The 72,089-nt window shown below is 47.2% G+C and overlaps 1 long non-coding RNA gene and 1 pseudogene across 1 annotated transcript; both read right to left on the bottom strand.

The window, feature by feature from the left end:
- Window positions 1-25,702: 25,702 nt before the first annotated feature.
- LOC146183679 (uncharacterized) lies at window positions 25,703-30,677 on the bottom strand. Its single transcript, XR_014708499.1, has 4 exons — window positions 30,559-30,677; window positions 29,814-29,898; window positions 28,589-28,697; window positions 25,703-25,811 (listed from the first exon to the last, which is right to left on the bottom strand). It is a non-coding gene; the product is annotated as an uncharacterized LOC146183679 (long non-coding RNA).
- A 2,575-nt stretch (window positions 30,678-33,252) lies between these two features.
- Window positions 33,253-42,761, bottom strand: LOC146183678 (uncharacterized; annotated as a pseudogene).
- Window positions 42,762-72,089: the final 29,328 nt, after the last annotated feature.

Here is a 72,089-nt window from a genome sequence, read left to right as displayed (position 1 = left end):
AGGGCACCTTGTGTAAACTAGGTGTTGGTGCTTGGTGCCACCACGGACCCTGAGCCCCCATACCGAAGCTGTAATCCGTACCGTGGCGATAGGTTGAGAGGTGAAGGGAAGAAACCTTGAACGGTGGCGGTCGAGGCCATGGTCAAGCCTCGGCCGATGGGCTCCTCGCCTGTCCACCAGGCGAGGGGCTCCGGGACCTTCCTCTGCGTATAAGGGTGAACCAGAGGCGACATATATTAGGACCCCTTAAAACAATCCATACTGCATGGAAAAACTACCTTTAAAAAAACCTGATCGACCCCCGAAAAGGAGTCGCACCGAAGTGACGCAAAAAATCAGTACACCAACTGAGAACTTTCCAAAATTTCTTGTCTTGCACTCTGTAACCGAATCTCAACCAGTAAATGAACTGTCAGTCTTTCTGATTGCCAACACTCTGAAGGCCATCATTGGGGAAAACTACAAAGCGAAAAAACTAGGATCCGGTGACCTGCTAATAGAGGTATCAGACAAAAGCCAATCTGACAACCTTCTCATAACAAAAACGTTTGCTCACCTTGACGTTCAGGTATCACCCCACCGCAGTCTTAACAGCTGCCAGGGAGTTGTCTCTGAGCGAGACCTCCTAAACGAAACAGAATCAGATCTCCTTGAGGGCCTACAGAACCAAGGTGTAACAGCAGTACGAAGAATAACAATCAGGCGAAAGAACGAAGAAATAAAAACGAAACATATTGTTCTCACCTTCAACCGGAGCACACTTCCTGAATTTGTCAATGTGGAATTTATCCGATGCAAAGTTAGCCCGTACATACCAAGCCCCCGCAGGTGCTTCAAGTGTCAGCGGTACGGGCATGGTAGCCAGACATGTCGAGGACGCCTTACCTGTGCAAAATGCAGCGCGCATGGCCATGCAACCGATAAATGCAGTGCAACTCACTACAAATGTGTGAACTGTGAGGGCACCCACCCTGCATACTCACGGTCCTGTGCAGCCTTTCAGGCCGAAAAAGAAGTAATCAATATACAGATAACTGAGAAGATAACATACGGAGAGGCCCGAAAAAAGCACAGAATGCTTTCCTCCGCTCCCTATGCTAACGCAGCCCGCAGAGGGGCCAGGCCGCGTCTAGTAACGGTGGGCACGCAGTGCAATGCTGCTGACGTGCTCCCACCACGGCTCCTCACTAAGCAGCCACCGGCTGCACCAATCTTTGCAATCCCGGAGGTCACTTTCTCCCAGACCTCCGGGACAGCAAAGACATCTGAGAGGAACCTGGTTCCTCTGGAAAAACCTCATGCCTCCATGCCTACACCAGAGGCGATGGAGGTTAGCGTGGACTCCGCAGCGTCAGTGGCGCCTAGGGAGTCCGCCAATGAGAGGCGGTGCCCACCGGACCGCTTCAAATTGAAAAAACATACGCCAGTTAAGCCACCTGATAAATGCGGCGACTCTTAAACCCACTGTCTCATCCACATCCCGCTCTTACAAAAATGGCTACTGAGAGTATCGTTTATTGGAACTGTCGGGGACTACTAAATAATCTGGATGATGTATATGAAATCCTTGCCGAGCACCAACCAAACATATTTTGTCTGCAAGAGACCCACTTAAAACCAGCAGACACAAGTTTCCTCAAGCAGTATCACATATTCAGGAAGGATAGGCAAGGCAGCACACGCCCCTCTGGCGGTGTTGCTATTGTAGCTCAAAAATCAATCCCATGCCGAAGCATCTCACTTAATACAGACCTAGAGGCAGTGGCAATACAAGCATTAATTTTTGGTAAAATAACAACAGTTTGTTCTCTGTACATTCCTCCAGATTATAGGTTATGTAGCGAAAGTTTTGAAAACCTAATTGATCAACTTCCAGAACCATGGCTGCTGGTCGGAGACTTTAATGCACATCATCCATTATGGGGATGTACTAGAACGGACTCCCGAGGTGTGCTAATCGAAAAATTCTTATTGTCCTCTGGATCCTGCATACTTAACACAAAAGAGCCAACATACTACAACATATTACTTAACACATACACATCCATAGATTTAGCTATTGGCTCTCCAATGCTCTTAGCAGCTACAGAGTGGGTTGTAATTAACAATCTATATGGAAGTGACCATTTTCCGATCTCTGTAAAGTATGCTCGTAATAAAAATGAAAATGCGTCTAATCCTAGAAAGTTTAAAGAATATGCAGCCAACTGGGAGATGTTCAGGGAACACACATCATTGGCTTGTTCATCAGTTACTGACTTAGGCGTTGATGAAACTCAGCGCTTGATCACGCTGCACATTATAGAGGCAGCAGAAAAATACATTCCACAGACGTCAAGTAAGCCACGAAATAAACGAAGACCCTGGTGGAATGCAGAATGTAAGACTGCCCGTGTAACTCAAAACAGGGCATGGTCGAAACTACGCCGATACCCCACAACCGAAAACCTAATAGCGTTTAAGCGTGCAAAGGCAAATGGCAGGCGTGCTCGACGCATTTCCAAGCGAGAAAGCTGGTCATCATTCCTTTCTTCTGTGAACTCTTATTCGGATGCACACAAAGTTCACAACAGGATAAGAGCACTCAAAGGATATAGCACAATACCAACGCCCCTTGTCAGCACCAGTGGTGACTCTCTTGAACACCAAGCAGACACACTAGGGCAACACTTTGAATACATATTCAGCTCAGCGCACTATACAGATTCCTTTTTGCGGCACAAGGCAAGAGAGGAGAAGAAGCACATTGTCGTGACGCTGGGGCTAAGTCGACCCGGCCTTCACTTGGTAGCGTGCAGAGACTCGGGGTTGAAGAAGGTCTGAATCTTCGAAGTTGGTAAAATATATACAAGCAGGTTTACTGGCACTTTGAGAAACTTATTTACATGATTATTTACATGAAAAAGAAGGGTACATCAGCAAAATGGCGAGCGTTAAGAGTTCATAGCGAGAAGCGTCTTGGATGAGCCGTTTACCCAGGGCTCAGAGCGACATTTCGTGCTCTGCAGCGTCCTTAAAACCCCCTATGTCCAGCCCCTCCCTGAAGATGCTGACCAACCAAATCCAGGGCACGCCCCTCAGATATCGGCATCCAATCGAACACATCACTGCACTGATGGTCTGAAGCACGGACTGGTCCGGCATTAATTCGTTGGGCGTGATCACTTGTTGGCGGGAAAAGCTTGGGAACGGCGAGGAGAGGAGGTACATTTCTATTCTTCAGCAAAGAAACCACAGGCTGGTTCTGACAAGTGGGTTTACTTCTCAGAAACCCAAGTGCACGTGGGCGCCGCATACGCTCCCAGCATTGTCCGTTTTCGACAATTGCAAATCTTTCCTGCATTCCTGGGAAATCACTTAATGGCTGTATGCGTCATGCTCCTTTCTTGTCCTGCACGTCAGCGGACATGTCACTCTGTCGTCTCCTTTGGAAAGTAGACATTCCTCACAAAGAAAGCACTTCCTGCATTTCCCGCAGGGGGACGTTTCTTTGTGTTTTTCCAGACGTTCTCTTGACAGGGTCAATTTGGCATTTGCAGGCCTCCACAAAGCAAAACAGGCTTACAAAACAGGATTCCTGGAAACAGGCTCACTTAGAGCCATTGGACCATCACCACATATCCACAACACTTATCCATGCCCACAGGCGAACAATAGAGCGCGCAAATGCGGATGCACGGTCGTAACAGCCTCCTCCCCCGCCAGAAGAGTCACGGAGGGCAGCAGTCGCCGCTGCTGCATGAAGAGACGACTTAATGGCCTGCACGTGAACGCTTGAAGCTCGCTGTTGCTTGTCGCGTTGTCTTGATTGTTGTAGGCCAAATTGCTCGAGCTGTCTGAAACTCAACCACATGTCTAAACAAGCACTCGGCTCCCGTCTGAAGAGACCAGGTTAAAAGAAAACTGCCATTGTTGTTCGAGAAAAGCCCACTCTCAAGACGTTCAGGACCCACGTATGCCTAGAAAACCAAACGTGCTGCTTTACATAGTCACACATATACAAGCGCACGGAAAAAAAAAAAAAAAACCTGATTCTCAATTTCGATACATGGTGAGGAACATCTCGGACCGCTTAGAAAGAGCGGCTAAGCGCGTCCGCATTCCCATTTAACTTCCCCTTTTTGTATCTTATTTCAAAATTGTACTGCTGTAAAATCAAGCTCCACCTAAGAAGGCGACTGTTTTTCGATGTCGCAGTTTGCAGCCAAGCCAGGGGACAATGGTCCGTCTCTACGGTGAATTTGGTCCCTCCAAGATAGCACTGCAATTTTTGAATGGCCCATACAATGCAAGCGCACTCTTTCTCTGACGCGCAATAAGCCCTCTCTCTAGAACTCAGTTTTCTGCTCAGGTAGAGCACCGGGTGCTCATTACCGTCGTCATCTCTCTGGCAGAGAACAGCACCTAGCCCTCGATCACTGGCATCCCACTGGACCGTGAATTCTCGGCCATAGTCTGGAGCTCGCAATACCGGACGACTAATCAGCACATCCTTCAGGTTTACGAAGGAGGCTTCCTTTTGTTCGTCCCAGACTACATTTGTCGGTTCTGTCTTGCGGAGAGCGTCGGTCAGAGGGCTAGCCAAAGATGAATAGTGAGGGATGTAGTGGTTGTAGTATCCCGTCAGCCCTAAGAATGCCCGAATTTCCGTCTTCGTGCTCGGCCGCGGGTAGTCTGCTACCGCAGAAATCTTAATCTCGCTGGGTTTCCTGAAACCTTGACCTACATTGTGACCCAAGTAGTCCACGGTCGCCCTTGCCAGGCAACATTTCTCGGCCTTTACGGTTAGTCCAGCTTGACGCAAAAGGCTCAGTACAGCTCTTAGATGTACCATATGGTCCGCCCATGAGTCGGAAAAAATCGCAATGTCATCTAAATAAGGCACCGCGAATGTTTCACACCCCTTTAAAACCCTATCCATGAGTCGGGAAAAACAAAATGGAGCATTTTTGAGCCCGAAACTCATCATTGTTGGCTGGTAGCTGCCCGTCGGAGTGACGAAAGCCGCGTATCTGCTGGCGCGTTCAGTGAGCTGTACTTGCCAGTATCCTCGAGTAAGGTCCAGCGTAGTCACATATGCCGCTCTACTGACCTGTTCTACTCTCTCCTCAATATTCGGAATAGGATACACCTCATCCCTGGTGAGAGAATTTAGCTTTCGGTAGTCTACCACAGGCCTAGGGTCTTTACCTGGAGCTTCTACTAAGATCATAGGCGAAGCATAATCGCTTTCCGAGGGTTTTATTACTCCCAATTCCAGCATGCGAGTTACTTCCCTATCCAGAATTTCTCTTTGCCTTGGAGAAAATCGGTAGCACCTTGATCGCACTGGCACGTCTGAAGTCAGCTCAATATCGTGCTCAGTCAAATCAGTTCTGCCTGGCCTGTCCACGAAGCAGGCCTCAAACTCTGTTATTATCTCGCCCAGATCGGACAGCTGGGATTTCTTTAGTTCTCCTATCTGCTCCGTCCTTTTGAGAAGCTCCTGTATCTTAGGATCATTGGCTTGCTCCATAGCTAAGTCCTCACGGGTTCCACTTAAACGTCTCGTGAGATTATTAGACACTGGCGGCAAGAGGTTATTCTCAAGAACGTCCTCATTCCGCGTCTCATCAAGCTCACTTTCAAGTTGACTTATTTCAGATGCCTCGCTCTCAAAGTTTTCTGACCTGCTATCTTCCGCATTTACCACTGTTTTAACTGCCGTTTCCTCCGCTGTGGATTTTTCTGGAATGAGCAGTGTAGCTAGTTCTCGCGCCTTTGAACGTGTTAAGGCTTGCACAACTCTGTCTCCGAAAAGGATGCCCCTCTTTCGCAGCAGCATGTCCGATTTGTTGGAGAACAAATACGGATAGCACTTAGGAAGCTTTCCTGAAACGGCAGCCTCGGTTGTTAATTCGCCGAAAGGGCCCTCGATGACCACGTTCGCGATCGGCAAGCACACACTCTGTTCCTCAACTACCTGTCGGATCCATGCACACTGTCCTGTATAGTCGGAAGGCGACACATACGCCGGATGGACAACATCCATCGTTGCGGCCGAATCGCGCAGTACCTTGCAAGGCTTCCCGTTGACTACTAGGTCATGCAGGTAGGGTTCCAAAAGCTGCATATTTTCATCGCAGTCACTGACATACGAGAAAGCAATCTTTTCTTTCCGGCAGTTGACGGCAATGTGACCCTGCTCATTACACCTAAAGCATGTGAGCGGCTTCCTAGCCCCAAGCTTGTTCTTTGTGTTCTGCGCGTTGGTCACTTCCCCACTTTTCTCACTGCCGTCCTTTCTAGGGAATTTGCCTGAAGAAACCTTCATTTCTTCGTTTCCAACTCTAGCAAAGTGCCTTTTCTGACGGTTATTTACACTGAACTTGGGATTGCGGAGCCTATCTACTGCTGGGTTGCTGAATTGTCGGCGCGAAGCGTACTCCTCAATGAGTTCGGCAGCTTCAGTTCCCGACTTAATTTCGCCTCGGTCCTGTAACCAATTTCTTTCTTTTTCTGGGAGGCAGCTATAAAACTGCTCCAAAAGAATTCGCTCGACTACAGCGTCCCTATCACTGTAGGAATCAGTGCTCTTTAGCCACTCGCCCAAATTAACTCTTAAATTGTACAGGAATTCAGGGTAACTCTCGTCCCTGGACTTAGTAGCGTTCCGAAAACGTTGTCTGAACGCCTCGGCGCTAAGCCTATACTTTCTCAGAAGGCAAGCTTTGACCTTCTCGTAGTTGTCCGCCTTCTCCTTGCTTAGCCGCGCGACAACCTCCGCTGCCTCGCTGGGGACAATTGCCCGACCTCTTGCTCAACTCTAGTTCTAATTTCCGGAGCTCAATTTCTAGCTCCAGCCTTTTTGCTTCTCTTTCAATTTCACGCTTCTTTTCCTCTTTTTCCCTCTCAAGTTCACGCTTCTTTTCCTCTTTTTCCCTCTCAAGTTCACGCTTCTTTTCCTCTTTTTCCCTCTCAAGTTCACGCTCACGCCTCTTTTCCTCGTTTTCCCGCTCTTTCTGCTGTCTGAGCTGCTCCTCCTTTTTTTGTCCGATGAGGTTCCATGCTTCACTGAGCTCCTCATCGTCGGTTCCCAAATCAGTGATTGCCTTTATAATCAAGGGTTTTCGTGCCAAACCACTTGTATTAATTCCCAATTCCTCACACAATAGCAACAGGTCCGGTTTCTGCAGCTTTTGTAGGTCCATGATCGCTCCGAGTGTCGGCTACTTCCAAAACAACTGTGCAAACTACCAAACCTAAAGGCGTTTCCACACTCTCTTTACCAGTTCTAAAATCTAACCCTGTTCTAGAACCTGGTCCACATCAGAAGAAAAGCCAAGCACTCACCCACACATGCGATCGATGTTCCGAGCTGCTCTCTTGTTGGCCGATTGTTGCGCCTGCTTGTTGCTTGAGATGCCACCTCCGATCACAAGATGTGGCTTGTAGATTCTGATCCACCTCGAATCACCAGATGTTGTAGCTTGTAGATCCAGATCCCACCTCCAGTCATCAGATGTTGTGGCTTGTAGATTCAGACCCCACCGCTGGTCACCAGTTGTCGTGACGCTGGGGCTAAGTCGACCCGGCCTTCACTTGGTAGCGTGCAGAGACTCGGGGTTGAAGAAGGTCTGAATCTTCGAAGTTGGTAAAATATATACAAGCAGGTTTACTGGCACTTTGAGAAACTTATTTACATGATTATTTACATGAAAAAGAAGGGTACATCAGCAAAATGGCGAGCGTTAAGAGTTCATAGCGAGAAGCGTCTTGGATGAGCCGTTTACCCAGGGCTCAGAGCGACATTTCGTGCTCTGCAGCGTCCTTAAAACCCCCTATGTCCAGCCCCTCCCTGAAGATGCTGACCAACCAAATCCAGGGCACGCCCCTCAGATATCGGCATCCAATCGAACACATCACTGCACTGATGGTCTGAAGCACGGACTGGTCCGGCATTAATTCGTTGGGCGTGATCACTTGTTGGCGGGAAAAGCTTGGGAACGGCGAGGAGAGGAGGTACATTTCTATTCTTCAGCAAAGAAACCACAGGCTGGTTCTGACAAGTGGGTTTACTTCTCAGAAACCCAAGTGCACGTGGGCGCCGCATACGCTCCCAGCATTGTCCGTTTTCGACAATTGCAAATCTTTCCTGCATTCCTGGGAAATCACTTAATGGCTGTATGCGTCATGCTCCTTTCTTGTCCTGCACGTCAGCGGACATGTCACTCTGTCGTCTCCTTTGGAAAGTAGACATTCCTCACTGGACGATAGGGCTTCTCGACTGGAAGGGTGAACAAAAGAAAGAAAGCACTTCCTGCATTTCCCGCAGGGGGACGTTTCTTTGTGTTTTTCCAGACGTTCTCTTGACAGGGTCAATTTGGCATTTGCAGGCCTCCACAAAACAAAACAGGCTTACAAAACAGGATTCCTGGAAACAGGCTCACTTAGAGCCATTGGACCATCACCACATATCCACAACACTTATCCATGCCCACAGGCGAACAATAGAGCGCGCAAATGCGGATGCACGGTCGTAACAACATACATGATAAAAGACCATCCACAGGAGGATACAATAGCCCATTCACCACGCAGGAGCTGAAGATTGTACTAGACGCATGTGGTAACACAGCACCAGGTCCTGACAGGATCACATATGGAATGCTCAAGCACTTGCATGTGGACACTCTTGAAACCCTACTCTGCCTGTATAATAAAATATGGGCCACAGGACGCTTTCCTAAAGCATGGAAGGAAGCGATCATCATCCCCATATTAAAACCCGGAAAAGAACCCACACTTGCTGCTAGTTATCGGCCTATCGCACTAACCAGCTGTTTATGCAAGCTTTTTGAAAAAATGGTTAATCGTCGTCTTCTCCATTTCCTTGAATACAATGGTCTTCTTCATCAAAATCAAGCTGGTTTTAGAGCTGGGCGGTCAACAGCTGATCAGCTCATTGCCTTTGAGTCTTATGCAAGGGATGCTTTTGTACATAAACAACATTGTTTATCTGTCTTTTTCGATCTTGAAAAAGCATATGATACCACTTGGCGCTATGGTATCATCCGCGACCTCTTCTCTCTTGGCATCACAGGGAACATGTTGAATACAATACGAAGTTACTTGTCTGAACGGATATTCAAAGTTCGTGTTGGCAATGCATATTCAAAGCAGTACATACAGGAAAATGGTGTCCCTCAAGGTGGTGTTCTCAGTTGCACACTTTTCATAGTCAAAATGAACTCTTTAAAAAGCGTGCTGCCAAAAACTATTTTCTGTTCTGTATATGTTGATGACGTCCAGATAAGCTTTAAATCTTGCAACCTGGCCATCTGTGAACGACAGATTCAGCTAGGTGTAAAAAAATTGTCCAGGTGGGCTGATGACAATGGGTTTAAATTTAACTCTGAAAAGAGTGTTTGTGTACTTTTTTCTAAGCAGCGTGGCATCAGGCCTGACCCCAACATAACATTGAATGTTCAGAGCCTAGCCCTTAAAAAGGAACACAAATTTCTTGGCGTAGTTGTTGATGAAAAACTTTCTTTCATTGCCCACATAAAACAGTTGCGACTGAAGTGTCTCAAAGCAATGAATCTGCTAAAAGTTCTCTCTCACCGGTCATGGGGCACAGACCGCGACTGCCTTCTGAGCCTTTTGAATAGTGTAGTTCTATCACGCATTGACTATTGCTCCATGGTCTATGGGTCAGCATCATCCTCTGCGCTAAAATTGCTCGATCCCGTGCACCACCTCGGTCTTCGCCTCGCCACGGGCGCTTTTCGAACTAGCCCAATTGCTAGCCTTTATGTCGTGGCGAACCGATGGTCACTGCAACGAAGGAGACAATTTACTTCTCTAACTTATGCTATGAAGGTACTGTGCCAACTGGATCATCCATGTCGCCGGCTCCTGCTTGACAAAACTGGCACAGCTCTTTTCTCAAGAAAACCATCCCTAACACCACCATACCCAATCAGAGTTGCCACGCATAATAAACATCTGGACGTTCCAGTTACCAGTCTTCATACAACTTCCATAAAAGACCTAATTGCCCCTTGGGAAATGCACGGTGTTAATTGTGACCTGTCGTTTCTTGAAGTGGGGAAGCACGCATCCCTCATTGCCATACAGCAGCACTTCATGTCACTTCAGGCGAAGTACACTTGTGATGAATACTACAGTGATGCTTCAAAGTCTGCTCAAGTGTCCTGTGCAGCACATGGACCGCAATTTTCACTTTCAAAAACACTGAACAGCCATACAAGTATATTTACCGCTGAATGCCATGGAATCCTGCTAGCTGTGAGACACATTATAGAAAATAAAATACAGACATCGATCATCTATACAGACTCCCTCAGTGTTGTAACGTCCCTATCCTTTTGGAAGTGGCATAATAAGAACCCAGTCCTGAATTCTCTCTATAACACTCTTATCTCTGCCAACAAACTAGAACTCAAAATTACACTGTGTTGGGTGCCAGGCCACCGCTGTATTCCAGGTAACGAGGCAGCTGATAGGCTTGCTGCATCAGCTGCCCTTCGAAACACTGCAGACATTGACAACATATCATATCAGGACCTCAAGCCACACATCAAAAACATGATTCAACAACAATGGCAAGAGGAATGGGACACAGCAACTGAGAATAAACTACACACAATAAAACCAACAATAGGCAGGTACACTGCAGAAAAACGAAACAGATTCAAAGAAATAGCTCTGTGCAGACTGAGGATAGGTCACACATATACAACACATTCCTACCTTTTAACAAACTCTCCTGCACCACATTGCCCGAGATGCGGAGACCGACTAACAGTGATCTACGTTTTAATTGAATGTCCGAGACTTCAACAGCAAAGGAGACAACATTTTCCCGAATTACACAAGCAACATATACCCACACATCCGTCCATCTTTCTTGGTGATGATCCAATGTTTTCTTTAGATAGAGTTTTTAAATATTTATTTAAAGTAGGCTTTTTATATGGAATTATTCATCAACGTGGTCGTAAGCCCGTTTCTTTTACTTAGATAGCTTTCTTTTTCCTTTTACTCGGACCACTATACATCGAAATTCACTGTTTTAGGCCCTATACACCACTGTTTTTAGACTATACACTCCGAAATAACTTTTAGGCCCTATACACCACCGTTTTTAAGTTCATCATAAACACCACACATCGGACATTTTATTAACTTCAGTTGATACTTCACCATGTGTTTGGCGCTCTTTGGCCTAAGATGCCTTTGCGCCAAAAAAAACCAGATCCTCATCATCACCGCGGCCTCTCGACACAAGTGTAACTGTACCGGTCGCAGGCTCCATCTTCGCCGACCTGGCACCCGAAACGTTGCGTCGGCGTAAGGCTCAAAGCCCACGATGTAACCATGTTTTAACAGTAGCAACTATATAGCCATAGCAGCGACGCTGGAACCTGGGACGTCGGCATGGATGTCGGCCGTATTAAAAAACCCTGTGTGAGCGTAGAGTAGGGCACTATGAGAACCTCAAAAATACACCGAGCTCGGTCAACTTTGGCTCAGCAGGCTCCGGCAACGGGAGCTTCTCATTGGCTTAGCGCTATGACGTATCTGTTGAGTTGAGGAGGACGCGCGCTAGGAAACCGAAATTCTGTTTTTGTCGCTATTAAATCAACGCGGGCGATGAAACGAATCGAGGTATATTATATGATGCAGGATAAGGATTCCATTTAGGCAAGCCGTGCAAAATTTCCGGAAAACGTTTCACGACCCCTTTAAGATTCACGTGTGTTTTCTTCCTAGAGCATTTCCACATATTGTGCAATGCAGAAAGACGAAAGCCGAAATAATGTGATTTCTTAAATAAAAGGTACTAGCAAATTTATTCGGTTACATAGATTATCGTTTTTTTTTTCACTACGAATTATAATCGAATGAAATAATTAACTTTTCTCAATTGTCAAGTGTCAGAGCTCAAATAGGGGGTCATCTGGTTAGAAATATTTAAGCTCGCCATCGCAGCGTGTACGCGTGTTCGCATAGAGCTAATGAAACGGCTTTTCCTGTCTCATCCATGAGGCGACCGGTCACCATGGTTGCTCAGCCACGATGGCGTCATTCGTGTCCAAATGCTCTACACTGGCAGCAGTGCTGTGTCTGGCATTCCCTATGGGCTTGGGTCGCGTTGGGGACGCCCCGCATCGAGGGTCTCTAGGTCCCGTCAGCGAGTGCTTGCTCTCTTGTTTGCACTCCTTCCCTTCACCCAGTTCGCCACAAATTCCGCTGAGGCATTACGTTGCGAATGCTCCGAACTCCGACTTCCCCCTGCCTCACTCGTCTCTACGTGGCAAACAGCACTTCGCGAGCGAACCCAGAAACGCGGACCGCGTTGTGATGTTTAAACATCGCGCTTTCCGCCAACCATCCCTTGCGTCTTTTCTGCCGTCGGTTCGTGTTACATCAGTGCCGTCCCATAAGTAACCCGCTGAGTAGGGAAGATCTAAATCTTCGCCCGTTATTAGCTTGAGCTGACAGAGGCTAAATGGCGGCGCAGAGTTGGTTTCGCTGTTTCGCTCTTCAAGCATCTCAATTTCGGTCGGGCAACGCCGTTCGTCGGAAACGGACGGAGGAGATCAATTCTGTGTTGACGTGTGTACTTCGGCCTCGGTTGGCCCGAGCCGCGATGAGGTGCTGATTGTAGACGCTTACATTCGAGTCCGTTTTTGCTTTTCATTAGTTGTGTTTCGTTGGTTCGCGTGAGCTCTGTGCGCGTAAGCGATTTAGTTCCGCTTTTCTTTTCCTGTGTTTTACCAGGTCACGTGTGCTAGCGTAGAAACGCGTTTTTGGCGCCCGTTCCTGCGTTTTACGCCTTCGTCTTTGGCGGCAAACAGCTCCGCCCCCCAGATAAGCCCCCCTCTTCCTCAGTTGGGACCATGGCGGCTACAGCGCGTGCTCACCGAGTTCTGCGCGCACTCCCCCGCCCCCCCCCCCCCCCCTTCTTCTCTTTCTGTGTGGCGGCCACCAACGTTACTAGAACCATGCGGCGACGCTGTTCTCCGGTTGCCGAAGCGCCGGATCATGGTGCGTGCATCACAAGCCGAAACGCAGAGCCACGTTGCCTTGACTTGCTAGCGGCGTCGGCGGCATCAGCCAGTCGCTGCTATCCCTTCGCCGCGCACCCTTCGGCCCACGCTGCCTTCCTCAACCTCCCGATAATTTCATTGAATGCTCTCTTCATTTCTCCGGCCATAAAGCTTCCTTCATGACAGTCAAGAATTCTTAGTGGAGTGTTTCTTGAAAGAATATGTGTGAAAATTAAAAAAGAAAACGTTGTCTAATTGTACATACATGTCTTGCTCGAAATCTTTGCCTCAGTCTATCGAAAATGGTGAAACAGCTGATGAGCTGCGCTCAAATTTCACATTAGGGAGTAATGCAATCGTCGGGAAATTTTGTGATCCTTTTTCTTGCTTTGTATTTTCGCTGTGTCACGTGATACCAGCTCCGCATGCAGTTTAGTGTGTTTTTCTTTGTGTGTTACGGGGTTAGGTGGGGTCACTGAAAGAACGGTGGGCCCACCTATCTCAGTTAACGTTTTTCATTTGTCAACGTCTTCGTCGTCATTGTTAGCGCCCGACGCCTATCAGATTGGTTAGGTTTGATTAGTGAGGTTTAACATTCCAAAGTGACTCAGGCTATGAGAGACGCCGTAGTGGAGGACTCTGGATGTTTCGACCACCTACGGTTATTTGATGTGAACTGGCATCGCACAGCACACGGGCGTCTTGCTTTTCGCCGTCACCAAAAGGCAGCCGCCCAAGCCGGGATTCGATCCCAAATAGGAAATAACCTTTACAGACAGCATTCAGAAAAGCAACTTGAAGAAGATGCAGCCAGAAAGAAAGCATCAGCACAAAGGATGCATCAGTAATACAGAAAATTTAGTCCCAAAATAAATCAGTATGGTTTTTAGAAGCTACAAGAATGTAAAAGAGATATATAATTACAAAAGAAACAAGAACAGAACAAATAATGGAGATCCATGAACACAACAAGGGACACAAGCATCGACAGACTAATGGAATTATGTGTTATTATACACCGAAGTTGAATAATTCTCGTACTTGATTTAATAAAGTAGGCATTTGATACTAAGTGAGTCGCCGTCCATAATATCGTCCTTGTTTTCGGAGGGAATGATGACCTTGCTTCCAGCGCACTGAGAGGCGCCGTCGTATCTCGGGACCACCGTGCCCGGGACGGACGTCGCTCCTTACCCTTTTCTCCCCTGCGTTCACGACCAGGGTAGGAGAACGACCTCGGCGAGTGGGAGAGAGAAAGAGGCGCCTGCTCCATCGTGCGCGCGGCCGACTCAAGGACGCCTGTTGCCATCGGTGTGTTGACGGAAACCTGCGACCTTGGGGACCCACAGCTGCATATCCCCGGCCTGACACATGACGAGGGATTGCGTGGCGGAGTCTGCCGAGAGGAGGACGCGAACGCCTTTGGGACACCGAAAGCGTGTGCTCTTCTTTATCCATCCATCCAGAGAGAGCTCAAGGGGCTCGAAAAGGAATCAGGCTGCCGCCCTGCAATCTTAGCCCTGCTCCAGAAAATAATCTTTTATCACCCACTCACTCCAAGTTTTGTTCATCAATACACGCTGTGCATAACATAAATGTTCTTGATTCCTAATATTCTGTTGAAATTTGGATAAATACATTTGATTGTCTCTTAACATTTCGTGTTTTAAAGGGGTAAGGATACCAAATTTTTGTGCTGTACTTTTGTGTTGTAAATAGTGCGCAACGATTCTGTAAGCATAGAGCTTAGCTTAGTGTTAGAAGCCCAAAATGACATAATTGAATATGGTATTATTAGCATGCTGCAGTTTCGGTTTCGGTTCGCAGTTGCCAGGTTTTTACTTGACATAAAAAAACCGAGGACATAATATTGAAATGTCACGTGGGCCAAAAACACGTGACGTCAACGAATAGGCGCGTCGTCTGTTCTGTTTGCAGTGTGACTCCGCCGTATGCTGTCATGGTGGAGTCACACACTACTGGATCCGTAAAAGTGGTGTTTGCGTCGTTTTGGCGATCCTGTCACGCCTCGCTAAGACGAACTATTCGGAAACATGCCGTTGTGGCCAGCTAACAGCTGTCGCCATCTCGCACAACTTGTTGCTCGCAGCAGCGTCGATGTCGGCCGCTCGCTTCGCTACAATTTTGCCCCAAATCCTACGCTATGCGAGCAGCTGGGAAAAATTAAAAAGCTGGAGAGGCTTTGGCTATATGAAGGAGCGCTTAAATGCCCGCGGGTGTATAGTTTGAATCGAACTGATCGAGACACCGTTTTCGTGCGCCGTCTTGAGCTCCGCTTCATACGTGTAAATCTGATGATTGTTGAGAGAAAATTCACAAATTTTAGCAAATGAAAACGATCATCGAGTATAGTGTTGGCAAAAGTGAACTGAAATCGACAATTGCTTACATCGCAGAACGTGTGTACAATCCCCGCGAAGCGCCGATGTGACCCCGGTGCGCCGAGCAATGCGGCAAGCGGCCCGGAATAGTCCTCGGCGCTACATGTGCATAGCAAATAAGGCCGATTGAGGACAGTCGCCATACAAACATTTTATCGAGGTCATTTTATTATGAGACGGGCTTCCTGTAGTAAAGCGGTGACGGAATACGAGCCTTTATTACAGCATTGAGTCGCTGACTCGTTCCGAAGTGCCTTCCGGCGAATGCGACTATAGGAGCGACGAGCAGGGCAGGCAGAGAGCAGCGCAGTTCGTCGCCTGGCGCGCCCGCGGGAGGCGCCGTTGTCGAAGGCTCCGTATTTGTACAGACATGCTGCTACTGTCGAACGAGCGTATCAGCAATCCTGATAACATTTGTCTTTTCTGCTGCAAACCCAAGGAGTTCTATACATTCCCTCACTGCTGCGCTGTCGGCCACTCCGGTCTCGGCTACGGCGACCGGCAACAACGCCGGTCCGCCGACCATTGCCGTGCCATCGGCAGCAGCCTTTGCAAATTTTAGTGAATGAATATTGCCATCAAGCATAATTTTGGCTACAGTGAGCCGTCGTGCTGTCCGTGCGTAGAACTGTTAGAACGTTACGGGTGCGATAGAACGGCCGAAACGAGCTGACCAGCAGCATCGTCTTTTACGCCATAAAACTGCGCGATGACGTCACAAACACTTCATTACGATTTTTTCAGTGAGCCTACGTCACAGTCAATGCGCTAGGGATGGGTCCGGAATGCGAGAGGGAGCATTTCCACAAACTTTAAAAATATTTAAAGTATTTTCTGCGCCTGCCCCGAAACTAAAGCGCTAGCCGCATGAGGCGACAATTGGCGTGGACGCCGCGGGGAGGGCGGAGGGCCGCCAAAGCATTGCCGCTCGTCGCTGTCGCTCAGGTTCTGTGTTTTTATAGCATCCTCGATCAACGCCCACTGGGTGCGCCCCAAAACCGGCACGGTGCCATGTGCACCACGGCAGTGGCACCCTGAGAAAATTCAACACCAATGATGAAATGCACCCCGCGGGTGCGTGCCTGCAGCGACACCATTCTTCTGGAGCGTCTGCTGCAATCTCGCCAAACTCCGTGCTCCACACACACCGTTGTAGAAAGCAACAATATCAACGGTACGAGGCATCATTTGGCAATATCTGAAGAGAACTGAATGACGCCACGGAAGCGGCTACGCGGTCGAATGATATAGAGTGTATTTTCTGCTATGCCAAGTATTACGGCGACGGCTTGTTCGCTACTTTTGTTTTCCGCATACCATAAGTGAGTTAAATCCAATCATTACGCACACATTCGTGATTATTCAAAAACAAGAAATGAAAGAACGTGTTCTTCAGCCGTCTTCTGTAAGTCCCCCTGAGCTTAAAAGCGCGATTTCTCTAGCCGGGCCGATCACATTGTAGCACCCAGAAAGGCTTTCGGAACTGAATATAAATCACACAATTCACGTCTCAAAGGCACATGTCGTATGTTACAAGCTTGACGTGTCAAAGGCTCTGCACAGCTGCTTTGTTAAGCAGGGAATTTTAAGCGCGCCTCGCTATCGTTGAGGGCGCGCCAGATGATCAGCCTGATGAAAAAACTGGTCGAATTTCAGGCATTCACCGTGTTTACGCTGTGTGAGGTCGATTGTCATACCGTCTTCGTAACCAGATATGATCTTGACAGCAGTTTATCGATTGCGTCAATCATCCGTACTATTTTTTTTTTCCATCGCGTCAGTCTGCGTACAGACGCAAGCACATCGCGCAGGGCAAAGCGGCTTCTCTGCAGCGCGCGTCCTGCAGTGCTTGCCTGGATTGCAGTCTGAGAACCACCGATTTTCTGGGTGCGTGATGGGGCAACGAAAAACTGCTCCAGCGTTTCCGGTGATCGAGGACAGCGGGTGCGCACCAGTGCGCTTGATCCAGGATAGATGGTGCGCACAAGACCGGCCCGGTGCGAGTGATCAAGGATGCTATTAGGAAATTTCGCGTCTGGCCCGGAAGCAGCTCGCGAGGCAACCAATCGCCGAAGACATTGGTGAAGTGTGCTTTCCTAGCGCGGTTTGAGCGTAGAACCTGCAGACGCTCATTTCGTCTGATCCGTGCATATATGAGCGCATCGAGGCAATTCAGTGAAAACTTGGTAGGGTAGTAAAAAACAAAAAAAAAAAACGCTAGTGTGTCTAGGTATAATTAATTTTCGAAAGGAGCAGGAGAAATCTGTCCCTACTTGCAATGCAAGTCTGCATTGCGGTGTGGTAGCGCACCGCTGCGTTGCAAATTTTTTTTTTTAGACGCGATGCGTGACAAGCAATTTCATGACTGTTTCATCGTACTTCATAAACGGGATACAGCGTAACTGTACTCCAGTATTTCGCCCATCGATATGCTGCGGTGTCATTTTGGCTTTTGCGCTCGAAGCAAAACTTGTAGCCGTCTGCAACAACCGCGCTTTTTTTTTGCGTCTTTACGAGCTTCACGTCCATGAGACGGTGCAAATAAAGGAACTAAGACACAACCCGTGCGCTGACTGACAGCTGAATATTTATTATCCATTCAGCCTCTTAAATAGGGAGCAAGGTCGAGGTCGTGCTCGTGCTACAGCAAGCAAAAGCTATCCCTGCCAAAGACTGGGAGGCTTCCTCAAAACACAGCATCAATGCCATGTTGTCTGCAATTCACATGGAGCGAAGGTAGTATGGCTGTCAAGATGAAATGAGAAATGGCAGCTCGTTTTGCTACGAAGTGTCTCTTTTATGTGAGGAGGTGTGCACCCACAGCAAGGCGATCCAACGAGTACCACGTACCGCTGTGCGGAAAAAATAAAGGTGGGTGATGAAAAAAAGGGAGGAGGAGGCGATATGTTGAGAGTGCAGCGGCACTGAGGGCTCTTTTGTGCAACTGTTTCGACATCATTGGAGCCAACGGCAGTCTCCGGGAACCACATGGAACACGATGTGTCGCGCCAAGCACTAGCGGCCGCTGCAACTAGGGGAACCATTCCGATAATTTTGCTGACCGCTTCAGCTTGCCATGAAACGTGTGTAGAGGTCCTCATAGGTCAGTGGCCTAGCATTAGCAAGCGTGGAGGTCTACACGTACACGCGAGACACGCAGGAGCAGCTGCGCGCTTTTTTTTTTTTTAATTGCGGGGAAGACGCACAGTAGGGGGAGGGTGAGGGGGTAGATGCTGTCTCCCATTTTCTCCTTTTGCTTTGCATTTACGAGCGAAGCCTGAACCTTTCTCTTAGCCGCGCTGCCGCGACCACTTTCGGGTGATGAATGGAGTTGGTGACGAGCCCCTCCGTGTAGCTCGCACAGGGCGCCTTCGGGGTTTTGCGTGTTGCATACCGTGCTCACACCTCCTGTATCGGATCAAAAATCAATATACATGGAAACTACTGCAAAACTAAACATCCCCGTTCCTTTTCTATTTCTTTTTTTTTTTTTCAATTTGCACACACACAAAATGAACCGCACATTTCCATTCTGCAGGCTTATTTTCTAAGTGGGAAATTTTAAGCAGTTTTCTTGGACCAAATAACCAGTACTGCAGAGCTTATGCTCATGGCGCAGGAAATACCGGAAGGATTCCAACTCTCGCGCTCTCTTACAGGCTGCAGGCATAAGACTTCCCTTATTAGCTAGGTAGTCCTTGCTTTATATTCATATTATTTATGGCGTATTTTAAAGTTATTTTTTGTTGGCAATTCTTTACATGAAATAGCTCGGTTCTATGTCCCCGAATAAGCTTTACGAAGCGAAGCGACGCAAAGTTTGGATCGCTGCCGTCCAACGAGCAGAGCTGACAAACACGCCCGGATTTGCCGCGTCCAGATTTTCAGCCGAGCATTTTCCCCGAATGAGGACACACTACCTTCACCTGCACTACCTACTCGGCTCTCGCTTCTGGGGGGTCTAGCATGCCGTCTACACATACATTGCCACCGAGGGGAAAAGCCAGTAGTAAGTTCCGTTGTTGGTTCTTTTGCTCTGTGCACCAGGGGTACGCTGTCAGAGGGGCGCCCCGTCGGAGACGTTATGTAGCGATGACTTGAAGACACGAGGTTGCCAGAAGAATAACTGAATATTTATGTACAATGCAAATATTTACAAGAACAACTTTTACAACATAGTTGCAAGGTTGAACTGACTAACAGGGAAATGTTCTCACCTCAGCATAGCCGAAGATGCAGAGCATCTAAACCTAGCCCAGAACGCCGGACTGGGCCCTCGGGCTCGGTTTTACCCCCTGAGGTCCATCCCTAATTTCCACAACGTGCAATCACCACAAGAATCAACCTGATTGGCTGGATGGATGGATAAGGCTGAACCCTTTGAATCGGGCGGAGGCGCCACAGGCCGCCTAGCCGTGAGTAGTAATGTAGTTTGGACCTATTCTTGCCTTGCTTTCAATCACCAATCAGCTAACCTTCGTTTGGTTATTTCTACCCTTTTAAGGTTTATTTTTCCTCCATTATTCTTAAGCCCCAATGCCTTGGCTAATTCTGCCTCATTGCCTTGAACTATAGGACGGAGCCCTTTACAGGAAATTATTAAGTGTTCAGCCGTTTCCTCATCCTCCGTACACACCCTGCACAGCGTGTCTATCTCTTGGTACTTGACTCGGTATGTCTTAGTCCGCAATACTCCTGTCCAAGCCTCGCACAACAATGAGCTGCCCCTAGAATTATCGTAAATGTTTTCTTTGGCTATTTCCTGATTGAAACTACATTTCCAATGCTGATTTGGTCTCCATCCCTGTTTTCCACAGACCCCCCTCTGTTTCTTCCACCTTTTTCTTAATTGATAATTCCTGGATGGTCCCCCTACTGCTGTTCAAATATTTGCATGGCAATTTTCTTGTTCACCTTCTGGCGTCCAGCTCCCCCTTCAAATTTAAGGGAACTAAACCCTCTCCCTCATAAAAAAAAAAAAGAAAAGCAAAACTCTAGGGGCACGTCCTTCTATAGACAAGCGTCAGCCCGTGACGTCAGTGGAGATGCGGCGGCGCTAGCGACAGCAGTGACTTTCGTGGTGTAGGCAAAAGCACGGGCCGTCTGCATTGGATACGCTGCGCTTGCTGCGCTTTCGAGCATAGCCCCCGATATTCCTGCAAGCTGTGGTGTGGTTGGTTGCGCAACACGGCACAAGAAAGAAAATGCTACCTGTTTTGGCTTGTTTCTTGCGGCGAGATAAAGAGGGAGCGAATGACAGAGGCGTTGAGCGCAACAATTGTAGATCCTTCGGCGACAGAATGCCTTCGCAGCTAATGTGCATTGCACTACTGCACTGAAACGCGATCAGTTCGTTTGCAACTTAATTTTGTCTTGATTGCTTTTCGAACATACGACGAATAGCGCAATAACAAACGCCTGCAGTTTGTGCACGCTTTTTATATATTCCGTGTGCGTATGATATTAATCGAACGCAGCGAGGAAACCGCACTGTGAGTTCCATTCATCTGAAGCAATGCCCCTGCAAAAGCTGCTTACTTTGAGCGGTCATTCTAGCGCGATATTGCCGAAATAAGCCCAGAGTTGTGAAGTAGCCTTTCTCTGTTTTCACTGTCCCGAATTTCGAGTGACTCTACATCAACATTTCTAGAAATCTAGTGAACATCGTTAGGATCCGGACAAAGTCAAACAGCGCTATTTCTCGGAGTATTAAATTTTCTTTTTGAAGGTCATTAAGATCATCATGAACGAATTAACCACATACAACCAGCTGTAATTGAGCAAGATATTTAATTTTGGTATGTACAGTACATGTAACAAAGTGGAATTGGCTATGAGGGATGAAAAATAAACAGAATGAGACGACGCGCATTTGAATAAGAAATTTCTCGAAATATTAAATAATGCTCAGCAGATCGCGCAAATTGCGCTGCAAGCGATAGTGAACATAGTGGAGAACATTGTATTTGCGCTAATAGAAAAAAAATTAGAGCATTATTACGGGCCTTTATGTATATATTATTAACCTGTGAATGACCCTGGCTACGTCTATGCGCTAAACAGATGTCAAACATTTTTTTATCGAGCAGGATAGAAGAAGTTGGCAGCGCACACTATAGGCGAATGTTGCGAAGAACTAAAAGATTGAGTTGTCCTTATTCAAAAAAATTTTATGACTTAAGTTGCAGGTACAGTTTGCTAGAAGTATATTTCTAGTTCAATATAGTTACCGGCAATATTATTCTTTAAAGTGAAGGTGCTTGGAGCAGAGAAAACGTACCCATAAAAATAGTCGTCATATGAAAAGCACACTTCCAATCATTCATATTATATCATCGTACTTGCATGGGCTAACAATAGGCCCGGAAGAAGTTGGACAGTGTTGACTATATATTAGTTTTTCTTATACATTGCGATTTCTCGTTTTCATATAATGTAATCAGTCCCTACAGTCCAACGTTGCTACAGTCGCCCACCGTAGCCGCGCGCTGTTGAGGCCACGGAGAAAGCAGTCAATGCAGCGCTTTTCGCCAGGTAATTCCAGCAGTAATCGACTAATAAAGTGCTGAACTACTCTCCAGGCACAGACCGAACTGTTTCTACGCACAAGCAAAGCTTACGCTTCAGAATATTTGCACACGCGAACTGGTTTCGAAGGCAGCTCTCGCTTGGCGCAGTGTAGGCACGCTGCGCTTTTGCCTACACTCAATGTCGCTTCCGATCGCAGCGCCACCTTTGTTTAAAACATGACGCTTGCCTATATTCCGCGGTAGACGTGGCCGTTCACCTGGCCGTTGCAGCGTTCAAGTCAATGGGTACCATTGCTAAAAAGAAAAAAGAGAAAAAAAAAGTGGTCCGTGGATCTGTCACAGCTCCGCTGTCTTCACGAGCGAACCGCTTTTGCTAGTGCTCGCCACCACATTCAATCGGGCGCTCGCGTGAACGAGCGTGTCACCGGCAACCGCGAGGTCAAGACAGCGTGCTTAACCCTGTGTACAAAAAAAAAAAAGGAGGAAAAAGAAGAGTCCTCAGCGGTCCTGCCACGGCTCGCCTGTCGTCACGAGTGCAGTGCAAAGGGACACTAAAGAGAGAAAGGAAGTGGGGTTGCATCGATAGAATGCCAGTTCCTGATTACAAAAAGACCCCTCTTACTGAAAACAGAGCTGTTATAAGGTAGTAAAGAAGAATAACAGAAATACAGGTATCGCCACCACAGCCAAACGGCCGAGGCTCGCAACAACAAATCACGTGACGCGCTAGGGATCCCGGAGGCTGACAAATGCGAATTACGTTGCATGTTTGAGTGCAGTAGTACGTTTTTTCTCAAACATGATAACACGCTTTTATCATACGTAAACGATGGCGAAAAGACAACGTAAACGTTGCAAGGCAAATACAAAAATATATAGTTGGAGGCGCCACAGGCGCCCACTTCAGTTTTGGTTATGTTTCGGCTCAGGCATTTCGTGCGCACTCGGATAGTTTGTTTGAACCTGCAGCGCCTGAATTACGAGCTTGGAGCAGCAGATGCGCCTTGATGGTTCCCATTTGAGCATTCGGAGGCACGAGCGAGCGAAATCCGCTACCGCCGACACACTCCTTCGTTCATACTTCTGCGCCAACAAATCGCCGCCGTTGCCGCTTCGACTGCGACCTGACCGCTTGATTGCAGCTACGTATGCCACGAAAAGCATGCATATGCTATGTACCGAAGGAAAAACGCATTATCATTCAATTGTTCACTAAATCATGGCACATCTGACCAACATATACTGCGTCAACAAGACCTTCAACGTGCTATTTGCAGGCGTCGTAAACAAAAGGGGCATACTTGCCGCTCATACCAAGGAGAGCGTCGATATATTGCGCTCGTCGCCCGGCGAAAAAAAGGGCCTCGGGTAAAATGTAAAAACTAAAAATAACGAAGCACCAGAAATACATTACAAAAAGTTAAAAAATAAACAATTTGTAAAAAAGAAGAAAAAGAAAACCGACAGAAGCGGTAAGACTCAAACTCGGCACTGCTTGCTCCGTAACATTCGGCGCTAACCGCTCGGCTACGCCGCGCCACAGGAACCTTCGAAATATTTCTAGTTTTTATGTCATGGCCCCATTTACAATAAAGTGTTTCTGCTGCAGGTCTAAAAATTACAACTTCTTGATCATCGGCGCATGCTGCCTGCTCTCACGTCTTGCAACTAATGTTCTGAATGCCTATGCGCACTATATTGTGCACTGGATCCATTTTAACATGTGGAATTTCACAGCGCTGGCAAATGTAGTGGCGCCGGCACTTCGGTCATGTTCTGCTACCGTGGACGTAATTTTTGCTGAACACGGAGCAGTAGCACAAACCTTGAAGGAAAAAAGTGCGACGAAGCTTCAAAACTGACAAGCGCAGCAGCGAGGACACTATTTTGCTGGTAACTAAATCTTATTTGTATGTAAACATGTCAGGAAGCGTTGCGATGACCGAGGGCTCGGTTTGTTTATACACAGTGCAAGAAGGAGCGCAAAAGCTTGAGAAACATGTAAATTATTGTGCATTACAAGCGCTCTGTTTTTTTTTCTTCCTTTATGAGCCCATCGCTCGGTAAATTACTCTCTTCATTGTTTTATTTATTTCGGCTGAGGCCGTCATAGCGAGTACGCTGTTGCCAAGTTGGCCCTTGAGGGATGCGACGCCGCGGGCCGCGCCGGCTCGCTAGCTGTCACGGAGTCTCCGCTTACGTCATAGTGTGCGTCACTCAACTCCAACTACGTAGTTGGAGGCCACAGTTTGAATTCCACCGGCGGGAACAAGAAAAAACCTCAACTTCTTATCGCAATATCTCAGCAATTATTCGATTTTTTGCTTCCGGATATGCGGCGACAGTGTCACCAAATGTAGTTTATTAGATTTTCATACCATCTTTGGCTGTCTTTAGTGTCCCTTTAAGCGCTCTCCACAGCATTATACTGGGTGCCCGCCTGGATGTGTGCATCGCTTGCGACTGCGGGGTTAAGACAGCGCATGCAAGCTGGTATTCACCATGTCACTGACTGTCACTCAGCTCGCAATGCTCGTCATCCTAAATGGCTTTGGGTGCTTCGTCAGGTGCCTCGCGGTGCCCTCCTGTCTGCACACCACCTGCTTCCACTCCTGCTGTGAGAATAAATAGGAGCTGGGCTGGTAGCCACATACTTTCCCCGACTTCCCGCGCTACTCTGTTGTGCCCCTCGGTCCCTTACACCAGTGCTGCGCATTGCACACTGGCTTAGTTTTTTTTTATTTATCTCCTTACTTTCAAAGTATCATAATGTTTGGGTTCCAAATTCCTACTTCAAAGAAAAACAAACAAACGACGAGCCGCCAGCAGAAGTGCTCGCACGCCGACGATGCCCTGCACCCAAAGCGCCGGCGGCCTTCTACCAGACGGCATGAACGTGTAGCGGCTTTCTTCGCTTTGCTTTTAGTTCATTTTTTTCAACACACACACATGGTACATGTTCTCTTACGTGCACGTGCACTCTAAAAAAAAAGGTGTGATCTTAGTCTTTTTGGGGGGTAAACTGCTTGTCGCTGAGCTAACACCTTTTTGGGGTAAGGTTACGCTGTGTCTTGGAAGACTAAGTATTTATACCATTGCATGTAGTATAACATTACGCTTCTGGTAGCATAAACTTGCACCTTCACAAGCAGTGTAACTGTATTCTACCTAGGCATAACGTTGCACCTTTCATAAAGGCCTATGTTTTAGTCTGTCGATGGCATAAGCATACACTTGCATCAAAGGTGCAAGTGTGCACCTTGCCAACGTAAACTTATCCTGTATGTACAGGTGCAAAGTTACCATTTTAGAGCATAAATTTATATTACGACAAAGAGCGCAAAGTTTTGCACCTTTATGGTGCAAGCTTATACCACCAGGAGAAGGATAACGTTGCCCTCCAAGCAGTTTAAAGTAATGCCATATTACATAGGGTATCTAAGCATCATCTTGTGGTATATATTTGCTATCCACACAAGAGTACGATTACCAATCTGCATCGTAAACTTGGTCACTGGAAGCAGGAATAAAGCTAACCAATACATTTCAAGATTTTCTGGAAGGAAAGATTATGTTGAAACATTGCAATATCTGTGTCGTCTGGAGTGTGACAGTGAGCAATGTTTCAGGTGAGGTAGGCTGTGTCATGTTGTGCTCAAGCCGTAAGTTATGTTGCAGAGTGAACAAAAAGAATTTACAGAACAATCGGTTAAGATAACATACCATGGTGTTTATTTCACCTCATTATACACCAAAGTTGCAGCAAGGGACTGGATAATCTTCTCCGCACAGTCAGGGCAGGGATGTACCACGTATTTGACCTGCATGGAAAAGAGAACTTGTAATCGGTTACTCACAAAGAAAGTCTCACAAAACATGCTTATGGAGTAATTAATTCACATATAAAAATAACACTGCACAAAGGGCAAGTAAAAAGGAAGACAGATGGAAATAGTGCACCAGTACAGGCTTCCAAGTGTTTATATAATGAGAATTGTGGACTCACACAATATATAGATCAATGAAAATTCTCCAAATCTGAGCTTTACCTGCGCCACTAACACACACATAGACAACTAGCACATTGCAATCTCAGAAAAAATTGACAATATGCTCAATAAGACACAATATACAATGAGACATATTCTTGTTAGGAGCAGGGTCAAGCCATAGGCATCACTGATGTTGGACTACCCAGAGGGTCATTTAAAGAAATATGAATGAAAACATATTGATAAAATACAAGCTAGCCTAATAAAGGCAAAAGATGTGATTTAAAAATCCCCTCCCTCTACTCGTTCATATGTGCAGTTCTCCTTTTTTTTATCATTAGCTTTTTATGTTAAACTTTGTTTTATCACCTTCACTTTCACCTTTGTTGTTTGCTGGTTTCCACTCCAACACCCAAACATTATAGTTTACTTTCACACCTGACCATACCAGTGGTCTTGTTTCTAGTCACTATGGTCTCACCCTCCTGGAAAACACTGTCTCTGGTCCTTCATGACATTATCTTATGTTGCCTATAGTGTTAATGTTTTCCTGAGACTACACTGTCTTTAGTCATCTGATCATCCATCACAAGTGACAACTGCAAATCTCTTCTTTTTTTTTGGGGGGGGGGAGGGATGGGGGAGGTTCTTTTGTTTTTGCATTTGTTGTCATTTCTCATGAATATAACGAATGAAGCTTGTTCCTGCAGAGCTTGCTCCTGCAGGGGTATGTCTAAGGCCATTCTATTGTTTCTGCCTTTAGTGCAGTTTACATTCCTGGAAAAAGGCATGAATATACCACAGAGGCTATGCCTTATAAAATGCGGGATACCACTTCTGAAAGATGGAACATTTCATGCTAAAAGAGCAATGATAGCAAGGCACATCCAAAGCACCTTCTGCACATGTGCATTACTGCAGTGATGTCACAGATGCAGAATTATGTAAAGCATGGCAATAAAATGCAACTTTTACATAAGTTCATTGCTAGTTTCACACCACACATCGGCTTATGCCGATGCCAAAAACTTCTCGAGACTGCCGTTTCACTTCAAAACTACATTATCTTGCTCAGGAGGCAAAAAACAATACACTTCAATACCCCTATAATTCCTTGAACAAACCACAAAGCTTGAGATTCTATGTATTGCTGCTTCATGTAATGCTCGCAGCACATGCAGCAGGAATAAAACTTCTCATAAACTGCAATTTGCCAGAACTGTCAACTGCTTATCTCTTTAGATGCCTAACTAATTAAATTGTATATGCTGACCAATATTATACAAGAAGGATTATTAAAAAGTGTTTACAACAAATTTCTCGAAGATTATGTTCTTTACCTTTACAGATTGCAAATCATAAACTATGAAGAGACACCCGTGCAGTCTCTGCCGGTGGGTTGTGCAGCAATGTGGACTTTGGGTACCTGGTACAGCTTCAGGATTAGACTTAATTATCTATTCTTTTTGTTTATAAGAGGCAATATGAAAACTGCAAAATTGAAGGCTATTAATGAGTGAGCCTAGGCCTAAAGCCCTCCTAATCATCTATGTGGTCTAACATAATGAGCATCAAAAATATTCCTTTAAAAGCTTTGTAAGTTGGTTTTTCCACATTACATAACTAAAAAAGGGTGTTGCTGACATTTCTTATTCAGATAATATAGACATATTTTGTGTTTTTGATGATGCAGAAGAAGCTAAAATGATTCTGGCAACAATACCAAGTGCAGCAACATTTTTTACATGCAATGTGGGAAAGCAAGACAATAGTTTTCAAATATGCCTTTCCTTGTTCAATATTCTGAACTACATTGCTCTTTAAGAAAATTTAAGAACTGGGCTCACCTATAATATTGGGGACCCTCATTTCTGGTATATAATACTGTCCCCTAAAATTAAAATGCAAAAGTTAAGTCAATTTTGGTTGATTAGCCATTCAACCATTATCCTCTACCACAGACATGTCCACTGTGCTGCACAATCCAGTTCTAATTGTACTGCAAATTTCATTTCATTCATTCTCCCTTTATAGGCCCATAGACATGACATAAGGGGTGGGGGCATATATATATATATATATATATATATATATATTTGTTAAATGGTAGTGGTGGAACACAAGGAAAGTACGCTGAGTACAAATGGCACAAAACAATATAAAGAACACAAAAGAAACAATAAAGCTGAAAGTGCTAAAATACCGTCCATTACATATCACCAGCAGTACTTCATTTTTAGTTTCATTCTATTGTGGGCATACCTAGCAACATAAGAGCATGTGAGTTGTTGAAAATTACACCCATCAGAGAACGTAACCTTACTGCTGAGAACCAAGTGCAAACAATTTAAATATTAGGTTTTGAAGAAAAAAAGAAAAGAGGCATACATTAACAGCTCACTCTATAAAAAGAAGTTAACATGTTCAGATCGATTACATACTGAAAAAATTCCTCCCTTGCTAACTTGCTCAATAGCACTGAATGGTTCCAAAATCAATGTAATGCCAGGGCTATTGCTCCTCAGCATAGAAAAATATGCTCTCTGATAGACATAAAGCAACAATGAACAGACCACAATGCCACAGCTATGTCGAAAAATACATACCACACAAATCTTGCCGTAAGTAGTCGTCCAGCGCTGAAGAAAGCAGGTTGATCTTTAGAAGCAGGAGTAACAGCACTTCTACACCGTATTCCTCCTACTGGCAGGTACGCTGCAGCAAAGGTATCATTCATAACATTAGCATGATACTCGTAACTAGTACATACATAACTATAGTACAAAAAATAATGGCACCACACATGCCAAAACAATGACTCAAATATTTTGACAATGAGCTCAAAAGCTACAACTCCTGTTCCTAGATATATCTGTAACAATATCTGCCACCTCTTTACAGTCGAAATAACTGCTTAAATAAACTAGAATAGCAGATTTATGACAAACTGCTAGCACAATGACAATACACATTAACTTCAATGAGGGAATGTCTCAGTACCAGTGAATTGTAGTAATGAGTATAACACAATGTCTGACAACAGAAACTACAGAAGGAAAAGAATGTGTTGTTATTGGTCAGGCATAGCCTCCTTTCTATGGGTCAGGAGGCTGAAAAGTTCAGAATGGAAATAGCTGAGTAGAAACTATAGCAAATCCCCAAATGAAAAATATTAGTGATATAAAAATTTTCCTTAGCTCGCTAACGAAAATTAGCACATTTAATCAAAATAGCTGTTTGGGCCAGTTGGTTCATACTTACACCCTAAAAGACCAGCGAAAAAAAAAGAAAAAAAAACAGGTACAAAGGAACACAAAACGTATTTCAGTGCCCGTCCTGTCATTTTTTGTTCCTTTGTCCCCGAAATTATTTTTGTTTGCGCTGGTATTTTTATGTACCGATTACAAAAAGAAAGTCAGTCTTAAAGCAGAGAAGGGGTGACACATGGTTTGCTTCAATGCTGAAGACATCTGATCACCACCTAACCCAGATTTTTCACTTGTCAAGTGATTTGATCGAGTCCAATATTTATTATCAATTCTTAACATAAGTGATCAGCAAGTTAAATAACACTATTTACTCGCACACGCCCTCAAACACAATGAAACTCAATTGATAAGTCACTGTCTGGGCGTGCACCATATTGCACGGCATGAGCGAAAATGGCAACACGCAAGGAGACACACACATGGCACGCGACATAAATATTCTCCGACGAGAATCTCAAGCAGTATACATTGAGGCAGATGTCAGTGATCAGCAATATGTGCCACAAAAGTGCGCGTGTCAATTTAAGCCCCTTTCTGGACGGAAACAATGCTTTGGACTTACCAGCACGGATAGCAGAGACCAGTTTCAAATTCTTTGAAGAAACGACAGTCTACGTTCTTGCGCAGACAAGACGAAGGACTTGAGCCTGCAGCGAGAAAAAAAAAAGCGTGAGAAATGTCTTTCCTGCACATTGCGTCACTGCGACAGTATACATGTACACGAATCGGCTCGGTCCCACCTCTGGTCCCGACGCCATCAGCTCAAAACTGCGGGGTTAAATCGGCGTTCTGAAAGCGTGACTTTAGGATATCAAGCGCGCTGCCTTTGAACGTACAGGTTGCTGGCAAAAGAACCGTAAACTTAACCCATCACCCTGCATGCTCTCCCGCATTTATGGCAACGTTCCCGTAAAGCAGCAACAACAGACGATCAAAATCGATTGTAGGCAGCGAGCAAAAATAATGCGGCATGCAAACACGTCAATGCGTATCACCGGGACTGCATTAGCGCTCGTCGACGCATACTTTCGACCGCGGGATATGCTTGTGAGCGTCGTAGACGACTAAAAATGCACCATTAACATCCCGCAAAAAGGTCGTGACCATCTGAAAATTTTGGGATGCGCCGCTCCTCCAGTTTGAACTGAGGGAGTGGTAAGCTCAGGTTGGGATCCAAGACGTCGTGCTCAGAGGCCGTTTCACAGACAAACAAGCAGCGTCGCGGACGTGAGCAATAACAAAACATGTTCAGGCCAAGTTAAATAGCAGAGAAAAACACGTAAAACGAAATGTAAAACGTCGCTTACATGCGCGGCTGAAATTTGGCGCCAAGGATCCGTTGGAACACCACCACCGCGACGACCAGCCATCCGCCGTTTCATTCCGAAGTTCACACTTTCACGAAGTCGTTTCATAGTGAGGCATCGATGAGCGCACTCGGTGAAATAATCACTGAGAGCAACCGAACTTTTCTAAAAACACAGATGAGTACCAACGACAAAGAGCACGAACGCTCACTCGTGCGGCAATCGCCGTCGTCGTCTTCTCGGACCCGCAGAGTCGCAGGGAACGCAGGCAGGCTCAAGCAACTACGAACACGTGACGCTGCGTTGAGAATAAAAGCAACAAAACTAAAAAGCAACTGCTTCGCTTCTCGCCTCACCACCACTCCCCCCTCACCTCCCCTTTCTCCCTGTTTTGCAGCGTACACACTTGTCTGTCCGCCCTTGTTCTGAGTTGGGCCTTGCTCCTTCCACGGTCAAGCTCGCGTAGGAGTCAAAAGACGGGACGGGTGTCGAGGGGGGGGGGAGGTGAAGGGGGGAGGCACCGCTTTTTGTAAGAAGATAAGATGCTCCCAACTTTCGACGATTCCCCACCTCCTCCGTGGAAAAACGGGGGGTCCTTTTGTGGTAGCTCTTGAAAGGACATCGGTCGGGAAGTAGAAACACAGCCGCACCCAGCTTGAAACCGGTTACCATCATAAAAAAAAGAAGAAACAAGCGGCAAAGTTTTTTTTGCTTGAGCTGCAGGGACGAAATGTTGTAAAGTCATGCGAGAGAGACTAACGTCTTCCGTGCGGGTGATTGCGCAGGGTATATTTAAGCCATGCGGTTTCAGATAGCATAAATCCCGAAGTTACCCTCCTTTTACACTCTTTTTTTAGAGTGTGTGGCACTAGACAGGAAATGACCAAAAAAAAAGGTTTCGTTCTAACATGTTTGCTGTCGAGAAGCGTAGATAGCGTAAACCTCTCACGGACGAGCAGACGTACCACATACGGGTGGACCGGCGGTAGGTGGCACCACTTGTTCCGGAGCAGTGGCGCCTCCATACCAGTGCACTAGGCGCATAAGGTTGGGAGCTATTCATTTGCCTCTTCCGCTTTAACCGGCGTCGTATTAACCACCGGAACAGCCGCTCTACGCGCGACGTGGCGAGGGCGTCCTGATCTTTGGTCGGGACGGTGCTCGTTGTTTCGTTGAAAGCTCATTTCCGTGTTTTTTTTGTTTTGTTTTTTCAAAGTTAGCGAACAGTGTCTTTTGTCAGTTGACGGCCGTGTTTAGGCTCGGCAGCAGATTGCGGGAAGAAAGCGTCCTCCGTGGTCGAGTGTGAATAGCCCAGATGTCCGATGCAGGGAGAGGGAAAGGCAACATTCGTGCTTCGCGGCTTTCTTTGAAGAGTTAAAGGGCAGCTGCATCACTTTAAAAAAAAAATGAGTTCGGAATACAGATATATAGTTTAGCTCACCAAGTTTACACTGTATAAGAGCACACATGAAACAGAAAGGTTGTGATTGCTGTGGAAAACCACACTAAGCAACAGTATGCCAGCATGCCAATCACGGTGCAACACATGCATTATGATAAGGTATTTAGGAGGAGTATGTCACTCTATGAAGCTACAGACACAAAGCAGAACATGTCAAGTAGGCAAAACAAGCAAAGGCAATGGAGCCAGTGCAAAGCCTTGAGAATGATGGGAACCTTTCTGCAACCAAACCGCAAGTCTACAAGCTGTGGCAAATGAACAGCGAGTAAACATTTTTATAATTGTGGCAGTTTACAAGTTCCAAGTGAGTCTCTATGAATGGAGCTGGACATAAGGCGGTGGGTATTTTCGAAATGAATGAAACTGCATTCCAAAAGCAATTTTTTAAGCTAAGCAAATCCATCGGACATAACACAGAAGAGTTATTGTAGAAGACTTATGCCTGTTAGGGGAAAGGTTACCATGCCAGTACCGTTTTGGTGAAGAAAAGCTACACTGCAATTGTTTGTAGCTCCAGACTACTATCCAGCCCTTCTCGGGAGAAATTGGATCAACGCATTGCAGCTCGACCTAGGTGATGCCAGAGTTGTTGGCTCACTTAAGAGCATTGGTGAGCTCCTCACTCAATGCAAAAACGTATGACATATAGTCATACATTGCTAGCCTTGTTAGTCATGGACATAACTCAGCCAGACCGAGACCGAGACACTCCACACATTTCACTTCTTACTAGAAATCAGCATGAACATTAGCAAGTGCGTTTGCTGGAAGTCCCTTTATCAAATGGGGAAGCGGTGTACTGTTGTATGCTGTTTTCATTTGAACAAAATTCAAGAATTCAAGTAACAAAATTGTTGACATCAACCTCACCATAGTGGTTCAGTGGTTACGGTGCTCAACTGCTGAACACAAGGATGAGAGACCGAATTCCAGGCACGTCAGCAACTTTCAAGACGTCTTTGTATTCTGCAATGTCAGTGGATGTTAAAAAACACCAGGAAGTCAAAATTTCCCTACCCACCACTATGGCCTTTCTCATAGCCTGAGTTGCTTTAGAACACTGAACCCTATAACCAAACTACTGACATAACCAACCTAGGCCATGCTACGGCTTTCACATCTGGAAAAAACATAACACACTTGTAGCCATACTGTAAAACCTATTCCAAATCCTATGCAGTGACTGGAATGAACAGCATTTAAATGTTGATGTTGATGTTATGTTTGCCTCTTGTTCGCACAACTTTCAGGATGATGCACAGCCGACCAAACTATTACAACTGACTGAATCTTGTCTTCTTTTGCCGCACAGCCTCATCCTTTGACACCATAGGGTACTGGCTGCTTAGTGGTGGTGGTTCTTTCACACAGAGGATCGTTCTTGTGTGTGGTTTCTTCTCCACCTCAGCCATGACTACTTTCAACAGCCTACTCACGTATCCTGCGAAAGTATTTCAGATGGCATTGATAATTCAGTAACAAATAGAGTACACTCAATCATACCATGGGTGGGCTGCTCCTTCACAGGACGAGCTGTTGCTTTGCCTGCTGTGGCCTTTAGGTACCTCAAGCTCCACCTCTCTGCCATCCTGTGTACATGCCTGGCTTCTTCCACTATTTTCATTGTAGTGGAGTGCTGCTAACTGGGTTCTGGAAGTCACATATGGTCAGTACAGTTATACACAATGTCATAATCCTTTTGTGCTATGCAGGGCAGTACAAAAGAACCAAATATAAGAGACTGCCAATCTGCATGAGCTGACAACAGGTGACAAGCTTTTGTTTCCCAATAATTGCACGGGATTTTCAGCAATATGAGCAGGACTAGAGAAATGTATGAATAGTAGATTTAACAGCACTAGCTAGTAATGAGCATAATATCCTACAGACTAAGCAATGTGAACACAGCATGCAAAGTAACAGTGCTTACCAAAAGAGGGGAACCGATGATACCAGAAGGAGCATAGGTGATTTTTTTTTGTGCATGCACTGGTCACATAGTAAAGCTAAGAAACCATGCTGTTGCGAAATACGGCTAGACTCTGTCAAGGTTAAAAATGGGTTTTTTATTTGGATTATGTGACTCAAATGAAGTAAAGGCTCCAGGCCATTGAAAGTTACAGACTGGCTCCCAAAGTGGCTGCTCTGTACCACTGCATAAGGAAGAATTCTTATTTTTCACCAAACCTGCAGCCCTTACTTTGCAACAATACAAGTCCAGCTCTTGGTTTTGTTTAAAGTTGCACCTAAAGCAGGAAGGCCTGCAAAAAGAGGCTGTGGCCTAGCATCCACTTCCCATACACTTCATGAAATATGTGGTGCCATGGCAGCAAAAATGATGAACTTGGCACATGCAAATGCAAAAAAGCAATGGTGATATGGTTGCTTGCTTGGTTATCAAGTATTTAATCACTGTGCATATGCAGCAGAATGAGATAAGAATAGAATAGATATGAGGTTGTCTATGTGTAGCCATTTCATCCACCCTTGCTTTACATATAGAATTGAATAAAAAAAATTAAACAGCACTGCAGAATCTGCATTGGAGTAATGCGAAAGCAGGGATGCTGCTGTTGGTTGCTCCTGGTTGCTTAATTCACTTCTTGTTCACCCATTTTACTCTTTGGTACTTTCAAATTGTGCACCAATCCCTCCCTATGCCCTTTTTCGGCTGTACTTCTGGTTGCGTGACGTCACAACCTCTGCGTCATAATAATTTACTTCTTGTTTACCCATTTTAGTTTTGGTATTTTCAAATAGCATGCCAATCCCTTCCTATGCCCTTTTCTGGCTCGACTTCAGGTTGCGTGACGTCATATCCTTGACGTCACCTTAATTGACTGGTTTAATTAAGGATTTAGTATTTAATACATCTTGACATCACCTTAATTGACTGACTAAATCTTTCATTTCTTTCTTTCTTTCTTTGCCTTTGACGAGGGTATCAGAAATACAGGACCCACTGACGTGCGGCACTGCATGTGGGTCGGTCTGCGCAAGGAGTGTACAGCGCAACGACGCATTCCATCAGTTGTGGTTACACGCCAGTAAGCAACTGATCACAGCTGAGGTTGTGTATTGGTATATGTTTGCATCCTACAGCGAACCTGTGCGATGGAGAGTTGTGGATGCCATTTTCTTGATTTAGCATAAAACACGCATATATTTTTACTGATTGAATGGGGTGCTAAGGCAAGGTTACAGCGTAAGTACCCTAAATTTTGGTTAGCTGAATTAGTTATATGGCGAACTTGTTGCGACCAGGTTAAATTGTTGCTCAAGTGGATGCCGAGTTTAATAACTATTTTAGTATTTGATACATTCAAATGTGGTGCCAAGCCATTGGCTAATGAGACAATTTTTGCCTTTACTTTTACGTTTTTCCTCTAATTATTTACCTAGTTATCTTATTGGCCTAATTATTTTTTCAGACACAACATTACGTCACCCTCTATCAATTGACACCACTCATTAAACTCTACCACTTCTCAATTACTCACAACTGCGGCGGACACGATTTTGCGGACGCGGTCTGCGAACAGAAATCTGTGAACGTAGCGAAGTAATGTATTCGCATTAATAATGGTTTCTTAATTTCCTACGTGTGGGATACAGAAAGCAGCATGCTTACCTTGCCTTCATGCCCAAGTAAGAGTACTGGCAGAACTTTGGAGCAAAGTGGGGCAGCAGCCCATGAAACGTTTCAAGCCCATACGTCTGGTGACCTGTTGACAGCTTAGGCATGTCTGCTAGCAAGTATCTGGAGGTTGCAATAGCTTTCAGTGTTATGAATGCCTTGGATTCTGAAAAGGATGCCCAGAAACATGTTTAAAAGAACAGAAGGTACGAGTTATAGCAAAGACATAAAAAACAAGAGTTGCAGAAAATGACTGTAGAACACCTTAAAAGAAATTTTGCTAGTGTGGCTTCCCATAGCAAATCTGTTCACTGAAATTGAGCTTGATCAGGACAAACATGACAATGCCTGAAAAGCATGTTAAATTTTGTGACAAATGTCATTTACTGTTCACACCGTCTGTTTTGCTTCTACAGTGAGTTACTGGTTAAACCTTTTCATTGAAGTGCTCATATTGTGCTGCATCATGCATGAGCAATATTACTCATGCAAAGCAAAAACAAGTTTGCTTTTAACAATGCCTATTCAGGAAGCACATTGAGCTTATACTGACGAAGACCCAGACAAAACTGGTTGAAACAACCACCACTGATTCACTGAGCATTACAACAGAAATTTTTCTTAACTTGTGCAAACCACAAGACATGCTAGATGACTGTGAGCAGAGCCTCTTCAGCGGTGTCCCCATTAGTAAACTGCATATTACAACAGCAATAAACACTGCCTACTGTTGGCTTCTGCATAAAATATAAGGAGAGCTCTAGTAATCACTGCTTGCTGAGACAGCTGCAAGTCTATTGTTGCCTTTATTGTGATCGCCACAAGCTTGTTTTAGAAATGAAACATTGAGGCCTGATAAAAAATCAATACAATAAAGCTGCGTCAGCCCTTAGACTGCATGTTTACTGCTCACTGAATGCACTGAAGCCTTTTCAAGATAACTACCAATTTACAGCACTATTCCAGTAAATACTGCTTTGAATCGGCACATATGTGTGTGTCTAGGACCATGCACGTCAGCTGTGCAAGGCGTATGGTTCGTGGACTGAGAGGCAAACATGAACGTGACAAAGACAACATAACAAAGAAAATGTGAAAAGACGCATTCTATGTTCATGTACTGCAAAATTAAACTTCACAAATAAGTATTCAGCCAGTGTGTGGGGCCTCATAAAATTAAAATACTGCCTACACTCCTCAGCTTTTAGGACATAAAAAGCAAATACTGAAAGTACTTCCCGCTCTCTTTTCATCTACCAAATTGCATTAGCACTAAACTCTCAGGTATGATGGTTTGGTCCCAAGTGACTCAGGCTATAAGAGATGACATAGTGAAGGGCTTGTGAAATTTCGTCCACACGGGGTTCTTTAACATGCACTGAGATCGTACAGCACATAACATATAGGCATCTTGCTTTTTACCTTCAACGAAAAGTGGCCACAACAGCCAGGATTTGATCCTGCTTCCTTGGGTTCAGAAGTCAAGCACCATAACCACTAAGACCCCGCAGCATGCACCTCATGTATGAGATGTATTACTATAAATGGTTGGTTGGCGCAATGTGCATGTGAAGAAATGATGAAAAATTAAAAAAATATTCTGATGTTGCACTGCTTATGTGTGCAGTACAATGGCAACAATAACTCGAATATCTGCCAGTTAAAGTACCACATACCTTCCTTGAGCCATTGCCGGGGTTCAATTTCTCCATGCAGGCATACAGGAAAGAGGGCACAGTCGTGGACATGAACGTCTGGACAGTGATTTAGCAGTGATGTCCACTTGGGCACAATCATCTCCTTGCATCCATGGCTTGACGCCGCTGCCCAATACAGGTGGTTTTCAACTGCTTTAGCCCGAAACCCAAGCTCCTTGCAGCCACTCTGCTTTACAGCAGCAACTATCTTCTTTGTCACACCTGGAAGCATGTTTTACAAAAAAAGGTGAATACAGAGTCATCAAAATACAACATGTAAGTTGGTACTATGATCAAGAAATCTGCTTTGCAGTACCTTTTGCCACATGCCAGACATCAAACTCGTGGGTTATGCTTGGCTTGTCCCTTTTCAGAAATGCCTTTACTTGGGTGTGTCGGTCCGTCACCAATACTTCAATGGACAATCCATGCTCCTCCACAAATGTGAGGCCACGTTTCAGCCCCTCCAGCTCCATATGGCAGCTGCCACCAACCTCATTGGACTGCAATATTTAGAATTCAAAATTTCAAATTAACATGAAACTAGACCAAGCAGCAAGCATCCAAGGTGCAACCTCAGTAGTTCTTGCTACTGTAAAACTGTTCATAAAATATTAGTAGGTAGTACCAAGTTTTCAGACCAAGAAGGATGTTTAGAACAAACCAGGACAAGTTCGAAATGCAGGACCTTGTTCTTTTCTAAATCGAGCAAAGTGTATGTTCCAAACTTTGCGCTATAACCGGGCGAATCGGCCCGCCTATCTCCGGCAAGCTTCACTTCCCTGCCCGAGGCATCCTCCAAGAGCTGTTTTTGCTCTTCTTTCCAAACCTGTAGGAAATTTTACATCACTAAGCATCTCATCTGCAATAAATGGCTGAATGAAAAACTAAATTCAGAAAGCTTACTGTGTCAATGGCAGGCCAGAGGTAATCATGCTGAAGCTTGAAGAATGTTCTTGGCCTAATCACTTGTATTCCAATTGAAGCCAGCATTTTCAATGTAGCTGTGGGGTTGTTACCAGCAAATAAAACAGCTGCAATAAGCTTCACATTTAGGACAGGCTGCTGGTTGATGACTTCTTGATTGCTCCAGTAATATGTATGGCCTGCTGGGCATTCTGCGTACACCTCCAGCAATGTGCCTGTGCATTTTAAAGTGCAGTTGCATGTTGCAAGGCAGGTGTGGCAGGTGTGAAACAGTACTTTTAGCTTCTTCGCCTCAACTAAGCAGACTGTGCTTTCTTCGGGTTCAGTGGGAGCATCTAAAACATTAGCTCGGTCGTCATGGCTGAAACAAGTAGCACAAATTTTGTGATGAACAGAAAAATAAAGACATGAAACACTCACTGTATAAATTAATTTGTCTTGTGCAATGTCACCGGATATCACAAACACCCAAGTATGATGCAGCAAGCATAGTGTCATAACACATACCTGAACTCTGTTGAAGGACTGTAGTCTTCATCTTGGTCATCAACCTCATTTTCACTGAAGTTGTCCACAGTGTCCTCCTCAAAATCAACCGGGGCCACCTTGACCTGTGCAGTGGTAGCCAACATGCTGCTCCCAACCTGGATACCTGGAACAAGCATTTTGTATGTGGTCTGCACTCAGAGCAACTTCAAAACCTGAAAAAGTGTTTCCTTTTCATTCGGATACACCACAGCCACAATGCACTCACACTCTTTCTCTGCTTAACCTATGTAATACACGTTAATTGGAATCGTGAGTGCATCTGGGTTACTAGAAACCACACTTCACCTTGGATGTGTGTGTGTGTGTGTGGGGGGGGGGGGGGTGAACAATAATTTGCTGCGAAACTAGAGAAAAATACCAGTAGAAGTCATCCGAGGTCTTGTCTGCAGGCTCTTCGACAGCATAGTTGTATCTTTTTCGGTCTGTGAACCTTGACAAGCTGTTGCTGGACGCACCACCACTTGACAGCATTTATCTACCGACTCAAAGCAGTTGATATATGCTTGCTCAGCTGCTATGATATGTGGATGTGGCATATCCAGATGCGGCAGGTGCAAATGAGGCTGATGTGAATTTGCGATATCCGAAGGCGGCATATCTGAGGGTGGCTCTGCCGAAGGCTGCTCACTCGAAGGCAGCTCATTTGAAGGCGGCTCACTTGAAGACGGCAGTGCCAAGTCCGACGAAGGTTGTGAGCCTGCTGGGCATTCCGAATTTCCCAGGAGCTCTCCAAGAACCTGAAAATAAAAAAATGGCCATAAGATATAAACATGACATAAGAAACTTAATTTAACAAAGCAGAGGCGAGTTTAGGATGTGCGTTCTCCTTTATGACATAGGTTCCTGACTTCCATTTAAAAAAGTTCATGCTTGGCATGTGCAAGCAGAATCAGATCGCCAAGTGCAAAACGTATAGAGGTCCAAAACTGCTCGTTTTTCTGAACAAAACTTTTCATGAGCAAATAAGGGCTGCCTTTCCGTTCGTCGATTCAGCAGTGTGATGACTCTTTCCGCATCGCACCGATAGCCTAATCATGATTAGCCAATATGCTCACACACTGCAGCGTTGTGGCCATTGGCTGAGCACACCTGCTGCAATCGTTTAGAAATTAAGTTCACTGTGCCAAAATTTCAACAGCTCTTGCCCAATATTTTTACTGTGACACCTTACTGTATTTCTGTATTGTCTCATGGTTGTCCTTTTGTGCTGTGTCACATTTTATCTGATGCTTGCATTTGCTCATAGCGAGTGACCTCATGCACCTACAGTTATATACCGCTGCTTTTTTTTTTACTTCTCTATCCACCTTGCCAAGATCATGGAAACAAGAACGCAGTGTAATGAATAAATAAACAAATTAGAACATAAGTGTGCCAGCCGGCAATGCACTTTCATGAATTAGGCAGGCTGGCTGGCTGTCGCGCGACTGACATTTGAAGCACATAATGGTTTTCACAACAAATTCTTGCGCTCAAGCGCTGTAGCGTGCATATGAAACAAAAAAGCCACGAACGCCGAGTCTCCCATATAGTATATGCACTAGCCTTCATTCTAATCATCCCGGAGCACACCGTCAATTCCTCTCCAGCGCATATAGATAGGCGCGCTCCCGTCTGTACGCCGAGCATGCCACCAAATGCACCGTGAGGCGAAGGAGTGTCGGGCAGGTGAAGGCGCAGGTAAAAAAAAATGATGCATGTAGTTAGCCCTGTGACAGCCAACTCAATTTCAAAAGAAAAGTAAAACATTAGTGCACTGAAATCCGGCGAGCCTGGCGGCCGAGCAAGCCAGTGGAGCGGGCCTTGCACGAGAAATACGAGTCACTACAAGCCCCGATTGCACAAACAAAAAGGAGCTAAAAGGAGCGCCCTAAGTGCCGTGGACGAGTAGAGAGGGAAAAAGAATACAGGATCACCTTGAGAGAGATATATAACGCGCCCTCCGACGCGCGCGGCTAGCACGGTCTTTCGCGTTCTCCCGGTTCAAGTTACGAAGCACGAAACAGCATATACATGTTTTTTCTTCAAATAGTTGTCTGTTCGCATGTATATTTACAATTTTTTTGTGTATTTCGCGCTGTGATCGCAATTTTGCCATAATGATGGTAAAGTTTTAGCCAAGACTATCCGACGAGGATCGGCTAGAGCCACTTTCTGGCGCTGCTTCTTTGTCGTTTTGCATGGTGTATCGTGGCTGGGTGTTCGCCGCAAGCTAATGTTACAGTGCCTTCCCGCAATCTATTCCGGTCCACTTGCCATTTAGTGTTTGATTGCAGCGGTGCGCTTTTTCGAAGAGCCTTTTTGCTCAGTGACTCGTGCAAACATCGGTATGTCTTTGAGCCGTTTGGGAAATCAGCGTGATGAGCTATGCCTTATTCTTGCTCAAAAGCATGCTTTGCTTTCTGCCAAAAGAAGCGAGTTACATGTTTTAAATATAAAGCGATCCGCAATCAGAAAGAAGAGGCAAGCGGCGGAGAAGCGATGCCGCTTTCTCATGATGTGCGCATTAAGAATGTGCACGAAGGAGCCACGACTGTGGACACTACCTCGACCTCCGTCCTGGTACGACACCACAGTACCAATGCTGTCTGACCAAGACTTCAAAGCGAACATTCGGGTTACGCGGGAGACGTTCGCCTATATCCTGAGCTCATGTGGACGGCTTCAGCGCATAGACACGAACATGAGGAGAGCCATCCCACTGGACAAACGGGTTGCGTTGTCTCTCTACAGACTCGCAAGTTCCGGAGAGGAAAGATCAATAGCGAACTTGTTTGGAGTGAGCCGCGCATCGGTGAATATTATCTTTCGCGAGTTCTGTGACATTGTTGTGGACGAACTGGAGCCAATAGTAGTGAAGATGCCCTCAAGAGATGGCATCGACGAACATGTGCGGCAATTTTCAGCCGTGACTGGTTTTCCGCAAGGCTTCGGTGCTCTCAATGGATGTCACATCAAAGTGTCACCCCCGAAAGAAAACGCACAAGATTATTTTAACTATAAGGGGTGGTGTAGCATTATATTGCTCGCAGTGGTTGACCACACGTACAGGTTTATGTACACAAACGTAGGATCACCTGGCAGAAACCACGATTCCGAAGTGTACAAACGCACAGTGCTGCCTCATCTAGCAAGCACAGGTTTTTTCTCTGTGTCGCAAAAGTTGATTGAGGGAGAGAGTATTAGTGCAGTTTTGCTATGTGACCAAGCCTTCCCCCTCGAGCCCCATCTCATGAAGCCATATCCCCATCGGCACACTGGGGATGAGGTTGTGAGCACATTCAACTACTCCCTCTCAAAAGCAAGGAGAGTGGTAGAAAACGCCTTCGGGAGATTGAAGGCGCGATTCAGGATCTTGAAAGGTCTTGAATGCGACATTGGTAATGCCAATCGCATTGTGCGAACATGCTGCACTATTCATAACATTTGTGAACAGATGAGAGATGAATGCGACTCCCACTGGGCTGAAGAAGGTGGGCATCGACTTCCTCAACCTGTCTGCTCCAGCAGTGCAACAAGTTTGTCTGCAGAAAGAGTGCGGCGTGCTTTGGCGAGGCACCTCCACACCACGAATGTGTAAGTTTCACTGCTGCTTTTGTAATCTGTTAAGACCAAACAAAATTTCAGTAATGAGGGGTGATTGCAGGCCTTTTTGCCAACAGCCTTGGCTTTATGTGGCAGCATTGTAACAGCATGAGAGTCACATATATCTGCTGAAAAAGTGTGTACGTTTGGGTGCACAAAGAAGACATGTTCAAGCCTTTACATTTTATTTGTTGTTCCTTTCACAGTAACGCGATATAACTTTTACGAGCTCACGTTGAATATCATTGGCCTCCTTCTGGAGGCGATTTGCCCTTCTGGCAATTCTCAGCTCCTGCTGCGAGAACTGGGCTGCTCTTTCAGTTTCGGCCTCGTAGGCATTCATCATCCTGTCCAGTGTTGCTGTGTTGCGCCGAACCCTCCGGTGCCGGGTCGCCTGTTTTCCATTTCAGCCGGGCTCCCACTTTGTGATGCAGTATACGATGGGCCAGCTGTATCGCCGGGCAGGTCGCCCAGGCCCAGCGCAGTTGAGTCTTCATCATTTGGTGCTGAGGCCAACACCTGTGCGCCGGCTGCCATCTCCGTGACCACCTCCAACTAAAAGAAGAGAATGGTTTCATAATCAACCAAAGTGAACTTGCTTGTATGTGCTTTATATTGCCATTTATGTTAACTTGTTTCATAGCCTAAAAATGGCACTTGCAGAGACCTGTACCTTTTTCAATACATCATTCGCATCTAATACTTCTTTTGCACTCTGCTATATTTACTACATGGTGAACGATTAAATAATTTGCAGACAAATTTCTCTCTTCATGGTACTGCCATACATAATATGATATTAAACAGAAAGCCCACAAGACTGAACCATGCAATATATCAGTCTGCTCTCTCTCTCTCTTTTTTTTTTTTTTTTGCTGTTTCCAATTTGTAGTGCACACATGATATTACATACATAATAAATAAGTACAAAAGGAGTTCCCATAGTGAAAAATACTCTGCTGGAATCTCCTGAACTAGTTAGAAGGAGGTATGAAAGGCAGCAGCGGTAACATCAAATGTAAAAAGTAAAACTACAGTATGTTCTAACAAATATAACTCGAGAGGAAAGGGAGAAAAAAAATGTATGCTTAAATTATAGAATACCCACACAGAAGTGACCGTAGACAGAACGACAAGTATCATAGCAAAACAATATAAGCAAGAACAGCAGCATAGTGTTAAGTAATACAAAAGAATACAAGTATGCATTATTCAAATATTTACTACAAACAAGTGAACATGTACAAAAACTAAGTTTTACTCTTACTTCAGTGAGCACTTTTGTAGTATTAAGGTTCATTTGATTCAAAATCACTTTACAATAATGACTTGAGTGAAAGCATTGCAACTCGCACACACCTCGTAACTTTCCTCCAGGAGGCTCCTGTCATTGCAAGGCAATGATCCTAAAAATCTATGCAGGCTATGAAAATATGGCCATTGGATGGCCGCAGAGCCAGTAGCACATCTGCTGTGCTTTCTGTAAATAAGAGAAGCGTCAACAACAGCTATTGCCTTGTAAATGCAGCAACACAATTTGTTCCCATTCAAGGCAAACAATGTAGTAATTGAGAAAAAAATTAAAATGAACAGTCACTCACTGATACAAAAAGCATTCCAGATATCAATGTGAACACAGAACCAGGAATTTGTAACACTGGCAAATTCATCTGTTTCTCTAGTGTCACTCTACCTATGTTTTCCACATTTTGGATGTACTCTACTTTTTGAAAAGCCATCTTAACAATCCCTCTGATTCTACCTGGCACTTCTCTTTGTTGTGGCTTTCCTTCCCCACACCCCACATTTAAGAATAACTTGAAGATGTATTTGTTGAAGTGCTGATTTTTTTATGCGTTTCACCTGCGTTATTACTTTTGCGTCTTGTCTGTATATTTATGTATTGTGCGAAATATGTTCTATCTAATAAAGTTTCACTTTCGCTACAGAAAAAAAGTACTCTGAAGATTATTTATGCAAGGCTAAAAAATCGCAGGCGCACAGTCAAATGACAATGACTGCACGTGCTACAAAGTAAACAATGTCGCTGCGCTTTTTCTTGGGTCTGCAAGTCGTGAAAACAGTGCTTTAGGCAGTAAAACTTCTATTAAATAATTATCAACACCCAGCCACTTACCTGTAGAGTTGTTTAAATTTTCCAACTTCTGTCGGACCTGTTTCACCGTCACGCGCACCTCTGTACTGCCTAGCAATGCATTAAACGTGGCGGTCATTTCAGCATAAACTGGCGCGTTGTGCCTTTGGCCTCTAAGCTGCGGAAGATAATCCTCCCACAGATTAATTAGCACTCTGGTCATTTCTTCAGTCCAAACGAAGCGCCTCTGCGCCGCCGCGGCCGCTGTCGCACCGTTCGCTGCCGCTTCCATGTCAGCCTGCCACTGTGTGATTGCGCTATTGAATTCCCGCGGGATATTCAACGCACGTGGGTAAACAAACCACTACCTTGGTCACGTGACCATGCGCCAAACCTACTAACAATGCAAAATAAGCTCTTGAATTGTTTATTTTTACATTTTATGCATTTGTTTAAGGCTTTTTGATGTATTTATGCTTTTATTTTCCTTGTTTTCTTGGCTCCGAATTTTTACTTGCCGTGGCTCACAAAGCCAAGACAATCCATGTTGCCAACTCGGCCGATGCAGCCCCGTCCGCTGACCGCCATCTTGTCAGTTGACCAATTCAACGGCGACCCCCGACCTCAGTTGAACTGAACTGCAGTTCAGATTTCAACTACAGTTGGCGCTGCCGTGTAACATCGCTAACTGCAGTTCAGTTCAACTGACCGCCAACTGAACTGCCGTTGAAAACGCCCATGTAAGGGGGGTATTACTTTCACCTGTGCCTTCGTCTGCCCGGCCACCCATCTGCCCCACAGAACAAAAATGTAAACAGAACAGAAGAGCAATATGATGTATTGGACCTCTTACCTCGAGTTTTCTTCTTTTTGCGAAAGCAGCTCTTGGCGGCGGAGAGGTGCTGTTGTGCGCGAAGACAGAAGGCACAGCACCGGTTTTCAATCGCGCAGATTTGATCGGTATCCCAAAAGATCGCATCAACGACAAGCTTTGGTGATAGTCACTGTCGTGAAAATGATCTGAGCAGATCACCGACGATTTCGTAGGCTTGAAATCCTTCCTCTTGACCGTGGAAACCCACTGCACCGATAGCTTGCGCTCCTTTGGGAATTTATGAAACGCGACATCCTCTCGGCCGCCAGTGTTCGTGCAGCCATAGGCTGCGCAGTACCACGGCATGGTCGTTCTTTTCGTGAAGAACGGTGCAAGATGCACTGAAAAAGCTTGCGGTAACGTTCGCAAGAAGAAAACAAGCGCGAGACAAGAAAAAGGTTGCACTGCGTAGCCTGCAAGCGACAGGCGATGCACGGCCTGCTCGGGCAATAGAAGCGGAAGAGAGGTAGATGCCGTCCTTGACGTCACTACCACCTGTCGTACTCCTGTCGTCTGCTACTGACATCCCCCCTCCCGCGCTGTGCACTGCGGAGAAGCCTGAACACGGTAGCAACTTTAATCGATGATTACGTCACTATTTCAAAAGCTAAAGCCAAAATATTTCGTATACTTAACATACAAACCCTGCAGATTCGACCCTCTGAAGCGCTTCAAATTCTAAAACCGGTGCAGCTTCCCTTTAAGCTTGAGGAGGGCTCGCTTGTAGTTAACGAAGGCGTCCCTTCCTCAACAGGACCGCAACCCCGAGGCATGGCGCAGTACAGACAATGCCCGGTAGGATGCGGAGGCGAAAGGCATCGAGGCATCCTAAATGGCCGCTGTCTGCTCGCCCATATGCTAGTAGAACGCAACGGCATCTTGCCTGTCTCGAGGTGATGTCGCGGTTCCTGTTTCGGCTGGGAGCAAAAGGTGGCTTTGCTGGGAGTCCGTCGCCGAGGCCGCCGCTTCCTGCTCGCGGCTTTGGAATGATTCAACTTTTTTTTTTCTTCACTTGGTGAGAGAGCGCGGGGAGCGCGATGCCGGAGCCAAGCACGCGGATCGAGCTCTCGAGTAGCCATGGAGTGGGTTCACGGGGCAGCCGGTGAGACACCATGCTGTCGTGTATGTACTTGTTGTGAAGAGTCGCCTGTATATATAAAACCTATATATCCAGTGCTGGTCAAGAGTCTCCTGTCTTTCCTGCAAGACTTTTAGCGGCGCAGTACTCCGGTAAAGAAAGAAGAAAGGAAGAACAACCATTGCGTAAGATAAGAAGAAAAGGAACAACGTGCAGAACAGGAGCGCAAAAAACCAGGACACAAGGAACACACAGAAAAACAGGTATTCCTTGGGTCCTAGTTTTTTGCGCTCCTGTTCTGCACGATGCTTCACCGACTCGCTCACAGGAAGGTATTAATCAAAAACCACCCTTTTCTTTCAGCTATAGAGCATAAGAAGAAAAAGAGCTACGCATTTACTTTCAGGTATAGAGCACATAAAATGACAAAATAAAGCATTCCACCTTACTTGAACACTAACGATGAAAGATGTAAAAAGCGGTTTGGTAGCAAATATTTATTTATTATTTTATTTATTTATTCATACTGCAGACCCAGTGAAGGGTCCTGGCAGGAGGGGCAATAATTCCAAAAGAAAACAGAAAAGCATAAAGTGCAAAAACATGAACATAAAATATACACGAGTACAAGCAAGACAGCAAATCAATGCACCGCCTTTTCTAAGGAATCAAAGTCCTGAAGGGATGATAATGGCAGGTTATTCCATTCAGTTATGGTGCGCGGGAAAAAAGAAAATTTGAATATGTTAGTTCTGGCAAAGTAAGGTGTTAGTGATTCGGTGTGCGTATTTCTTGTTGCCCTAGACGATGCCGGTTTAGGATACAAATCAGGAGCCATTGATAATTTATTATTTTTTAGTAGAAAGAGGAATTTTAGGCTGTGTATTCTGCGCCGAGATTCAAGGGACTGTATGTTATGTTTAAGCATTAGGGTAGATGGTGAGTCAGTGCTGCGATATTTAGAAAATATAAACCGAACAGCCTTGCGGGACACCGGAGGTTACTGGAAGTTGGCTGGAACAGTGACCATCGATACTGACATATTGAAATCGGTCGGATAAATAAGCTGAAACCCAGTTAATAATAAATGAAGGGAGACCAATTGTTTCTAGTTTATGGATAAGTTTAATGTGCGGAACTAAATCAAAGGCTTTCTTAAAATCTAGAAATATCACGTCTACTTGGCCGGAATGGTCAAGAACCTGAGCAAAATCGTGAATGACAGATGTAAGCTGGGTGACTGTGGAAAAGCCTTTCCGAAATCCATGCTGGAATGGCGATAACATGGTGTTGTCTTCAAGAAAGGTTTTTATGTAATTAGCTCTAATATGTTCAAGAAGTTTGCAAAGCATGAAGAGGTCAACGATATGGGGCGATAATTATTAAACAATGCGGCATCACCTTTCTTATGTATGGGTACTACACGGGCAACCCTCCAGTCAGAAGGCAGACTTGAAGACAAGAGAGAAGCTCGAAAAATGATCGTAAGAAAGTGAGAAATCATTTCAGCATAACGATGTAAAAAAGAATTAGGTAAATTATCAGGGCCAGGACTCGCTTTTGTTTTAAGCTTCAACAACATTGCAAACACACCAGGTTGAGACACAAGATCATGTATGGGTTGTGAACAAGAAACAGAAGTTACAAAATTATCTGCAGGTGTGGAAAACACACTGTGAAAATGTAAATTAAACTTTTCAGCAATATCTGTCTTGTTGCTGAGCAGCGCCCCCTTGTGCCTCATCGAAGGTAAGGATTTCTTCTGTTTGCTGAGAAAATTCCAGAATTTCTGAGAGGCATTATGTATAAACTTTGGCAAAATAGTTTGAAAGTAATGGCGCTTAGCCGCTGCTACTGCTTTAGTCAAAGAAACCTGCTTCCTTTCGATGGTGCTGCGGGGAACACGTGCTCTTCTTAAGCGTTTGAGTCTTCTTTTTTGATGCAAGATATCCCGCGTAATCCAGGGATTAGATTTGCCAGTTCTCTTTATTCTTGATGGGATAAATTGATTGATACAATGTGTGGCCATGTGTTTAAATTTAGACCACAGAACAGACGGGTCACTTCCTTCAAAGCTGCTAAGACACAGATCTAAATAATCTAGCACGCTCTCATCCCTGGCACGCGAGAAATATTTTACAAGTACGGTTTTCGACTGTCCGGCAAGTTTATCAGCAACAAAATCGCAAGTAAAATACACCATCTTATGATCAGACAATCCTTGATGGATCGAAACAGTAAATGTTTCAAGAGAACGGCTTACAAAAATCAAGTCAAGAACGGAATTAGATGAACCATGAATACGTGTAGCTTGTCCTACTATTTGTTTTAAATTGTTACACAGCATGATATCAAACAAATGGCCAGAATGTGCGCAGTGACGTGAGACAGCAGAAGCTAGATCCCAATTGATACCGGGTAAGTTAAAATCACCAACAAGAAATATGTTATTTTGTTTGAAGGATGACATGTGTTCCGACAAATCGCATACGAACTTAAGAGGAGAATCTGGAGCACGGTAAACCGCGACTAGAAGGATGGAACGGCCCCGAAAAAGTAGCTTAAGCGAGATGCTTTCGTGATCATCGATTTGTCGAGTAAAAGACGTCTGAATATTGTTTTTAACGACCGTCACTCCCCCACCTCTTGATAATCTGTCACGGCGAAATACTTGATAAGATGGTGGGAAAATGTCTTTATTTTCTATTTCCTCGCGTAGCCACGTCTCCGTGATGACAACAACATGCGGATTGTAACCAAGAAGAAAAGATTCAAGCTGTTCGCTTTTATTGACAATGCTGCGCGCATTTATGTTTAGAAGTCTGAATTCTTTTTTTATCTGCTCACTGTGTCAGTCATTCTGTCGTGTACGTTGCGATGGCAGTTTCACCCTTGTGCTTGTGATGTCATCCCATGAAAACATTTGGCCCGCCACGACCAATTTATCACTCACCAATTTAACTTTCATTTTTTTATCCCTTTCTGCTTTGGCACTCTCCCATAAAAGTTTTCGTTTCCTAAGAGTTTCTTTCGAATAGTCGTTTTGAATGGACACATTCTTTCCTTTGAGCTTGTATGCGTTTTTAAGGACTGCCTGTTTTTCGTTATAGTCTTGAAAAAATATTACTACAGGCCTGTTGTCACTGCTTTTTCCTAAACGATGAATTCTTCCCACAGAACAGCAATGGACATCAAGCGTTTCAGAGAAGATTTCAGTCAGGACCTTCTGTTTTAGGTCAGATTCTGTCTCATTTCTGTTTTAGGTCAGATTCTGTCTCAGATTCTGTCACAAATACAAGGAAATATGCAGTCCATGGTACGACATATGAAAGATTTCCTACATCAGAAATACGTGCTTCGATGCATATACCAAAATGTCACATGACATTTTTAACGTGCTAACAGTCCACATACCATCCGGGATGCGTGACGTACATGTCAGGACAGTGGAAATGGAGAAGTTTCGTTTAAATTTACACCTCTTGATAACATCCTCTGAATCCATGAGAAATCTCATATATGTCATATTTCAGCTTATGAAATGAGTTAACACAGGACTTGAATTTTATTGCTTTCACCGATATGCGCCTGACAGAAATGGCAGCGCTGACATAATGGGAACAATAAATAAATATACTTAAGACAAGCCACACAGTTCTTGCTGCCCAGTTTACGAGCAAGATGCATGTGTTGTAAATAAGTCACCTCTACACCAACTTCTCCAAGGGCACTGCTGTCAGAGCTCGAAGTGTCCCGCTGGTAGAGGCCATCATAAATAATATCCTGTCGGCTAGTGTATATGCACACCCGTAAACAAATGCGTAAAAAAATGTGTTGTCGACGCCACGTATTTTCGGTCCACGGAGCGCAGACCCTCTCTGTGCTTCCGCCTCGAACTCAGCATGGGGCTTTGCTACGCTGTGACGCCAGCAATGTGTGTTTGTACGCCGTGCGAACGAGTGGTAGCGGAACGTAGGGACAGTGAATATGATCCCTCGTTTTTGTTACACGACTGTGTCGACTACAAATGACAAAACAAATGCAGAAACCTTTATAACAAGCTCATCGTATGAGAGTTTCCCGCACCCCAACTTTCAACTTTAATCCTTTCCTCACATTGGGCCTTATGACTGCACCGTGAAAAACTTCCTTTCCGACGAAAGAAAGAATGACATGTTGACAAATTGTGACCTAATTGGTTCAGGTATGATCGTCGAACATTTGCACGCTCGGCTGCAGAAACGGAACGAAATGTGACTCGATCAGTTGTCCGGAGAAACACTCCCAGTTGGGGAAGCAGAATTCATTATCCAACAAAAAGAAAATGGATAACTAATTCGGGACAAGAGTCAATATATGCAAGGCTGGGAAAAGGAAAAGCCTGAGGGTGGCCGAGGCCGGTGGAATCTCTTCTATTTATTGGTTCGCAGCGGCTTACAAGCTCAGTATTGGGGCGGGGCAGCGCGCTTGTGTGCATTTCTATGAATCAAAGCTAGCATGCTAGCAAGCGCAGAAAACATGCAGGCAGCGCCTAACACCCCCACAAGGAAATTACACTCCTGACCACAACGATGCACAAAGTACCCCGATCGATGCGAATGAAATTAACGCTAAGTGCAGATTGGTACATCGCTGCATTTCGACCTCACTCACACGGCTTTAAAGCGGTAACCACATGAGGCGACAAACCCCGGCGCTGAGTTGGGCGACGACGATGGCTGTCGCTGCCGCTGGTGCACACCGCACGGAGCGACGGGACTCGGCGACAGAGAGGCGCATATTCAGCGTTGCTCTGTTAACGCCGCCTCGTCGTTCGGTCAAGGGGAGTACAGTTCCCATTTATGAAGTACGATGAAATTTCTTGTAACGCATCGCGTTAAAAAACATATAAAGTCACAGCGCAGCGGCGAGCTACTACACTGCATGCAGGCTAAATCTGCACTGCAAGCAATGATAATACCTATCCACACTAGCCTTTTTGTTTTCCCCCTTAGAATCCGATCAGGCTTTTACTGAACTTTCTCGATGCGCTCATATATGCACGGATCAGACGAAGTGAGCGTCTCCAGGTTCTACGCTCAAACCGGACTTAAAAGACTTCGCTCGCAAAGAAAAAAAAAAGTCAGAACGGAGTACCCTGAAGCCTTCTGCGATTAGCTGCCTCGAGAGCTGCTTCTAGGCGACACGCGAAAATTTCAAAAAAAAAAAACAGAACTTGAGCGACAGCGACGAACGACAAAGCTTTCGCGGCCCTCAGCCCACCGAACGCGGCTTGTCGCCGCGAGTCTTTGCTAAATGGTATTTGCGACATTTGCGCAGAGTGCTAGGGAAACTCATCGAAGTGCTCGTCTAGCTTCTGCTGCCGAAAACTGTGCGGCAACACTGTTCAAAATATCCATAACCCATCGGGAGTTCGGGACAGTGGCGAGCAGAGCACGTGACGCGGCGGCAGTGTAAGCACCCATCACTGCACCCCTCGCCGCGTATAACATGTTTGCCTAGAAAGGGCAGCTGAAATGGGGAAAAAGGCCATCGGCCTTGCAGGCCACGCCAACTACAGGATTGGCGGATACGTGGCATGAAAGGCGGCACAAGACAGCAGGGCCACTCCGGAGAAAATGAGGCTCTCGTTTGAGATGTGTCAAAGTGGAGAAAAGCAGCGCGCTGAAACGCAACAGTGAAGAGAGGACAGACATCTCGCTGACTAAAACCTGAACGCTTTATCCGCAAAGAGTCAGAAACTGAAAGGGGACTGATGGCCTCCAGGATGAAAGCAAAGGTGCAGTTGCGGGGCGGCAGAAAAAGGTGTTTTCCGGAGTTTTCGTTTTTTATTTAAACAAGAAGGTTTCCGTTTTTTTGTTGCTGATAGCATATCTTCATTTCACTTATTCCCCCACACGGAATTTGCATCCTTGGCTCTCTTGCTCCCTCTCATCTTCGGGCGTGCAGCATAATATGCGCACGTTGAAGAGGACGATCTAGTTCATTCTGCGCAAGTTAAAACAAAGCAAGGACTTGGACGAGCAAGAGACAAGTGCGCTTAATGTTCTCTCTGTTGACTGATTGAAATTACTTTTGGCGCATACCGTCAAACGTCAATTTCCAGTTCACTAGGCTAATAATCAACCATCGTTTTCGCACAAACTCTTAAATAAAGTCTTTCTCTCCCTGTCTCTCTCTATGACGCCCACGCGCTGAGCAGCGGGAGCAAGCGAGCAGCGAGCTCACATAGAAGAGGTTGTCAAGGCAAAGTTCTGAAACGAAATGGTGCGGACTGCTTGTGAGGTTAAATGTGAACACTAGCTATATACAGTGACTGCAAGAATTTGGATAAGTGCGACAAGCTTCGCTGCAAGTGGCCAGAACACATACACTTCACTGAAGTACAGTGGAGCAGTGTGTTGTCGTGCTCTCCGAGGCAGCCGCACCACGCGAACCGCTTTTGCAGATATGAACATGATGATGATGCTCGAAGCCATACCATTTGAAACGAGTCGCACCATATATGATGCACAGTCCAAGAGTGAAAGGAAGAAGAATAAAAGAAAAGACTGCGTAAAATGTGAGGCGGTGAATGAAGAAACCGTTCATCTTTTTTTTTTTTTTTTTTTTTTGGGGGGGGGGGAGCCAGACACTGCGTGGAAGGCTGCAATCGGTTACAAAATAGGGGCATTTTCAATTGCTGCTCTCATAATTGCGATGCGATGAGCCGGACGCCGGTAAGCAAAACGAGAACACCAAGGATGACAGAAAACTTGTAGTGGAGCAGCAGCGACTGCCTCAGGAAGCAAAAAAGAAAAAAAAAAGAAGGAGGAACATCATCGCGTACACTAATTTGTACTTAAAAATACAGTCCGATATGTGCAGCTTTTTTAATTATGAAGCGTTATAGGCTTTAGGCCTGCCTCGAGGATAGAGTAAATGTTGCCATTTTTTTTTTACTTGAAGCATAAAAACCTACCCTGTCAGAGGTGGTGTCCAAAATAAAGGGGTTTTGACATGAAGGCCACCAGATATGCTTGGCTCGGTCATTCCCAAGTAGCACAACAGCATCGGACCAATACCGGCTTAGCATTGGAAAAATTGCCACAAATGTCGTACCTTTATTGGCATTCGACCCAAATGCAACCCGAGCCAATATATAACCGGACTAAACACAGATGTAGGACCTATATTTAGCCATTGAAAAAGTCGGCATACCTACGATGCTGGTTTTCCTGTTTCAATTTGATATTTACATATTGTCACGTCTCGATTGAACGCCAAGGAGGACCCAAAGATAGGACGGGTTTAATAAATCAACCTGGACGAGTCTTGCGCTCCAACTTCCTTCTCTTCCAGGCTCGCGCTTGTGGGGCCCAGTCATCATCTTTGGCGTCGTCTTCTATGCGGCATTTGCCCCCCTCCTCAGGAAGCATCGTCCCGATGAGCATAAAAGGGAGTAGGGGGTCAAGGTCAGTCCGAGTTGTACGGCTTCATGCGTACAACGTGGACGACGTCGGCTTATTGCTGGCGTCGCTTTGAGGTCGACACCCCGTCTGGCACCACCTCATAAGTGACGTCGGTTAAACGTCGCTGAACAACATATGGCCCGAAATATCGCCGCAATAGTTTTTCGGAGAGTCCACGGCGGCGAATAGGCGTCCAGACCCACACTTTGTCGCCAGGTTCGTACATGACATGTCGGCGTCTATGATTGTAGCGTCGTGCATCATGCTCTTGCTGATTCTTGATCCGCACACGCGCTAGTTGGCGGGCTTCCTCTGCACGCTGAGCCATTTCCTCGGCGTCCTGATCGAGATCGTCGGTGTCGGCATTCGGGAGCAACATTGCATCCAGCATAGTTGTTACTGGTCGCCCGTGAAGGAGGCTGAATGGTGTCATACGAGTGGTGTCTTGGCGTGCCGTATTGTAGGCGAACGTGACGTAGGGAAGAATTTCGTCCCAATTCTTGTGGTTCACGTCAACGTACATGCAAAGCATGTCTGCAATGGTTTTATTGAGGCGTTCCGTCAACCCATTGGTTTGGGGGTGATAGGCTGTAGTTTTACGGTGACTGGTACCACTGAGGCGGAGAACGGTCTCCAAAAGTTCGGCCGTAAATGCAGTTCCTCGGTCAGTTATAATGAGCGCCGGAGCGCCATGCCTCAGGACAATGTTCTCCACGAAGAACCGAGCTGCTTCGGCGGCGGTACCCCTTGGCAGAGCCTTGGTCTCCGCGTAGCGGGTTAGATAATCGGTGGCGACAATTATCCATTTATTTCCGGCTGTCGACGTCGGAAATGGTCCCAGGAGGTCCATGCCGATTTGCTTAAAAGGTGTTGTTGGCACTTGAAGAGGATGGAGTAGGCCAGCTGGTTTTACAGGGGGTGACTTACGGCGCTGGCAGTCTATGCACGTACGTACATAGTGTTTCACTGTCGCAGGCAGTTTTGGCCAGTAGTATCCGTGCTGGACTCTAGCCAACGTGCGGGTGTAGCCTAGGTGACCGGCGGTTGGCTCGTCGTGACACGCTTGCAGAACTTCACTGCGGAGAACAGATGGGACGACGAGTAGATGACTGTTTCCCCCAGGGCGGAAGTTCTTTTTGTAAAGCACGTTGTTGCGAATAAAGAATGAAGAGATTACTCGGGTGAAAATCTTAGGCACTACGGTAGTTCGTTTTTCCAAGAAATCAATAAGAGGGAGCAATTCCTGGTCTTCTCGCTGCTGTTGGGAAAGCGTTGCGTCATCTATGACACCTAAAAACGCAGTGTCTTCATCGGTCATAGTGAAAGGTTCGACCGGCGCTCGCGAAAGGCAGTCAGCATCCGCGTGCTTTTTTCCAGATTTGTAAATAACTGCCATGTCGAATTCTTGTAATCGAAGGCTCCAACGCGCGAGTCTCCCTGAAGGGTCCTTTAGATTCGTCAAAGTGCGCCAGGACAGGTGGTGTCTGTAAACGTCTCCGCAGCTCATTAAACGCTTGTTCCTGTTCTTCACCCCAGTGAAAGACAGCATTGTCACGCGTCAGCGAAGTTAATGGCCAGGCAATTCGTGAGAAACCAGCAATAAACCGGCGGTAATAGGCGCAAAGACCCAGGAAACGCCGCAATGTCTTTTTGTCCGTAGGTGTCGGGAACTTGGCGACTGCAGAGAGCTTTTCAGGATCAGGCCGGACACCTTCTTGGCTAACGACGTGGCCTAAGAATTGCAGCTCCTCGTATCCGAAGTGGCACTTCTCGGGTTTTAGTGTGAGGCCCGCAGATCGTATGGCCTGAAATACAGCTGGCAGACGGCGTAGATGCTCTTCAAATGTGGCCGAAAACACAATCACGTCGTCAAGATACACCAGGCATGTTTGCCACTTAAGTCCCGAGAGCACAGTATCCATCAACCTCTGAAATGTTGCTGGTGCTGAGCATAAACCGAACGGAAGGACCTTAAACTCGTACAATCCATCGGGAGTGACGAATGCTGTCTTCTCCCGATCTCTCTCGTCTACTTCTATCTGCCAATATCCACTTTTCAAGTCCATTGATGAGAAGTAACGTGCATTTCGTAGGCGATCAAGGGAATCGTCGATGCGAGGAAGAGGATACACGTCTTTTTTAGTTACTTGGTTGAGCTTGCGGTAATCTATGCAAAATCGTAAGCTGCCGTCCTTCTTTTTAACAAGTACCACGGGGGAAGCCCAGGGGCTCTGTGACGGCTGGATAACGTCGTCTCTAAGCATTTCGGCCACCTGGCGCTGATTGGCTGCACGTTCTTTCGGAGCTACACGGTAAGGATTTTGTCGAATCGGGCGAATCGAGTCATCCGTGATGATTCGATGTTTTGTCAAAGGCGTTTGGCCGATCCGCGATTCGGAAGCAAAGCAGTCTCGAAATTGATCTATGAGATCCAAAAGACGGTCCCGTTCTGAAGAAGACAAATTTGGACTCACATCGACGATGGTTACGGGCGTCTTGCACATTGATCCTTCCTGTTGCAGTGAGAAGCAGTGCTGCGCATTTGGGATGCTGTCGAAAAAGGCCACAGTTGTGCCTTTCGGAATTTGCTGACGCTCGTCGCTGAAGTTTGTCAGCAGCACTTCGGTCTGTCCATTGGTCAAGTTGACTAGCCCTCGAGCTATAGAAACACCTCGGCTTAGTACCAGGGCGACTGCCCTTTCGGCGATACCATCGCCGGTATGCGCCATGTCCCACTTCACTTCAACAAGAGAGCATGATCGCGGAGGTAATGTCACTGTCTCACTGGCGACGCGTAAGGGCATCAGTGGTACTTCCGCACAACCAAGGTCTTCATGATTGTTGGTGAAGGCAACGACGCTGTCACGAATGCTGATTACAGCCCCATGAAGACGCAGAAAGTCCATGCCCAAGATGAGATCTTTGCAACAGTCAGGGAGAATAACGAAGCTGCCAACAAACACCGCGTTTCCTATTCCTATCCGGGCAGTGCACTTCCCTGTTGGTGCCAGTAGCTGGCCCCCAGCACTTCTTATTACTGGCCCAGTCCATTCGGTTTTTACTTTGCGCAGCGTGTCAGCCAGTTTCTGGCTAATAATTGAAAAATCCGCCCCGGTATCCACCAAAGCATGTACCTCCAGCCCATCAATGGAAACGGCGAGGTCAGCGCTAACAACGTTATCTGGGTTGCTCGTCTCTTTCGGCATTTTCGGCGGAAGTGCGGCAAGGTCAGCGGTATCAGCTTCGTCGTCGGGGCTGCTCATCTGGTGCGGCATTTTCGGGAGTAATGTAGGCGGCATTTTCGGCGGTAGTGCGGCGATGTCAATGTTAATGTTAACAGCGGCGTCAGAAGCACAGGTTGTCGGCGGTTGCGGCGGTGGTGAGGGGTTTGGCATTTTTCGACTGGTTGCAACCTCCCCTCGCGAGGTTGCGGCTGTTAGTTTCCCCGGTGAGGGCTAGGGGACCGCCGTCCGCCAACGTCAGCATTGCCACGACGCATCGGCGGAGAATAACGCTGTGGCGATGGGGAGGAGCGGCGGCGGAAGCCCGGGGATTCGGTTTCCCTGCTGACCGGAAGGCCGTCCTCAGTTTGGGCAGTGTCAGCGTCGAAGCAGCGGCGAGCAGAAGCAGACGGAAAGGCCTGCCCCTCTTCGCGGTAACGGCAGTACCGATATACGTGGCCAGGTTGTCCGCAGTAGAAACAGAGTGGCCGGCTGTCATAACGGCGCCACCTGTCCGTTCGGCGTAGTTGAGAGCACCTGGAAGGCGCCCACTGAGGCCCCTGGAAGAATCGCGTCTCCTGACGGCTTGGTGCGCTCGATGAGGCGTGGTCTGGAGGCGGGCGACGTAGGACCGCGGCGTAGCTCTCAGATTGCGGCTCGTGATAAGGTGCAGGAATGTTGGCCGTGTAGTTGACCGGTTGTGGAACGCGGTATGGTGGTTCGGAAATGACTGCCGCGTTGTCGACTGGATGAAACTCGTTGCACTGGGCAGACGGTGTTAGGGAGCACCGAATTTCATTCCTTACAGCCTGCACGAGGTCCTCTGACGACTGAGCTTTCGTAACCGAAATTCGCTGCAACTCCTCAAGGACAATTTCTCTAATCATGTCTCGAAGAGTGGTCTGATCTGTTGCAGTCAGTGCCGCCGCAGTCGTCGGGGCACAGCTGGCTGGTCGGTTGTACTGGCGGCACCGATCTTGGAGGGCTCGCTCTATAGCCGTAGCGTCCTTAATGAACTCACTCACGGTTTTAGGTGGGTTGCGTACTAAGCCGGCAAACGCCTGTTCTTTGACACCGTGCATGAGATGCCGTAACTTCTTTGGCTCACTCATATCAGGGTCGGCACGGCGAAAAAGGCGAGCCATGTCTTCCGCAAACATAGCCACGCTCTCATTCGGCTTCGACACGCACTTCAAGCAGGCGCAGCGCATTGTCGCGTCGATCAGTTCTCGCAAAGGTGTCTACAAGCTGGCGGCGGAAGTCGTTCCATATGGATAAGCTGGCCTCGTGGTTTTCAAACCACGTTCTAGCATTGTCCTGAAGGGCAAAATAAACATTGCAAAGCTTGTGATCTTCGCTCCACTGATTAATCTTGGCCACTCGCTCAAACTGGTCAAGCCAGTCCTCGACATCTTCAAACGCTTCCCCGCGAAAGCACTCTGGCACCTTGGTGTTCTGAAGAGTCACCGGCGTAGGGTTGGGATGTGCCATGGCTTGGGAGACCTGATGGACTTGGTCGTTTGAAGAGTCGCTTGGCAGATAGTTGTACTCCGGGGCTAGGCCTAGAAGGTGGAGGCTAGCGCGATGTACAGGCGTGTCGATGTCTGGGATTCGCTGTGGACTGCCGGAAGGAGTCTTATGCATACCCCAGCGCGCTCCACCAGTGTCACGTCTCGATTGAACGCCAAGGAAGACCCAAAGATAGGACGGGTTTAATAAATCAACCTGGACGAGTCTTGCGCTGCAACTTCCTTCTCTTCCAGGCTCGCGCTTGTGGGGCCCAGTCATCATCTTTGGCGTCGTCTTCTATGCGGCAATATATTCCTATTGACTCTCTGTTCTATATTGGCAACCCAACCGTATTTGTCGGCTATCGTAATATTTGCCATCGGATGTTCTTCATTGCCTTCTAAATGTTTTCATCCTCTCAAATTCATTGCCATTGCAATATTTGTAAACCACGCCTACATACTGGCATGCATATTGTTAGTATCGGGATTTATATATTGGTTTCACGTTTTTTTGCCAATCCGTTGCTTGCAGCCATTCACATGCATAGAGCTGTTTGTGCAACCCATTGGAAAAATGCATTGAAGCAAAACCGGAAATATATATTGTGAATGAGATTTCTTTTTATTTAGTAATAAAAGAGCGCGCATGTGGCCCAGACGTTTGTGGAGCAAGGTAGGGTGCGGAAGTTCTGACCGGTGCCAGGCTCACTGGAAGACTATTGCGGAAGCAGCATCTGTATTTAGGTGGCTGGTGAGTGGGGATGTTTCTGAAAGGCGGCGCTGGTATTGTCCAAGTGCAGGACGAGGGGCTAAATGGTGAGCAGTTCCAGATGCACTCTGAGAAAGCCCAACCAGGTGTCTCCTTCAGCCTTTCCCACGGTCGATTGCTCTGGGAATCCCTTTCATGATGAACGCCTGTATTTCAGCGATGTCTAAGTCGTCGTTGTAATATATATGGCATCTGCGGAACAGAGAAAATCAAAACAAATATACTGTTAGCGCGGCTCCACACGCCCAGTTATTGTGTGTCAGGGAGATCTCAGCAGCACCTGTGACTACCTTGGAGGAAGGGTAAGATATGCTTAATGATTTTTTTTTTTTTTTGCAGCGAAGTTTCTAAGTTTATAGTCACACTACCAGGGAATTTTTTTCTTGCGTAAGCCAGCACTGCATGGAAACAATGATCGAGATATGGAAAGCTCGTAGTATAGTAAGCATCAAGGAAAGCTCTTTTCCTGCAAAACAAATGGCCTCTTGTACTGCATATGAAAGTGATGCACGTGCAGATTTAGTAAATATTTGGCCGGTTACATTCCTGCTTTATTTCCGCTAATGCAAAAAGTGGAGCTCTTTCCTACTCGAGACTGAGCCACATCGTACGTCGCGCAACCACAGACGATTAGCGGGACCAAATGCAGGACACGTTGACGTAATTTTTTTTTTTGCGCATGGCAAAGTTCGTGTGCAGCAATGGAATATACGGCAAAAAGACACGTGAAGAGGTCCTTGGAGGAATAATTATTGCGTAGTTTCATGGAAACCATACACTGAAACAGCTCGACTTCCAAGAGGCATTGGACCCCTGATATGCGTTAAAGAAGAGAAAAAGGAGTAAGGGAATGTACTAAGCGCTGGCCAATGAAAAAAAGCAAGACTGTTATAAGCTGAAGTGAAGTATGACTAGCTTATATAAAGCATCCCGTGCTGCCGCTCCACACAGATTCCAAGCGCCTAAATGCTTGTTTTCTTTCTTCTCCATGCTTCATTACGACATCGATGCTGATGATATTCAAGGTATTGTATTGCAGTCGCCGAAGGGATGGACAACATAACAGGAAATGGTGCTGACCCTGAAAGCAGAATTTAAGATCAGATGGGCCCCATTGCAAGCAAAACGAAATGAAACCTTCATGCAGAAATGGATGAGGGAAAATATCTCTGGTCATAAAATATATTGGGGCTAACAGCATTCTATGCCGGCATCAAATACTGATTGGTCAAGAGCACGAAGCAATAACACATCACCCCGTATTTGTACGCTTCGAGTCTGATTAGAATAGTAAGAGTAATATTCTTTTGCAAAGCAGACATGAAGACAAAGGTCGTACAGAACAGCCTTGAGGCTGGGAAATTCTCGCCACACTACAGCATTTTATTCCAGAAAATCACAATGGTTCGCTCAATAACATCTGCGCATTTTTGGAGCTAACTGCATCTGTGAAGAGCGCAAATTAATACAACAAACAATACTATTATGCATAGCGAATGGAACCCTAATTTTGGGAAATACTTGAAATTTAAGTATGGGCCCCGTGCAGAAACCCAGAGGGCAGCACTCGCGGCGAACAGGCAGCGCCACGAGTGAGCGCCGAAACAGTTTGATAGGGAGACGCACGGCCGGCGCGGCCGCCTGGGCTGGGCGCGCGCTTGAAAAAGGCGGCCTGCGCAGCGAAATGGTAGCAGTTCCAGCCTGCTCGAGTGACCTAGAGAAGCACAAACAATGCGAGAGCCACACGACACAAGACGAAGAGACAGGGACGAGCCCTGGCCGCCCGCTGGGCGTTTATTTCTAGGCTGGAAACACGCGAAACGGAAGACGACAGGAGAAGCACGCGCAGTTGGAAAAGGCCGAGCAAAAAGAGGGTGGAAGGGTGGGGGGGGGGGGGGGGTAAAAAACGCGGTAAAAATGTAGAAAATGCAAAAACATCTGTGGCGAACGCCCCTCCTCCCAAGTGTGGTACAGCTTCACAAAGGCCAGCTCAAACGCCCCAAGCTGGAGTAGTTGAGAAAAAAAAAAAAGAAAGCTGCGGGGAATCGAGCGGCCGAGAAGGATGGAACGAGTGTGGGAGAAAAATAGGAATAGATGTAGTCGAAAAAGAGAAAAAGCCTAAAAAGAAGCGACAAGCCACAAAACTTGAGTACACGATTGCCGGGACCTGAAAATGCCGCAGTCACATTATGCAGACAGATTTTGAAGAGCTTTAGCTGTTTTCTGGTGAGGCGGTTGCCACTTTTCTCGACGATAAAGGAAAAGATGGCAGATGGCACGCGGTCGCTGATACAGCGACACAGCTATGAGAATGGAAACTCCCTTATAGTACTGCTCAAGCGATCTGCAGTTTAATACAAATGCATGTCTTCTCTCTGTCACATGTCAGAATTGTAGCATGCTTAATTTTCTTTTTTGTTGAAAGAACGTCCTGCCTCATCCGGACTTGAATGCTAGTTTTTTTTTTCGTTTTTTTTTTTTTTAACGATCCTTAATGCCTTTTTAACGCTACTTTCAAGTCCTCTGCCACAAAGTTAAGTTTTGACAGGGGAAGGTAACAGCTAGGTGGCAGCCAGCCGCGCCAAATTTTTTGGAGCAGGATGCCATGTATTGAATGCAAGATCTGTTCAGAGCGTCCACGAATAAGTAAAAAAAAGAAAATAACATTGATTTATTTTGCTTATTTTTTACTATAGTCTCAATTGAGCAGTATCGCATGAGAAACAGCTTAATTATCATTCGAGGTTCAATAGCTCAGTAGACATCGAAATGTCATTAGCACAACTAAATGAATAAAGCGTATGGAACGGCAGACAGGCGCTTTATGAATCACATCTACAGAGGAGGGCGAAGCGGACAGCGAAGGATGGCGAGGAAAAAAAAATAACGTCAGGCTGGCGGACGGACAAAGGAAGCTGCCCAAGAGGAGAAGAAATGTAGCGGCATAAGTGTGGAAGGAAAGGGTGTGGAAAGAAAAAAAGGAACGAGCTGAGAGGAAGGAAAAAAATAATGAAAGCAAGCAAGCAAGCAAAAGAAAAGTTGCGCTGGTCGATATCTAGGCCCAGGTACCGCATTCCGTCCCGCGGCGACTAGGGCATGCCAGCAGATGAAGAGGACCACCGCCGCCGTGCACAAGCTCACCGCCCGGGGCCAGGAGATTTCCCAGAAGGCTGCGCTGCGCCTCTACAACGCAGCAGCCGTGGGGGCGATTCTCTACGCACTGCCACTCGTGACGGTGCGCAAACCATCGTGGAGAGCACTGGAGATGCAGCATCGCAAAACGCTGCGAACCTGCCTTGGCCTGCCGAGTAACTCTCAATGCGAAGCGGCACTCGCCGAGGCAGGCGCGTGGCCACTGCAGCTACAGGCCACACAGCGAGCGCTGCACCACATCGACCGCCTTCACCGCGCACCAGACGGCGGCGAACTCCTGCAGCGCCTTCGGAATTTCCCACGCTCTAGAATGGGTGCGGCGCTGCAGGAGTATGACCAGCTGACGCGTGCCACGCCCCCCTACGGCCTCTGCTCCCCCTGGCCCCTCACGACGGAGGTACAGCGCGAGATCATCGGCATCGCGGGAAAACGCAGCACACCACTCTGTGCGGTGCAACAGCTAGCCAGAGCCGTCATACACGAGCAACTAAGCGATCACCTGCTTGTTTTCACTGACGGCTCCGTGGCGAGAGAAAGCTGCTCGCTCGCCGCAGCGGCCACCATCCCTGCCCTGCAGTTGCACCGCCAGCAAAGAGTGACACACCTGGGCTCTTCGACCACGGCGGAACTACTGGGCCTTCGCCTGGGCCTTGACCTATTGCTCACCATGGCTCCGCCACCTCCCAGGTGTGCACTGCTGTGTGACTCCCGCGCCGCCCTCAGCCGCCTGCAGACTCCCGGCCGTGGCACACCGCTGCTGCGCGCGATACGCGAGCGCCTCGAGCACCTCGCAGAACGAAAGTGCAGCATTCGCGCGCAGTGGGTGCCCGGCCACTGCGGCATACACGGCAACGAGCAAGCCGATGAACTCGCCACCGCCGCACATCAACTCCCTCCCAGCGACGAACTTCTCTTTGGAGGACGTGCGCGCGGTAATCTATGACCACCTCCGTCAGCAACACCCGGACCCACGCATCGCGCGAGGAGAGCGCATCCCTGCTGTCGGCGCGCGCTCATTGTCGCGCCTACAGCGTGCAATGCTCATCCGAGTGCGCGTCGGCTGCGTGTGGCCCGGGGTAAGACGGGTGCGCCACGGACTATCGTCGAGCGACGTGTGTGGTGATTGCGGTGCAGTGGAGACATTAGAGCACATGCTGCTTCGCTGTACCGCATCCGCAGAGCCACGTCGCGAGATGCTCGCGGCTTATAAGGCGCTCGGAATCATCCCGGACAGCATCGAAACGCTCCTGTGGCCGCGAGGCAGTGCGCGCACCCGTGACAGGGCAATGGTGAGCCTCTGTGCGTTCATCGAGCGGGCGGGCTTGAAGCCTCGCTTGCTCTTCGCCAGGTAATGCGCGCGTGACCTGAACGCTCCGTGTGTGCTGCCTTGGACGTATGCTGCCGGGCGCCCCACCCCGGCAGCTGGTGCATTGTGTCGCGCGTGCGATCTGTCTGCGACAGGACGCTACGTGCGCGCGACTATGTATATACATCAATGATATTACATATATATGTGTATATATTTTATAAACAATTGAGGGGCCGCTCGCGCGCAGGCATTTGTGGACAGTGCTCGGACACTTGCGCGCGAGCGATGCGAACTCGTTGACCGTCCTTACTTTGTAAATAATGTAAAAAGCTCCCCTGTCCTTTCTTCCTATCGCTCCCCTCTCTACGTCCCCTTGCTATCCTCTCCCTATCCCCTTTTCCTTCCCGCCGGCCGCAGCTCAAGTGCTTCAGTTTGTTAGATAGCAGTTGCCGCGGCCGGCAATACTCTTTTCCTTCTTTTTGATTATTTCAAAAAAAATAATAAATCAACCACTACCACCACCAAAAGAAAAGTTGCCAAGGTAATTTCGCGAAACTAACTCGCAAAACATAGTAAATGCGCCATTAAAACACTCCATTCCTGTTGATTACTGTCTGCATTGTACTAGTGCTTATGCAAGCTATCGGAGACAAGGAAATATAGACCACAGGACAGCATAAATAAAAATTATGCAATGAACAACTGCATCCACGAGCGCGGCCCACTGGGCGCGCACGGCGGTCCTAGTAGCGCTGATGCCAATGAGATGCCCAATTTATTTATTTTTTTTTTTGGGGGGGGGTTGAGAAAGGATGCTAATGCAAGTAAAGGTACAGTGTGTCCTCTTTCGGGAAAAATTCTTCGCGGTAAATCTGGACGCTGCAATTCCCGGGCATGATTACCAGCTCACTGCTCGGTGGAAGGCAGCGATTCGCACTTAGTGTCGCTTCGCTTCGTAAAGCTTATTTGGTGACGCGAAAAATAATTTATCAGGCCAGTGAAAATGTGTGCAACAACAGCAATTCAAGGACTGCAACCTAGCAATTCATTTGTGACCATAGAATGCCGCGAATCGAAAGAACGAACGGCGAATGCGCCCCACGCACAGCAGATCCGCCGTGTCTCCACTGCACGGCCGGGCGCACGTCTCCCTACCAAACTGTTCTTCCCGCCGCGAGGGGCGCGCGCGTCGCATCCCGACTTACTCCTGCACGGTGCCTATAGGCTTAGGCTGAGCGAAAAGCAACTTTGTTGACTATCGTTGGCGATGACCTGTACGGTAATGCCGTAAAAACTATAACTGCTCCATGTTAACTTAGGATCGGCCAGGTGCACAAGAGCGTGGAGCACGAAAATTTAGTAGAAGCAAATCAATTTGACCGTCTTCTCTGGGAAAATTTCAGCTATTTTACCTTAAGAGCATATCTAAGCTTACGTGCAAAAAAAAACAATAACAAATACAAAGAAAAAAAAGCAAGATAGGCACAGAATCTCAAAAAAAGAAATAGAAACCTGTTCCAATCACGCAAAGAGCTTGATGAAAAGCAGAAATTAATAATTAGACATGATAGTTTCATCTGCTGCAATAGCAAGCGAACTTTTGAGTACCCTTGCAGACCAAGCAGCGATAAATGATTAATTTTATTTTGCATTCTGCAGCTCGCAGAACTTTAGGCCACGTATGTGCGTGCAAAATATAACTTTTAAAATAGAACTAAGAAATATACGGAGTCATTTGGCAGCTAGCGCTGATAAGCGTATTGATGGAATGTAAAAATTTGGTTGCGTTCAGAGAAGTCTTGGGCCGGAAAGGCACATCCGTGTTCCACCGTCCATTTTTTTTTTTTCAGTCGGCCGCGGCGTGCACGAGTGCTGGCGCGGGACACAGAGGGAGCGAGGAAGCGCGCAGCCTGGGGATCGCTCGTAGATGATGAGAGGGGTGAAAGGAGCAAAGAATGCAGCAAGGGTCAGTAAACCGTCGAACGAGGCAGGCGCGTTCCGTGAACAATAACACGGACAAAGCAGGGGGGCTTCGCGGAGCCAGTACTGCTGTCAGATGTCTTCATTGCTTCAGCATTTAACAACTTGAGGTTGTACTTCCTCTCACAAGATGTTTGCAGCACTGCGACAGACAGAGGCACCCCAGTCCAAGCAGGATCATGCGCACTACAATAGCCAATTGTGCTCCGACGCGCTTCTCGGCCACCAAATCGGCGGGGATGACAGCAGGAGCACAATTCTCTATTATAGTGCCCAGGGGCAAGAGGCACTTAGGAGCACAATTGCAAGGGCTCTTCTGCCTTTGGAATTGCTGCAGATATCTTGTGGACGAAGAAGAGATGGGGGGGGGGGGGGGGTGCAGAAAAGAACAAGGCGTTCATCACGTGTTGGAGGCGAGTGCATTGTTTGCACTCAGTCCTTGCTAAGAATTCGCGAAGATTTTCCTGTCACTTTCAAGTGCATGCCTCTTGGCGGATAGCATGGAGATCAACAGCCCAGAGCGCCCGGAACCCGGTAAGCTTCTTGGTTCAACTGTGCTTGCGAATAAGAAAATATTTTTAACAAAATGATTGGACACTTTGGGAAGTTGTTGTGTTACTGCTGTAGAAGGCATTCAGTAAACTTAGAAAAATTTGTGCTCAGATATAACTTCCCTGAACTTGTGAGGCTTAAATATAAAGGAATAGGCTAGGGAACTGCTTAGTATACTTTGTCTGTTCATTATACATACATCCATCTACTAACGAATAACGAGAATCAAATTCTCTCATGGGCTCATTGTTATCTGGGCTCTTGGCTGAAGCAGTGAGAAATAAAAAAAGTTAGATACTTATGAATACAAACACATTTGCTGTAATTTGATAAGGTGTCCAGCACAGGTATATGGATATGATGGGGGTGGTGCGGCTAGAAATTTCAGTCTCAAAATCTTCCTGCACGGTTTGTGCGCATGAGTTGGCATCTTGTTCCTCTCTGTCACTTTCTTAGAATAATTAATTGGCAAGAAGGATGCTGAGAAATTTTTCAAATATCAAAGAAGTGGACCTTAATTATAACATGGCTCTTCTCAATTGCTTCCGGGCAACTCAGTGGTGAATTCTACAGTGCTGATTGAATCAGGATCTTGAGCACTTCGAGAAGATTTATGTGTAGTCTATAGGTCCACGGCAGCTTCTCAAAAAAAAAAAAAGAAAACTTGTCCAATAGGGCAACAAGCTCTGGTTACGAATAGTGCAGTCCACTAGAACATTGTACTCGTAGAAAAATGTATATGGGACTGCTTCTTTCGCTAGTTTCAAGAAGAATACCGCAACCGTCACACCCGAAGTTGATTAACTTAACGATATATCCAGCGACGTAAGGTAGACTGAAATATGTGACAGTGGGTAATGGGATGGCACGAGATGTCACTTCCTTCAGCGCCTCGGTTACTGATTGCGGCACAGCAGAAATTATTATTTCTTTTTGGAATAGACGCAAGATGCCTTGACTTTGCTCTCAGATGAAACGTCCGTCCCGAAAATGAAGTCAAGTGCCGCTAGCTGTTACGGCCCTCGCATCTAGCATGTCGTTCCCTCCCGCACATTAGCCTTACTTTCCCGAAGACAGCCTCAATGGGGTCGCTGTATGGCTTGAAATGTGTGTTCAGTGAGAGTGTCCTTCTTTAAAACTTTAGAAATTTCTTGCGTACTTTTGACATAGCAGGTGAATTCATTTGTAAGCCACTGCATCGAGTATCATTTGCGTCATTTATTGGCCTCTTTTTACCACTTCGAGCACAAGTGGTGTCATGAATATCAAGCCATTTTGGATTGCTTTTATAAGCTTAATATCAAGTACAAGTTTCATTAAAACAATATTTATTTGCAAAATAAATTAATGTTCATAATACAACACATTTGCTAATATATGAATTATAATAACTTTTAAAACTCAACCCTACAACGTTTACTTTGACTGTTATACTAATAATTTATGTCATGTAAGCATTTTGCAATTTACATTACAATTTTATGAAATTATTTTCATCTTCGGTGCTATATGGATGGTTTCGCATCTAGCGCTTAAAGACGGTTTTGCTGTTGCCGACGAGTTGCAGTCATAGCCTTGAAGAAGCTTCGATGTGATCACTGCTCATTCAGTTTTTTTTTTGTTCCTATTCTTGTAAAGTCTTGGGAAAAATTCGGATTAAAATTTACAAAGTAGCTACCATGCCGCAATGTATGCTATACTTGTCGAATGTATGTTATGCTTGTCAAACGTTTGCTGAACGACAGTGTTTTTTTATATCCGTTCACGTGTGTAGTGCGTTGGCGACATGCCGCTGCAGCATCTACCTTCTGTGTTCTTTAATTTCGGGGCTGCACTCACCACAAAACTCGCGAGCTACAGCGCGAAACCAGGCAAAAGCCACCCGCCGCCGCTGAAGCAGACGCGGAGCGAACAGTGAGCAGGTCGCGCCCCTTGTGGCGGCGGAGAGCGCAACTCAAGGAGAAACGTTCCCGTTGTTCCCGCGGCGATTGAGAAGGCCGTAAGAAAGAGCGCGTGCTCTCCCTAGAGACCGGCCGTGGGTGCGGAAGAAGGAAGCCGCTGTGGCGCTGTTGAGGGAGGAGCTCGCTGTCTGCCGGCGTCGCATAGTCTGGGTCACACATGAGTCGAACGAGCCACCGCGCGCCGTCGGCAAGACGAATCGGAGAAGCGTTGACTGCCGGCGCCTCATGGTCTGGGCACACACGTCTGCGTCGCAAGGGACGCCGCGCGCTGTCGGCCAGACGAAGGGGATGACCGCGTGGCCGCCTTGACGGTACTGACCCAAGTGGGAGACGCCAGGATCCACTTGAACCTTTTTGTTTCCCGATGGCCCGACTTTGACCGCTGTCGCCGTCCGGCCGAACACCCCGCATTCCTTTCCGGTGGGGAATTCTTGTCTGGATGGTTGAAACGTTGAAAGCAGCCGCTCTCGCCGCAACCCGTTGTCGCCATCCTTAACAGCATTAAGCAAGGGAAGCAAAGCAAATTATCTCTCGTAGGTACTAACCCAGGAGGAGGTGGTGGTGATTTTTATTATTTTTTAAAATAATCAAAAAGAAGGAAAAGAGTATTGCCGGCCGCGGCAACTGCTATCTAACAAACTGAAGCACTTGAGCTGCGGCCGGCGGGAAGGAAAAGGGGATAGGGAGAGGATAGCAAGGGGAAGTAGAGAGGGGAGCGATAGGAAGAAAGGACAGGGGAGCTTTTTACATTATTTACAAAGTAAAGACGGTCAACGAGTTCGCATCGCTCGCGCGCAAGTGTCCGAGCACTGTCCACAAATGTCTGCGCGCGAGCGGCCTCTGCAATTGTTTATAAAATATATACACATATATATGTAATATCATTGATGTATATACATAGTCGCGCGCACGTAGCGTCCTGTCGCAGACAGATCGCGCGCGCGACACAATGCACCAGCTGCCGGGGTGGGGCGCCCGGCAGCATACGTCCAAGGTAGCACACACGGAGCGTTCAGGTCACGCACGCACTACCTGGCGAAGAGCAAGCGAGGCTTCAAGCCCGCCCGCTCGATGAACGCACAGAGGCTCACCATTGCCCTGTCACGGGTGCGCGCACTGCCTCGCGGCCACAGGAGCGTGTCGATGCTGTCCGGGATGATTCCGAGCGCCTTATAAGCCACGAGCATCTCGCGACGTGGCTCTGCGGATGCGGTACAGCGAAGCAGCATGTGCTCTAATGTCTCCACTGCACCGCAATCACCACACACGTCGCTCGACGATAGTCCGTGGCGCACCCGTCTTACCCCGGGCCACACGCAGCCGACGCGCACTCGGATGAGCATTGCACGCTGTAGGCGCAACAATGAGCGCGCGCCGACAGCAGGGATGCGCTCTCCTCGCGCGATGCGTGGGTCCGGGTGTTGCTGACGGAGGTGGTCATAGATTACCGCGCGCACGTCCTCCAAAGCGAGAAGTTCGTCGCTGGGAGGGAGTTGATGTGCGGCGGTGGCGAGTTCATCGGCTTGCTCGTTGCCGTGTATGCCGCAGTGGCCGGGCACCCACTGCGCGCGAATGCTGCACTTTCGTTCTGCGAGGTGCTCGAGGCGCTCGCGTATCGCGCACAGCAGCGGTGTGCCACGGCCGGGAGTCTGCAGGCGGCTGAGGGCGGCGCGGGAGTCACACAGCAGTGCACACCTGGGAGGTGGCGGAGCCATGGTGAGCAATAGGTCAAGGCCCAGGCACACTTCCCCACGGACAATGATGAGCATTGAAGTCCCCAACGATTAGTTGGCGTGGGGCACAACACGTTGACACTGCACGGAAACACAACACGTTCCAGGCTACAGCTGGACGCACATAAACACTTGCCACTGATGTGTCAACACCTCCGACGCGCACTGTCACTGCCACGCACTCCTGGGCGTTGCTCGTCGCCGCCGCCGTGTCGACGAGAGCGTGCTGAACGTCGCGCCGCACATACATAGAGGCCCGAGATTTCCCAGGTCGGTGGTTCGGGTCGCCGCAGGGGATTGCCGTACATGACACCTCCTCACAATTTGTTGGTGAATGGAAGTCAACGTATCCGGGCAGCCGCATTTGGGGCTCCCCTTTCCAGAGGCGCACGTACGTCTCCTGTAGCGCGATTACCTCTGGTTGCTCTGTTATGCGCGAGCGGAGCTCGGGATATCGCGCCGCGAGGGAACGCAAATTCCACTGCAGGACTGAGGGAATGCGAGGGGCTGCCCGGCGACTAGCCATGGTGTTGGCTGTTTAGTGTAGGAGGGCCTGTCGCTTCCTCGCAGATGCGGCGACCCTCAGAGCCCTCCGGTAGCAACACGCTGAGTGCGCGCAGCGCGGTCTGTAGGCGTGCAATTAGGGCATCACGCGCATCCGGAGGGCCGCCAACGGAGGTGGTGGAAACGGGCCTTGCGTGGGTAAGGGGCTGCTGCTGTTGCTGCTGCTGCGGCTGCGGCTGCCGGGACTGTCGCCTCTGGGACTGCTGCTGCTGGGACTGCTGCTGGGGCCGCCGTCGCTGCTGCTGCTGCAGCTGCTGCTGCTGGAGCTGCCGCGGTTGCGGCTGTTTGCTGAGGCTCGCAACATGCGCGTAGCTGCGCTTGCTTCCTTGTTGTTGCAGGGCTGGCGAGACCCTTTCTTCCAGAACAACAGCGCGCACGGCCCGCCGCGAGAGAGGCACTTCTGACGTAGCCAATATAGTAGCGACATGCCTCTCTCGCTGCCAGTGAGGACAGACCGGGTCTGTGGCCGCATGCCGGCCGCCGCAGTTTGAGCAGCGTGGTTTCCTACTAGTGCACGCGTCGATGTCGTGTGGTCCACCGCAGCGGGTACAGCGCGCGGCAGCACTGCAGGCCTCGGTGGCATGTCCCAGGCTGGAGCAGCGGCAACACTGCAGTGGCCGCGGGCGGCAGGGCCGGACGGGGAGACGCCGCCTGTATATCGAAACATGTGACGGCGGCGTCGGCGCCGCAAACCGGAGAAGCAGCGTGCTTCCCGAAAGCGACGCCGACGTCACAGCCACTGTCGACTCCATAGCGGCAAGCAGCTCATCTGCCGAGCGACGCGCATCAACGCCGAATACGAGTCCGGTGGACTGATTGCGAGGGGCTGGTTCCTTAGCGCGCACTGCCAGGCCACGGATCACAGTTGTGGCGAGCAGCGAGCCAAAGGTGATCTCACACCCAACGTCCACCGCTACCAGTTCCGGCGTGTGTTAACGCGAACCGCCAGCACACCCGGGCGTGGGCTCAGCTCCTCAGCAATCTCCCATCCCTGCTCCTTTGTGATGGCAGCGCCGCGGTCCTCCGGCCGGAACAGAACTGTCCAGTGCAGCCCCTCGTGAGATGGCACAGCAGCAGCAGCTTTCTGGAGGGCAGCCCTGCGTCTCCGTTGGGCTCGGGTTGAGACCTGGCTCCAGGGAATCAGGCCGGTGGCCTCCTGTGAGCACGCGGGTGCCATGGGGGGGTGGCTCTCTTCACTGTCAAGCGGGCGTACGAACGGACGGCCGTTCGTCTGGTCCCGCGTCGGGCTCAGGCTGGCTGCAGCATGCTCACGGGCGGTGTCCGTTGGTGCCTGCTGCTCCTCCTCAGCCTGCGTCCTCGCCATCAGCTGATCATCCCTAGGGCTGGTTTCCCTTCCTTCGAAAGCGGAGGGAAGACGGCCGGCAGGTGTGAGAGGGGAGGCAGAAGGGGTGACGCATAGCGC

The sequence above is a fragment of the Amblyomma maculatum genome, chromosome 7 (genome assembly GCF_055883805.1).
Source record: "Amblyomma maculatum isolate TAMU_Amacu chromosome 7, ASM5588380v1, whole genome shotgun sequence".
Lineage (NCBI taxonomy): Eukaryota > Metazoa > Arthropoda > Arachnida > Ixodida > Ixodidae > Amblyomma > Amblyomma maculatum.
The sequence above is the reverse complement of the archived record's forward strand: the minus strand, read 5'-3'. Positions and strand labels throughout refer to the sequence as shown.